Source organism: Heteronotia binoei, chromosome 1 (assembly GCF_032191835.1).
Source record: "Heteronotia binoei isolate CCM8104 ecotype False Entrance Well chromosome 1, APGP_CSIRO_Hbin_v1, whole genome shotgun sequence".
Classification (NCBI taxonomy): domain Eukaryota; kingdom Metazoa; phylum Chordata; class Lepidosauria; order Squamata; family Gekkonidae; genus Heteronotia; species Heteronotia binoei.
Genome location: NC_083223.1, coordinates 4369996 through 4441594, shown reverse-complemented (window position 1 = coordinate 4441594; position 71599 = coordinate 4369996). Strand labels below are relative to the sequence as shown.

The following is a 71599-nucleotide window of genomic DNA, read 5'->3' as shown; positions in this document are numbered from 1 at the left end:
TATTTTTTCTTGCTTCCATAACTGTGCATATAGTGTCCTAGCAGCTGAAAGCAAGTACCAAATCATAGTTCTATCTTCTTTTGGAAATTTTTCCATTTGTAATTCCAACAGAAAAGTCTCTGCAGCTTTCTTGAATTCATATCCTAAGATCCTAGAAATTTCTTCTTGGATCATCTGCCAATACTTTTTCGCTCTTTCACAAGTCCACCACATATGATAGAAAGAACCTTCATGTTTTTTGCATTTCCAACATCTGTCTGGCATCTTGTTATTCATCTTTGCCAATTTTTAGGAGTCATATACCATCTATACATCATTTTTAAACAGTTCTCTTTAATACTCTGACATGTTGAAAGTTTCATAGAGTTCTTTCATAAATATTCCCATGTATCCATCTGTATTTCTTTATTTACATTTATTGCCCATTTAATCATTTGAGATTTCACTACTTCATCTTCTGTAGACCATTTTAAAAGTAACTTATAAGTTTTTGAAATTAATTTTTCATTATCTCCAAGCAGAACTTTTTCCATTTCTGTTTGCTCTCGTCTTATTCCTTCAGTTTTAATATCATTTTCCACCAAACTCTTTATTTGTTGCATTTGAAACCAATCGTATTTGTTATTCAACTCCACAGCAGTTTTCAATTCTATTTTGCTACTTTGTATTTTTAATAGTTGATTGTATGACAGCCACTTTTCTTCACCCGTCTCAGCTGTTATTTTTATCACTTCTGCTGGCACTATCCATAATGGTTTTCTTTCATCACCATATTTCTTATATTTCATCCAGGTATTCAACAAATTATTTCTTATATAATGGTGAGAGAAAAAACTATCCGTCTTTTTCTTCCCATAATACATATAAGCGTGCCAGCCAAGCAAAAATTCTACTTTGTGAGCTACTGGCATTAAAGTTGTGAGCTACTGCATAAATTAGTGTGCTCTGGAGCCATTTTTCCTAAGCTAAGGCAAAAATGTGTGAGCCAGAGGCTAAAAAACTGTAAGCTAGTTCACACAAACTCAGCTTAGAGGGAGCCCTGGTTATTATCTCTCATGTCCACCCCCCCCCCCCTTGGTGGAAAATGTCATCAAGTCACAAATGACTTATGGTAACTCCATAAGGTTTTCAGGGCAAGTGATGTTCAGAGATGGTTTACTATTTCCTGCCTCTGTGTAGCAACCCTGGACTTCCTTGGTGGTCTCCCATCCAAGGACTTAGTAGGGCTGATTCTGTTAAGTTTCTGAGATCTGATGCGATTGTGCTAGTCCAGGCCATCAAAGTCTGGGGTTGTATTCCCTAAGAGTCATATTCTTTCCAAACCAATAATATGAGGGAGGGAGAGGGAGAGAGGGAGGGAGAGAAGGAGAGGGAAAGAGGAGGGTTAAAACGGATAAAAGGAAGTACTTCTTTACCCAAAGGGTAATTAACATGTGGAATTCACTGCCACAGGAGGTGGTGGCGGCCACAAGCATGGCCACCTTCAAGAGGGGTTTAGATAAAAATATGGAGCAGAGGTCCATCAGTGGCTATTAGCCACAGTGTGTGTGTGTGTGTATAAAAATTTGGCCACTGTGTGACACAGAGTGTTGGACTGGATGGGCCATTGGCTTGATCCAACATGGCTTCTCTTATGTTCTTATGAAGGAAGAGAGGGAGAGAGAGAGGGAGGGAGAGGAGGAGAGGGAGAGAGGGAGGAAGAGAGGGAGGGAGAGAGGGGGGAGAGAAGGAGAGGGAGAGAGGGAGGGAGGGAGGGAGGGGGAGAGAGAGAGAAGTTCTTCAGGCCTTTTGTGTATGGAATATGTTCTAACCCTTTGCTCCTAATTATTGCCTTGCTTTCTCCCTTTCCAAAATACCCTTTTTTTGTCATGCGGTGACCAGAACTGTCTTTCTGCTTGGGGGCGTCAACAGCGGGAGGGCTTCTAATGTCCTGGCCCCACTGATGGACCTCCTGATGGCACCTGGTTTTTTTTACCACTGCGCGACACAGAGTATTGGACTGGATGGACCATTGGCCTGATCCAACATGGCTTCCCTTATGTACTTAGATTCTTAAATACAGTCACACCATAGTTTCACATAAAGACAAACATCAGCCTTCACAGTTTTATTTTCAGTTCATTTCTTAAGAAGCACGGCGTTTGTATTTTTCGCTGCTGCCACCAGCGAAAACGGAGAATACCACTGAACACCGGCACCTGAGTTTTCGCTCACAAAACGTCAAGTAAAAAACCTACCTCTCTGCTACTTGCTATGGGTCTGGGTAACTACTCCCATCTATCTTATGACTGATTTCCTATTAATACACATGTGGGGCATTCAGCAACAATGACTGAGCATGGGGAAGGGAATCATGCATAGCGAAGATGCATCAAACCTTGATTCGCCCAAGTGCATAAAACTGAAGTGCACCCGCATCAAAGCTGAGATAGTTTCCATAAGAATATATATATAAAACTAACTTGCCATTTTCCAAAAGTAGACACGACCGTCTCAGAGGGGAAAGACTGGTGACAGAGAAAGAGAACAACCAAGATTGGTACGTTCGCGCCTGCCTCTCTTTCATACGGAATTAATGGTGGCTTAATGGAGTATGAAAGGATGTTTTATTGGAAACAATGAGGAACAATTGTCTAGCTCACGTTTCATTTCACAGGTCATTATTGCATTAAGAAGTAAATCGACCAAGTCCGGTAAATAACAGTCTGCCTATTGCTGAAAGCTTCAAACCAAAGCATCCCACCGCTCTTCCGCTAATATCTCTGTCATTTTTAACCCTTGCAGAGATCCGCTGCGGGCGAAACAATTACTGTCTTCATCCACCCCTGGCAGGTGAGCATTACTCATTTTACCTCTCCTTCCCCCCCTACCCCTTCTTCAGCAAATCCCATGAGGCTTCGAGAAGGGGGGGGGGAAGGGGTTTGCATTGCATTGTTGCTTTGTTTATTAGCCAACCGTGTGTCTGGCGGCCTTGAAAAACAACACACATTTTAGCAACCGCTGCGGGCGTCTTTAAGCAGGCTGCTTCCTCTGCAAAATTAATTGTTGCAAAACATAGCATTTCTTCTGTGTAAAAGCACCACGCACTGACACTCAGCAGTCAGCCTGAGCTGTGGATGTGCCCGGTTAATTCAGAGGGACTAATATGATTATTCTTCAAAGTTGCGGAGAGCTATCAATGAGGATGTGGAGCCCTTCTTTCTGTAACAACCGGGTTTGATTCCCCACTCCTCCACTTACAGCTGCTGGAATGACCTTGGGTCAGCCATAGTTCTTGTAGGAGTTGTCCTTGAAAGGGCAGCTGCTGTGAGAGCCCTCTCAGCCCCACTCACCTCACAGGGTGTCTGTTCTGGGGGGAGAGGATACAGAAGATTGTAAGCCGCTTTGAGTCCCTGATTCAGAGAGAAGGGTGGGGTATAAATCTGCAGTCTTCTTCTTCTACTACTACTACTACTACTATGAATACTCACTCAGAATCCTCCCTGCTCCACCTATTCCTTGTCCCTCCCACCCTTTCCAATTCCTGTCTGTCCCAATGTCCAAATGAATCCACCTGGTAAATCAGGTTGCCAGCTTCCAGGTGGGGCCTGGAAATCTCTGGGAATTACAACTTATCTCAAGGCTGAAGAGATCTGGGAGAAATCTGGGAGAAAATGGCTGCTTTGGAGGGGGCGCTTGTTTGATTCTTTTCAGCAGGGTAAATAAAGCGCAGCAGAATAAAGCAGCATAGAGACTCGTGTGTTTAACTCGTAAGAAAAAGTGTAGTACAAAATTAGAGAAAGGATTATATGGAAAGGAAACAACATCAGCCTAACTCATCTTTCCAGTTCTAATCTACTCCACCTTGTTTCTTTGTTAGGGTTGCCAAGTCCAGCTCAAGAAATATCTGGGGGCTTTGAGGGTGGAGCCAGGAGAAGGGTGTGGCAAGCATAATTGGAGTTCTGGCCATCACATTTAAAGGGACCGCACTCTTTTTAAATGCCATCTTTCCATAGGAAATAATGGAGAATAGGGACACTTTCTTTGGGGGCTCATAAAATTGGACCCCCCCCAGTCCAATCTTTTTGAAACTTGGGGGGGGGGGGGTTTGAAGAGCCTCCTCAGATGCTATGCTGAAAATTTGGTGCCTCTATCTCAAAACACAGCCCCTCCAGAGCCCCCAATACCCATGGATCAATTTTCCATTATACCCTACAGCAGGGGTGGCCAACGGTAGCTCTCCAGATGTTCTTTTGCCTACAACTCCCATCAGCTCCAGCCAGCATGGCCAATGGCTGGGGCTGATGGGAGTTGTAGGCAAAAAAACATCTGGAGAGCTACCGTTGGCCACCCCTGCCCTATGGGAATTGGTCTCCAGGGAATAACGGAGTGCCCAGCAGACATTTCCTTCCCACCCCTGCTTTCTGATAACCCTGGAGCGGGGGGAAGGCCTCCAAACCAGGGGATCCCCTGCCCCCACCTGGGGATTGGCAGCCCTATTCTTTGTTCCCTCTCACTTCTCTGAGACCCTAAGAAGAAAGGTAAGGAAGTCCCCCCCCACACACAAAAGGCTCCACCTCACGTGTACATGCATTCAGATTCATTCAGATTCAGAAAGCAGCTCGGGGTAGCGGGTTAGGGGCTGTAAAATGCACCACTGTAGAATCCTAGAGTTGGAAGGGACTCCCCAGGGTCATCTAGTCCAACCCCCTTCACTATGCAGGAAATTCACAAATACCACCCCCCCCCCGAAGAAGAATTGCATATTTATACCCCCACCCTTCTCCCTGAATCAGAGTCTCAGAGCGGCCTACAATCTCCTATGTCTTCTCCCCCCATAGCAGACACGCTGAGAGGTGGGTGGGGCTGAGAGAGCTCTCACAGCAGCTGCTCTTTCAAGGACAGCTCTGCGAGAGCTATAGCTGACCCAAGGCCATTCCAGCAGGTGCAAGTGGAGGAGTGGGGAATCAAACCCGGTTCTCCCAGATAAGAGAGCTCTGGCTGACCCAAGGCCATTCCAGCAGGGGCAAGTGGAGGAGTGGGGAATCAAACCCGGTTCTCCCAGATAAGAGAGCTCTGGCTGACCCAAGGCCATTCCAGCAGCTGCAAGTGGAGGAGTGGGGAATCAAACCCGGTTCTCCCAGATAAGAGTCCGCACACTTCACCACTATCCCAAACAGGCTCTCAAGTTCCGGGGCCTCCAAGCACCCCAAAGGCAAGCCCAATCCAGGCATCTAAACCCAGGGCTCTCCTGCTTTCGCGGCACGAACTATCTCCAAAATATTGATTAGGCAATAGTCAATCTTAAGGCCAGCTCCTTAAGAATAAAACCGCCCCTTTTTCAGTATGCAGATTGTAAGCGGTGCCTAATTTGCTCTATGCTAAACTTCTATATTAGCTTACAGAAACCTCACTCGAACCTTTCGTGACCGAAAGGATGACACTTGCAAAAACCCAGCAGCAGTCTAGAGCTTCATACCCCTCTGAGGTCTGCTTCTTCCTTGAACCCTGCTGTTCCCAGAATCCACAGGTGGGGAGATTTGGAGGCCATCCCAAGATGGCGAGGACAACACGCTGGCACCTCCTGGAAGTGATGTCATCGTAACAGGGACGCCGTGCAGGGGCACCCTGGTGTTTTAGCAAACTCTATGGTTAACTTGGGCTTAAACCATAGAGTTTGCCCCAAGACCAGAGTATTCTCCTATGTGATGCCCCCGACACAATGATGGCGCTTCTGGGTGATGTCATCGCATTGGGGAAAGGTTTCCCCCTGCAGGCCAGCTGGTCTACAGTGAGGAGAAGCCCCCATAACTGGGGGGTCTCCTCTGGAACCTGGGGACTGGCAGCCTTATCTTCAGGCTAGAGATACCAGTTCCCTGGAGAAAATGGCTGCTTTGTGGGGGACGCACTATGGCATATAAGGTCCCTTTCCTCCAAGAACCCTGCCTTCCTCAGGCTTGCTGCACCCCCAAATCTCTACAAATGTCTAGATTTCCCAACCCATAGATGGCCAATGACATTCTTAGATGCATGCTCCTTTTCTAGCAGGAGCTCCTCTGCATATTAGGTCACGCCCCCCTGATGTAGCCAATCCCCCTGGAGCTTCCAGTAGGCCCTGTACTAAGAGCCCTCTAAGCTCTTGGAGGATTGGCTACATCAGGGGTGTGTGGCCCAGGGATGGAATTCTAGCAGAAGCTCCGTGGCATATTAGGCCACGCCCCCCTGATGCAGCCAATCCTCCTGGAGCTTACAGTAGGCCCTGTACTAAGAGCCCTCTAAGCTCTTGGAGGATTGGCTACATCAGGGGTGTGTGGCCCAGGGATGGAATTCTAGCAGAAGCTCCTTTGCATATTAGGCCACGCCCCCCTGATGCAGCCAATCCTCCTGGAGCTTACAGTAGGCCCTGTACTAAGAGCCCTCTAAGCTCTTGGAGGATTGGCTACATCAGGGGTGTGTGGCCCAGGAATGGAATTCTAGCAGAAGCTCCTTTGCATATTAGGCCACGCCCCCCTGATGCAGCCAATCCTCCTGGAGCTTACAGTAGGCCCTGTACTAAGAGCCCTCTAAGCTCTTGGAAGATTGGCTACATCAGGGGTGTGTGGCCCAGGGATGGAATTCTAGCAGAAGCTCCTTTGCATATTAGGCCACGCCCCCTGATGCAGCCAATCCTCCTGGAGCTTACAGTAGGCCCTGTACTAAGAGCCCTCTAAGCTCTTGGAGGATTGGCTACATCAGGGGTGTGTGGCCCAGGGATGGAATTCTAGCAGAAGCTCCTTTGCATATTAGGCCACGCCTCCCCTGATGCAGCCAATCCTCCTGGAGCTTACAGTAGGCCCTGTACTAAGAGCCCTCTAAGCTCTTGGAAGATTGGCTGCATCAGGGGTGTGTGGCCCAGGGATGGAATTCTAGCAGAAGCTCCTTTGCATATTAGGCCACGCCCCCCTGATGCAGCCAATCCTCCTGGAGCTTACAGTTGGCCCTGTACTAAGAGCCCTCTAAGCTCTTGGAGGATTGGCTACATCAGGGGGGTGTGGCCCAGGGATGGAATTCTAGCAGAAGCTCCTTTGCATATTAGGCCACGCCTCCCCTGATGCAGCCAATCCTCCTGGAGCTTACAGTAGGCCCTGTACTAAGAGCCCTCTAAGCTCTTGGAAGATTGGCTGCATCAGGGGTGTGTGGCCCAGGGATGGAATTCTAGCAGAAGCTCCTTTGCATATTAGGCCACGCCCCCCTGATGCAGCCAATCCTCCTGGAGCTTACAGTAGGCCCTGTACTAAGAGCCCTCTAAGCTCTTGGAGGATTAGCTACATCAGGGGTGTGTGGCCCAGGGATGGAATTCTAGCAGAAGCTCCTTTGCATATTAGGCCACGCCTCCCCTGATGCAGCCAATCCTCCTGGAGCTTACAGTAGGCCCTGTACTAAGAGCCCTCTAAGCTCTTGGAAGATTGGCTGCATCAGGGTTGTGTGGCCCAGGGATGGAATTCTAGCAGAAGCTCCTTTGCATATTAGGCCACGCCCCCCTGATGCAGCCAATCCTCCTGGAGCTTACAGTAGGCCCTGTACTAAGAGCCCTCTAAGCTCTTGGAGGATTGGCTACATCAGTGGGGCATTGGCCTAATATGCAGAGGAGCTCCTGCTAGAAAAAGAGCCCTGCTTAGATGATTTTCAGCCTTGGCCCAGCTTTCAGTGCCTGGCCATGCCCATGCCACAGCCTGGCCCAGTTTCTCCGGTGACCCGGTTGGACCTGGACTTGAGTCAGCCTCCTCCATGGTCAGAGTCTCAGTGTCCACGGATATGCTCTTGGTAGCATTCCCCTGATCTCCCAAGCAGAGTTCCCTCTAAGCTGAGTTAGCGTGAGCTAGCTCACCGTTTTTTAGGCTCCTTCTCATACGTTTTTGTCTTAGCTCAGGAAAAATGGCTCCAGAGCAAACTAACTTATGCAGCAGCTCCCAACTTTAATGGCAGCAGCTCACGAAGTCGAATTTTTGCTCACAAGACTCCACGCTTTAGAGGGAACGTTGCTCCCAAGCCATAGTGTGCAATTCCAAATATATGTTTGTTGGTTGGCACTTTACAGATTTAGATATATACGGCTTTTGAAAGCGTCCGGAACACACCTTAAGAAATGCAAAAGAAGAAGATATCGGATTTATATCCTGCCCTCCACTCAGAGTCTCAGAGCGGCTCACAATTTCCTTTACCTTCCTCCCTCACAACAGACACCCTGTGAAGTGGGTGGGGCTGAGAGGGCTCTCACAGCAGCTGCCCTTTCAAGGACAACCTCTGCCAGAGCTATGGCTGACCTAAGGCCATTCCAGCAGGTGCAAGTGGAGGAGTGGGGAATCAAACCCGGTTCTCCCAGATAAGAGTCCGCACACTTAACCACTACACCAAATTGCCACCAAAAGGACAAAAGGCCTCCAGATGGCTTCACCCAACCACCTTCTTAAACAAAAAAAACTTGATGGGACGCAAGAAATGTGTCAGCGGGCAGCATGGCACCCACTAGGGTTGCCAAGTCCCCAGCGTTCTCCAGCAATAGGTACCATAGAGTTTCCCCCTCTCAAATGGCTAGAGCGTCTGGGGAAACCATAGTTTCCCCAGAAATGCCTAGAGCGGCCATATGGACATACGAAGCTGCCTTATACTGAATCAGACCCTCGGTCCATCAAACTCAGTATTGTCTTCTCAGACTGGCAGCGGCTCTCCAGGGTCTCCAGCTGAGGTTTTTCACGCCTACTTGCCTGGACCCTTTTTTGGAGATGCCGGGGATTGAACCTGGGACCTTCTGCTTCCCAAGCAGATGCTCTACCACTGAGCCACCGTCCCTCCCACCTCCCACTTCCGGGTGATATCATCGCGCTAACAACGTTGGAGGAGGTTCCCCCCACTGGCCCAATGTGGGCAGGTGGGTTGGGAACCTCCAGGGTGGAGGAAATCCCACCCAGACCGGGGGGTTGGCAGCCCTAGCACCCACGGGTACCACGTTGGGAACCTGTGATTAAGAAGTTAAGACCTGCAGAAAATCTTAGCTGCTTTCTTGGCATTCATTAACCACCGCCTATCAGATGATCTTTCAAAGCACCGTGAAATCTCAAAGCCCAGTTATGAGCAATGTGCGTAAAACACACAGTAGAATTAACCTGGTTCTGAAAGGGCAGGCTGGCACAAAAGCGGCCGCTGGGGCACTGGCACTGCCTTCGGATTCATAATCAGGTCAGGGAAGCAGTCGGGAGGGGAAGAAAAGAAACCCTGTTTATGCCAAGACAGTGAATTAATCAGCCCTCTAAGCAGCCAGAGAGAGGGGATCCTTAGAGAAATGCCTTCTACCGGGCGAGACATTAGACATTTTGTTTAAAGATTAGACATTTTGTTTAAAGATTAAAGTTCTCTTTGTGCTTAATCGGTTTCTAGGGCAGGATGGAAAACGGGATTAATTACAGTCCCTCGCATCGCGCTCCCGTACTGCCGGAGTCATAAACGATGCTACTTCCCGGCAAAATGGCCGCCATTCAGGAGCAGCAGGCTCAGGAGATGCTAATTGTAATTAAAGCGGGTGGTTTGGAATCACAGAAGAGAGTCTTAATCGGGGAAGAGAACAAGAAGCCCTCCCTGCGTGCGCTTTCACGACACATGGCGGTGCAACAAAATGGCTCTTTGGAAACAGGCAGTTTGTTTTGAATGGCTCGAGCTGCCTTTGATGCCAAGCTGCGGAGGGAGGGGCTCACCTTCTCTTCTCGGCAGGATCTGAGAGAAGTTGTCATTCCGTTAACTGTATAGAAAGCCTCGCTCATTAAAGGATCTCCGGGTACTCGCAAAAAGCGAATAAAATTATCCCGGGGTACGGACAGAATAAACGTGGACAATCTTGCCTGCGGTGAGATTAGGGGGGGTGGCAGCTCGGGAGAGGGTCACGGGGTCAAAGCCATGGGGAGATCAGTGTGCCCCCTTCTGTTGCCATCCTCTGCCAGAAGGTGAAGACCAGGGATGGCCAAACTGTGGCTCTTTCGTATATATTATGTGGCTCTTGAAGCCCCACTGCCCAATCAGCTGACTTGGAGAAGACATTTCTCTCTTTAAATCGCTTCTTGCTTTCTTTCCACATCCCTTCCTCAGCTATTTTCCTTCCTTCCTTCCTTCCTTCCTTCCTTCCTTCCTTCCTTCCTTCCTTCCTTCCTTCCTTCCTTCCTTCCTTCCTTCCTTCCTTCCTTCCTTCCTTCCTTCCTTCCTCCCTCCCTCCCTCCCTCTTTCCTTCCTTTCTTCCTCCCTTCCTCCTCCCTCCCTCTTTCCTTCTTTCCATCCTCCTTCCTTCCTTCCTTCCTTCCTTCCTTCCTTCCTTCCTTCCTTCCTACCTACCTACCTACCTACCTACCTACTTACCTACCTACCTACCTACCTACCTACCTACATCTGACATTCATGTTTTGTGACTCTCAAACATCTGATGTTTATTCTATGTGGCTCTTACACTAAGCAAGTGTAAGAGCCACATGCTCCTGGCTCTACCCCCAATGTCTCCTGGCTCCACCCCCAAAGTCTCCTGGCTCCACCCCAAAGTCCCCAGATATTTCTTGAATTGTTCTTGGCAACCCTAGTTCACCTGGAGAGCTGAAGGAAGCAAACTTTGTAGGAATCTGTAACTACCTATGCTAAAAGAGCCTGTCTGATATTTTAACATCTGATAAGGCATGTATAAAAAGAGGGACAGAAGACTGGATCTTTTCCCATTTATTTTGTATTCCTGGCTCAATTTGGTGTCATGCGAAAGCACACTTGTAGGCATTTTCTTTTGTAATAATTACTTTATAAATGTTCAAGGCTGGCAATAATTCTCTGTGCCACATAGACCTTCACCATCTTGGACAGGTTATTTCAAAAGGTGTGCCAGGGGGAAGGCAGGCAGTTGTCAAGTGGCTATTTCTCCAGACACGGCTTTTTTTTTTTTTTTTGTAGCAGGAACTCCTTTGCATATTAGGCCACACGCACCCTTTATGTAGTCAATCCTCCAAGAGCTTGCAGGGCTCTTAGTACAGGGTTTACAGTAAGCTCCGGGAGGATTGGCTACAGCGAAGGTGCGTGGCCTAATATGCAAAGGAGTTCCTGCAACAAAAAAAGCCCTGCCTCCAGATTAAGGAATTAATCTGTTCCCATGGTGACCAGGCACTGGGCAGTGGGAGACACAAAGGCAAGGCCTCCAACCTTGGAAGGGAAGCTGGGGGTCCTCCTGGCCCTCCCAGGGGGGGATTCCTCCCAAAAGGTCAGGTGGTGGTGGCAGGCTTCTTTGAGAGTGGAAGCCCAAGAGGGCAGAGCGGAGAATGGGGCCCGCAGGCCACAGCAGGCACATTCTAGTTTTGGGTTCAGGAGCACCTTTAAGACCAGCAAAGTTGCTTGCTGGGAAATCTAAGGAAGAAGCAAGAAAATATTGGGTGAAGCCATATGCGTGGTTAGATACTTAAGATCTTTTGGTGTGAACTTTTACCTCTGTCTCCTGTAATATATCCTGCAATATAGGGTTGCCAATCCCCAGGTAGGGGCAGGGGATCCCCCGGTTTGGAGACCCTCCCCCCGCTTCAGGGTCGTCAGAAAGCGGGGGGAGGGGAGGGAAATGACTGCTGAGCATTATTCCCTATTTGGAGATTGATTCTCATAGGGTATAATGAGGAATTGATCTGGAGGTTTCGGGGGCTCTGGGGGAGCTGTTTTTTGAGGTAGAGGCACCACACTTTCAGTATAGTATCTAGTGCCTCTCCCCAAAGTACCCCCCAAGTTTCAAAATTATTGGACCAGGGGGTCCAATTCTATGAGCCCCAAAAGAAGGTGCCCCTATCCTTCATGATTTCCTATGGAAGGAAGGAATTGAAAAGGTGTGCCGTCCCTTTAAATGTGATGGCCAGAACTCCCTTTGGAGTTCATTTATGAATGTCACAGCCTTGATCTTGGCTCCACCCCTAATGTCTCCTGGCTCCACCCCCAAAGACTTGGCAACTCTACTGCAATATCATAGATATTAGGAATGTAAGTTTAAATAGACAATTCAAATGAAGACTTACAATCTTTATAACATTTTGCTTAGCTTACGATGACAGAGTGTTAAGCGAAGAATAATATCTTAATAATATTTGATTTTATGGAAGTACTTTCATGCAGATCAGATTATATCGGTCATGCTATTTGTATTTCTAATTTCCCCCTTTCCCTGTTCCCTTTAACTCTCTGGAAAACTAATAAAATTTTTCAACCAAAGACTAGCAAAGTTTAATTCTGGGTATGCGCTTTCATGTGCATGCTCATGTCCCAGAATTAAACTGGAACCAAACTCTGTTCTGTTGCTTCAGACCAACACAGTGACCTATGTGATGTTTTTTAACCAGGGCTTTTTTTTTTGTAGCAGACCTCCTTTGCATATTAGGCCACACCCCTCTGATGTAGCCAATCCTCCAAGAGCTTCCAGTAGGCCCTGTAAGAAGAGCCCTCTAAGCTCTTGGAGGATTGGCTACATCAGGGAGTGTGGCCTATTATGCAGGGGTGGAATTCTAGCAGGAGTTCCTTTGCATATTAGGCCGCACCCTGCTGATGTAGCCAATCCTCCAAGAGCTTGCAGTAAGCCCTGTACTAAGAGCCCTGTAAGCTCTTGGAGGATTGGCTATCTCAGGGGTGTGTGGCCTAATATGCAAAGGTGTTCCTGCTACAAAAAAAAGCCCTGAATAACTATTTTGTATGTATTTTAACTCTGTCTTTAAACTCTTTAAGGGTGCGGCCACACGGACCACTTAAAGAGAGACCGAAGAGCCTTTTTCTGGACCGGGGCAGAAAAATCCAACATGGCGGCGTTCACATGAACGGTCGTATAAAGAGTTGGTCCCGTTAGTGAAAAGCAGTTGATCGATCACACGGTGATGGTGATTTCTGGGGGGGAGGGGGGTCCACTGAACATGCACCCAACTGCTTGGAGCTGGGAAATCAAACATTGCTTCAGCGGCAGGGGGAAAGTTTCCGGAATTAACGTTGCCGATCCAAACCAAGGCACTGGCAGGAATTATTTTCCTAGAAATTGGCAGTGACAATGATATCTTGAAATCCTCACAATGAAAAGAAAGATTTTTTTCCTGTTCTGAAAAGTGGGATAACGTTTCCCCCCCCCGCCTCCGATCCTGTGTTGATTGGAGAAGCAGAAGCGTCATCTCAGATTCCCGGATGATCTGGCAATGCGCATGTCTGCTGGGGCTATTATTCAAAAACAAGGTGGGAGGCAGTATCGCACAGAGCTGTCCAAACAACAAAAAGCCGATCTTGTGTTGCTGTTTTGAAAAAGGGCCGGACTTTCTGTGGTGTCAAATTAATGCGGCACTGATCTGCAGCAAGTCGGAATGACGCTGGATCACGCTCGATTGCCAGATGTGGATGTCTGAACGAACACATTTAATCCATCAGCGAGACGGAGCTGTGTCGCCACTAATGGTACATCTGGCCGCACCCTAAAATGGTCTTCATGATGTATGTTAAGGAGGGGGGTGATTTCAGTGGTTTTATGATCTAATTTTCATCGTGTGTTTGAAATTGTTAGCTGCCTTGGTGGCCCTTGTGGGGAAAAGAAAGGCCAGATATTATTTTTTTTTGGGGGGGGGGGGAAGTAATATTTTTTTTAAATGTTCATCAGGATTATGTTGAGCTAGTCATTTGCCACGAAATAACACCTACAGGAGGAGAGAGCACCTCAGACTGAATCTCTTCTCTTTTCCTGCCATTCATCCAGAGCACAGCAAATACACATCCAGAAATAGCTAAGTTCAGAGACTTTTTTTTTTTTTAGCAGAAACGCACAGAAACCCAGTTCCAGCTGGCTTGGCATCAAGGGGCATGGCCTAATATGCAAATGAGTTCCTGCTGGGCTTTTTCTACCAAAAAACTTCTGTGTGAAACAATGGAGTTGTCCTTGAAAGGGAGCTGCTCTAAGAGCTCTCTCAGCCCCACCTACCTCACAGAGTGTCTGTTGAGGGGGGAGAAGGTAAAGGAGATTGTGAGTTGCTCTGAGACTCTTCGGAGTGAAGGGCGGGATATAAATCCAATATCTTCTTCTACCTCACAGGGTGTCTGTTGTGGGGGAGGAAGGTAAAGGAGATTGTGAGCCGCTCTGAGGCTCTTCGGAATGGAGGGCGGGATATAAATCCAATATCTTCATCTACCTCACAGGGGGGGTTGTGGGGGAGGAAGGGAAAGGAAATTGTGAGCCGCTCTGAGACTCTTCGGAATGGAGGGCGGGATATAAATCCAATATCTTCTTCTACCTCACAGGGTGTCTGTTGTGGGGGAGGAAGGTAAAGGAGATTGTGACTGCTCTGAGGCTCTTCGGAGTGGATGGCGGGATATAAATCCAATATCTTCATCTACCTCACAGGGTGTCTGTTGTGGGGGAGGAAGGTAAAGGAGATTGTGAGCCGTTCTGAGGCTCTTCGGAGTGGATGGCGGGATATAAATCCAATATCTTCATCTACCTCACAGGGTGTCTGTTGTGGGGGAAGGAAGGGAAAGGAGATTGTGAGCTGCTCTGAGACTCTTTGGAGCGGAGGATGGGATATAAATCCAATATCTTCATCTACCTCACAGGGTGTCTGTTGGGGGGGAGGAAGGTAAAGGATGTGAGCCGCTCTGAGGCGCTGATATTCAGAGTATATAAATCCAATATAATTTTCTTCCAGTCTCAGTAGACAATACTGGCTTTGACGGACCGAGGGTCTGATTCAGTATAAAGCAACTTCATATGTTTATATATTTAAGTCTCTCATTTCCTCAGCAATTTTTTTTTCTTTACAGAATCATTGGAAGATTGTTTCATGCAACTTACCGACATCCAAACATGGCTCTTTCCTCTCAGACTCTGATTTCGGGAAGACCGACACAGGTGGGTCCAATCCGAGGGCGTTGCCATCCAAATCTTTGAAAAGAGCTTTTCTCGAACCCGCACACATCCCAGCTACGCACGACTCGATGCTTGACTCCTTTTCTCTGTCAGAGAATGGAGGAAACATCAGAGTAAGGAGAAGTCAACAACCGGAACTCAATCCTGGAAGCTTTCATATTATGGACAGGCATCAATCAAACAACAGGTGTTACCGTCTCTCCCCACACGTTCCCCAGAGGGTACTTAGATCTGGGACACAAAATCTATTAGATCCCAGTAGGCAGCCGTGTTGGTCTGAAGCAATAGAACAAAGCAGTACACAAGTGGCACCTTTAAGACCAACTAAGTTTTATTCAGAATGTAAGCTTTCGTATGCTCTTAAGCAGACTTCATCAGACAAAATCGGAATGGAAGCTGCAATTCTTAATATAAGTGGGCAGTGTGGAATCATGGGAATGTTTTAGCAGATCACAAATAGGGATCTGTGTTTGTTGTTGGAGGGTGTTACCTAGATTTATGGCACTTCGCACCTACAACAGCAGTCTGCTTTTTATCACCCTCCACTGTTTTTTCAGCCCTGCTTTGTCCTAACGCTAACAAACACAGATCCCTATTTGTGATTCTTTTAATCTGCTAAAAACATTCCCATGATTCTACACTGCCCACTTATATTAAGAATTGCTGCTTCCATTCCCATTTGTCTGATGAAGTCTGCTTCATACAAAAGCTGACATTCTGAATAAAACTCAGTTGGTCTTAAAGGTGCCACTTAGTTGGTCTTAAAGGTATGAAAGCTTTACAAAATCTATTAGTGATCCCCGGGTCAAGAGACAGAGCCTTCTCGATTGCTGCCCCCTATTGGTGGAATCAGTTGCCGGAAGAAGTTAGGGCCTTGCGGGACCTCGCCCAGTTCCGCAAGGTCTGTAAGATGACACTATTCCGGCTGGCCTTTAATCTGGAATGACTGATACGGGAGCAGGGAATGACATCTTATATACTGAACTCCATCTGAAATGTAATATTGTCAACTGATATTAGCACCAGACTGTTTTTACCTGTTTTAATTGTATGTTTGTATGTATGTGAACTGTATGTGAACTGTTCTGATTTTACTGGTTGTGAGCCACCCTGAGCCTACTCCGGTGGGGAGGGTGGGATATAAATCTAATAAACTTAAACTTATGGCAGTGCTGGAGAAAGCTAGGTGTTTGGTTCAGATGTCATATTAAACCATGGTCTAATTAAACTAACTATGGCTAGTCTGATCATCCAAACATAGGCTACTCCATTAACTATATTTACTTATGGTACATTAAGGCCAATTTCACACATGTTGGATAATGCACTTTCCATGTGCTTTAGGAATCCTTTGCAGCTGGATTTTCCTGTGTGAAACAAGAAAATCTGCTTGAAGAAGATGATGATATCAGATTTATACCCCGAACTTCACTCTGAATCTCAGAGTCTTAGAGCAGCTCACAATCTCCATTACCTTCCTCCCCCACAACAGACACCCTGTGAGAAATACTCCCTCTAAGATGTGGAGTGTTGTGAGCAAAAAATTCTACTCCATCAGCTACTGGCATTAAAATTATGAGCTCCTGCATCAATTAGTTTGCTCTGGGGCCATTTTTCCTGAGCTAAGACAAAAAATGTGTGAGCCAGAGACTAGAAAACTGTGAGCTAGCTCACACTAACTCAGCTTAGAAGGAATACCGCCTGTGAGGTAGATGGGGCAGAGAGAGCTCTCACAAAAGCTGCCCTTTCAAGGACAGCTCTGCGAGAACTATGGCTGACCCAAGGCCACTCTCAGATAGACTTCAGAAGTGAAGACATAGGTGAAGCTTTACGGATATGTTACAAGTGCAAGCCTTTCCTTTTCAGAGGTTTTTCCAGAAGTGAAAGTAAGAACTGCAGATAGCATTAAAGAACTCAGCAGTGTGGGCACACACACCCCGACCTTCTAATGCGGGAGTGGCCAAACTGTGACTCGGGAGTCACATTTGGCTCTTTCACACACATGATGTGGCTCTTGATGCCCCCAAAGCCCCATCAGCCAGCTTGGAGAAGGCATTTCTCTCTTTAAATCACTTTTCCAAGCCAAGCTATCTGGCAACTTGGAGAACGCATTCCAAGTTAAAGTTCCTTTCTTTCCAGTTCTCCCTCCCTCTTCCCTAATCTATTTGCCTTCCTTCCTTCCTTTTCTCAAACATCTGATGTTCATGTCATGTGGCTCTCAAACAGTTGATGTTTATTCTATGTGGTTCTTACATTAAGCAAGTTTGGCCACCCCTGTTCTAATACATAGCTTTTCACAAAAAGGGAGCCCCCATCTTCTTATCACGTGAGAAGCGAAGGCTGTTCCCAGTCTTCATCTCCCAGGCAACCACCAACATCTCCGCAGCGAAAGACAAAATAACCTTCCAAAGACCAATGCACCACTATCCCATAACATACTACATAGCAAGACAGTGACAATTACATGTGAAACCATCCAGAAAGGAAAACACGACAAGAGACATTGCATGGATCCTAACACAGTCTCCCTTTTGGAAAATGCGGTACTTAAAAACAACAAAACCTTTTGCTGAGAGCCAGTTTGGTGTAGTGGTTAAGTGTGTGGACTCTTATCTGGGAAAACCAGGTTAGATTCCCCACGCCTCCACTTGCAGCTGCTCTGACAGAGATTGTCCTTGAAAGGGCAGCTGCTGTGAGAGCCCTCTCAGCCCCACCCACCTCACAGGGTGTCTGTTGTCGGGTGGGGGGGAAGGTAAAGGAGATTGTGACCGCTCTGAGACTCTGAGATTCAGGGTATAGGGCGGGATATAAATCCAATATCTTCTTTTTTTTACCCAGTTTGTGATGGAGAAAAATGAAACATGTTCTCTTCGTTGACATGGAACATTCTTGTCCTCTCCGATGTGACCATATGCAGCACGCCTCTGTGGCCAGGACTGGTCATAATGCAGACGTCTCCATCATCGCTATAACAAGTCTTCCGAAAGCCAGTGAAGGTGACATCTGGAGATGACAAAGAACAAAGAAGGATGAAGGGGATGGTCCAGAATTCAGGGCTCTTTGTCTAGCGGGAGCTCCTCTGCATATTAGGCCACGCCCCCTAATGTAGCCAATCCTCCAAGAGCTTAGAGGGCTCTTAATACAGGGCCTACTGTAAGCTCCAGGAGGATTGGCTGCATCAGGGGGGCGTGGCCTAATATGCAAAGGAGCTTCTGCTAGAATTCCATCCCTGGGCCACACACCCCTGATGCAGCCAATCCTCCAAGAGCTTAGAGGGCTCTTAATACAGGGTCTACTGTAAGCTCCAGGAGGATTGGCTGCATCAGGGGGGTGTGGCCTAATATGCAAAGGAGCTTCTGCTAGAATTCCATCCCTGGGCCACACACCCCTGATGCAGCCAATCCTCCAAGAGCTTAGAGGGCTCTTAATACAGGGTCTACTGTAAGCTCCAGGAGGATTGGCTGCATCAGGGGGGCGTGGCCTAATATGCAAAGGAGCTTCTGCTAGAATTCCATCCCTGGGCCACACACCCCTGATGCAGCCAATCCTCCAAGAGCTTAGAGGGCTCTTAATACAGGGTCTACTGTAAGCTCCAGGAGGATTGGCTGCATCAGGAGGGCATGGCCTAATATGCAAAGGAGCTCCTGCTAGAAAAAAAAGCCATAGTCCAGATACACCATGGGTAAAAGGGTTAGCTGCTCCATCCTCTAAGCCAGGGGTGTTGAGCTCATTTTTTTATGAGGGCCAGATCAGGGGACCAAGAAGGAGAGGAGTCTTAGCCAACAGAAGGAAGAGAGGCTTGGCTCAGTAGTTCTGCTGTGTGATTAAGAGAGCCTGGCAAAGCAAACTATTCTTCCCCAAGGGAAGAACTTCAGTCAATGGAGAAAACAGAGGCTTCGCTCTGTAGCTCCTGTGCGAATGAGCAAGCCTGGCAGATCAAGCTGTTATGCAGAAGGAAGCAAGAGAAAGGAAGCAGATGACAGCCAGTTGATTGGGGGGCCTGATAGGAGCCTTCTGGGGGACCTAATTTGGCCCTTGTGCCGCATGTTTGACACACCTATTCAAAGAGAGGATATACCCAACACGTGTTGGGTCAGAGGTGCACAGCCAGACTTGCTGTACATCAAATGTACATCAAAGACCTGCCCACTTTCTAAAAGCACTTGGAAGAAAACCAAGAAAAGGTGTCAACAGGTCTCATTGCGTCTGTGGGCACCACGATAGGGACTGCTGAACTAGGCTCTAGCCCACAAAAAACTTTTTTGCAACCCCATGGACCAAGTCAGCAAGGTCACGTTAAAGATCCTACAAGCTAGCTTTCAGCAGTATGTAGATTGGGAACTGCCAGAAGTTAAAGCTGGGTTTCGGAGAGGTAGAGGAACGAGAGATCAAATTGCCAACATTCGATGGATTATGGGGAAAGCACGGGAGTACCAGAAAAAACTTGTATTTCTGCTTCACTGACTACACTAAAGCCTTTGATTGTGTGGATCACAACAAACTGTGGCAAGTTCTTAAAGAGATGGGAGCACCAGACCACCTCACGTGTCTCTTGAGAAATCTGTATAAGGGTCAAGAAACAATTGTCAGAACGGGATATGGAACAACTGATTGGTTTAGAATAGGAAAAGGAGTTCGACAAGGATGTATATTTTCACCCTGCTTATTTAATTTATATGCAGAGTACATAATGTGGAATGCCGGCCTGGATGAATCACAAACCGGAATTAAGATTGCCGGGAAAAACATCAACAACCTATGATATGAGATGCCTAGACAGCATTATTGATATAACTAACATGAATTTCGGAGAATAGCAGGAGGTGATGTGACTTCGTCCATGGGGTCACAAAGAGTCGGACTCGACTGTGCTACTGAACAACAACAAAAGAATAGGAAAAGGAGTTCGACAAGGATGTATATTGTCACCCTGTTTATTTAATTTATATGCAGAGTACATCATGCGGAATGCCAGCCTGGATGTAGCACAACCAGGAATTAAGATTGCCAGAAAAAAACATCAACAACCTCAGATATGCCGATGACACCACTCTAATGGCAGAAAGTGAGGAGGACCTAAAGAACCTCTTGTTGAGGGTGAAAGAGGAGAGCGCAAAAGTAGGCTTGAAACTCAACATCAAAATAAAAACAAAGATCATAAATCTGCGAGTCCTTAAGGTATCACAAGACTCTGTTTGTTTTAACTGTAACAGACCTAACATGGCTATCTCTTTGGAAAGTGCAACTAATTTTGTCCATTTCTGGGAGAGCCTGAGCTTATTTCAAGAGTTAAAACAAGAAATTAAACAACAGTATCAGTTCTGTTTTACAAAGCTGGTTTCAGATAGATCAGATCTTAAACGGAGCTCCCACCTTGCAATTTCATGATTCCCAGCACTGCCGAATCATTTTGTATTCTATGCCATGGATGATCAGGCCAGCGACCGGGCTCGGAGGTAAAAGAAGGCCACAGAATCCCGACACGCCCCCTCCAAGGACTACGTGGTGCTCGATCCCGCGTTGTTGGGTGAGCTGAAAGGGGATGGATCCGGTCCTTGATGCAATCGAAAGAAGAGCTGGTGGCCAAAAGTACCGAGTTTCTAAGTTCGACATGCTGTTTTTCAAGGTGGCACCGTGGCTCAATGGATGTGCAGAATAAAATTGGGAGAAGACCTACATTGTTGTCAACCAATATCACGTTTTCTACCACTACGTTTCCTTCAAGGTGAAATAAGATCCCGTAGTCGTAGTTCTTGTAGGACAGGAAGCCTGCGATTTTGGTGCAGTTAGGAAAGCCATCTCTTCCGTACAAATGAACCCCGTGAAGGCTTGAATGAGCCACGTTACCACCGCAAAACTCTCCCGCTAAGAAGCATTCCTGCCCTCGGATGTGAAAGGCTATCCGTTCGGATCCTGCCACAATGTTATTGCACAAGTGGGCGTTATCAGCTGTGTTGGTTTTGATGCCGGCCACCCAATAGGATGCTCCCTCTGGCTGTTTGCTCAGAACGACTAGATTCCTGACGAGAGAATGGTCTTGGCCTCCCAGGTGTATGCCGTGACCAGCCGTATCAAACACCACATTGTCCCGTACCGAGAGGCCACTGCTCGCCACTGCTTGAATGCCAGCCCCGCAGATTTGGTGAATGCTGGAGGAGATGATGAAGGATTCAGAGGATGCGTTCATGATGTCAACCGCAGGGAACTGTGAAGATCCGAAGCCTAGAATCTCAACATTGGAAAGCTGCAGCACACCTGAAATGAAAAAAAGGTAAAGGTAGTCCCCTATGCAAGCACCAGTTGTTTCCAACTTCGGGGTGACATCGCATCAGAGCCAGTTTGGTGTAGTGGTTAAGTGTGCGGACTCTTATCTGGGAGAACCGGGTTTAATACCCACTCCTCCACTTGCAGCTGCTGGAAGGGCCTTGGGTCAGCCAGAGCGCTCTTATCTGGGAGAACCGGGTTGGATTCCCCACTCCTCCACTTGCAGCTGCTGGAAGGGCCTTGGGTCAGCCGTAGCTCTCGCAGGAGTTGTCCCTGAAAGGGCAACTGCTGTGAGAGCCCTCTCAGCCCCACCCACCTCACAGGTTGTCTGTTGTGGGGGAGGAAGGGAAAGGAGATTGTAATCCACTCTGAGACTCTGTCCTTGAAAGGGCAGCTGCTGTGAGAGCCCTCTCAGCCTCACCCATGTCACAGGATGTCTGTTGTGGGGGAGGAAGGTAAAGGAGATTGTGAGCCGCTCTGAGACTCTTTGGAGTGGAGGGCGGGATATAAATCCAATATCTTCATCTACTTCACAGGGTGTCTGTTGTGGGGGAGGAAGGGAAAGGAGATTGTGAGCCGCTCTGAGACTCTTTGGAGTGGAGGGTGGGATATAAATCCAATACCTTCATCTACCTCACAGGGTGTCGGTTGTGGGGGAGGAAGGGAAAGGAGATTGTGAGCCGCTCTGAGGCTCTTCGGAGTGGAGGGCGGGATATAAATCCAGTATCTTCATCTACCTCACAGGGTGTCTGTTGTGGGGGAGGAAGGGAAAGGAGATTGTGAGCCGCTCTGAGACTCTTCGGAGTGGAGGGCAGGATATAAATCCAATATCTTCATCTACCTCACAGGGTGTCTGTTGTGGGGGAGGAAGGGAAAGGAGATTGTGAGCCGCTCTGAGACTCTTTGGAGTGGAGGGTGGGATATAAATCCAATACCTTCATCTACCTCACAGGGTGTCTGTTGTGGGGGAGGAAGGAAAAGGAGATTGTGAGCCGTTCTGAGGCTCTTCAGACTGGAGGGCAGGATATAAATCCAATATCTTCATCTACCTCACAGGGTGTCTGTTGTGGGGGAGGAAGGTAAAGGAGATTGTGAGCCGCTCTGAGACTCTTTGGAGTGGAGGGCGGGATATAAATCCAATATCTTCTTCTTCTTCATGGTAGACTTTTTGTTACGGGGTGGTTTGCCATTGCCTTCCCCAAGCATCTACACTTTCCCCCCAGCAAGCTGGGGACTCATTTTCCCGACCTCGGAAGGATGGAAGGCTTCCGCTGGGATCGAACTCAGGTCGTGAGCGGAGCGTAGAACTGCAGTACTTCAGCTTTACCACCTTGAGCCACGGGGCTGAAGAAGAGGGGAAATCCCCTCGGGATGTAGTTTCTCTTTTGGAATCCAAAACTCCTTGAACAAGCACAGTGGGCCTTGTCGCCTGCCAGCTGGCCGGCTAGTGGACCTACTGACAGCAGAGGGAGGTCTAGGCCAGTGATGCAGTGACATTACTTCTGGCAGACGCACCAGAAGTGATGTCATCACATCTCCGGCAATGCCGGATGCCCTGGTATTTGGGCAAACATGGGGGAGGAAGGGTGCTGGCAGCATGGTGGTGGGTGGCGGGGCAGGACCTTGCCTCAGGTGCCAGATGCCCTGAAGGAGTCCTTTCGCTAGGTGGCAGAGATCAGTTCACCTGGATGAAACGATCACTTTGGAAAGTGGACTCAACGTCATTATATCTCATTGAAGTCCCTCCCCTCCCCAAACTCAGGTTCTACCACCCACATCTCCAGGTAATTCCTTTTCTCCCTTTCTCACAATACAAGAACTCGTGGGCATTCGATGAAATTGCTGAGCAGACAGGTTAAAACGGATAAAAGGAAGTACTTCTTCACCCAAAGGCTGATTAACATGTGGAATTCACTGCCACAGGAGGTGGTGGCGGCTACAGGCATAGCCAGCTTCAAGAGGGGGTTAGATAAAATATATATATTTGGCCGCTGTGTGACACAGAATGTTGGACTGGATGGGCCATTGGCCTGATCTAACATGGCTTCTCTTATGTTCTTATGTGACACAGAATGTTGGACTGGATGGGCCATTGGCCTGATCTAACATGGCTTCTCTTATGTTCTTATGTGACACAGAGTGTTGGACTGGATGGGCCACTGACCTGATCCAACCTGGCTTCTCTTATGTTCTTATGTGACACAGAGTGTTGGACTAGAGGGGCCATTGGCCTGATCCAACCTGGCTTCTCTTATGTTCTTATGTGATACAGAGTGTTGGACTGGAGGGGCCATTGGCCTGATCCAACCTGGCTTCTCTTATGTTCTTATGTGACACAGAGAGTTGGACTGGAGGGGCCATTGGCCTGATCCAACAGGGCTTCTCTTATGTTCTTATGTGACACAGAATGTTGGACTGGATGGGCCATTGGCCTGATCTAACATGGCTTCTCTTATGTTCTTATGTTCTAACCTGTAGCTGGCAACTCCAGCATCCCATCTCATGAAATGGCCAGCCAGTTCCTATGGACAGTCCAGAACAGGCCATAAGAGGCCCATGGCTCACAAAATAAAACCAATACCATAACGCCACAAAAACAACAACATAAAATTATCTATATTGAAAAGCCATTATTGGCATGAAGAACAGCACAAACTCCTAGGACGCCTGAAATAGCTATAAAACAGATTAGAAGCAGAGCATTAAAAGCTGAAAAACATAAATCCCCTTCATTAAAAGTTAAAAGCCAGTTTAGAAACAAAAATTTTTGTCCTGGTATCTGGCTAGGCAAATCTTAAGGGGAAGGTCATTCTCAGAACGTTTTTTGTAGCAGGAACTGCTTTTGATATTAGGCCACACCCCTCTTATGTAGCCAATCCTCCAAGAGTTTACAGGGCTCTTCTTACAGGGCCTACTGTAAGCCCTTGGAGGATTGGCTACATCAGGGGGGTGCGGCCTAATATGCAAAGGACTTCCTGCTACAAAAAATCATGATCATTCTAAAGATGGGGGTCCCCCCAACGAAAATGCCCTCCCTCCATTCATCATCCCCCTTGCTTCTTCTGCAGGTGGAAACACAAAGAGCATGATTTGGGAGACTTTTAACCGGCAAGCTAGACAGAGTTGGAGGAGGTGGACATTTTTTTTAAAAAAATTAACAATTGAGAATTACTTTTGTGGCTCTTCCTCTCAGAATCCAAGAGACAGTATAATCTAAGGACCAATTCATATCAGGGGAACTGAGAGCCAGTGTGCTGTAGTGGTTAGTGTCGTACTAGTATAGGGAAGACCCAGGTTCAAATCCCGGCTTGTGCCATGGAAGCTCGCAGGGTGACCTTGGATATGTTACACGCTTTCAAACTAACCTATCACAAAGGATTGTTGTGAGGATAAAATGGAGGGGAGGAGAAGGAAGTACACCATGTTGGGTCCCCACGGGGGATAGAGATGCATTGGAAATGAACTGAATGATTAAATAAATAAACTTTGGAGAATCGTCCCTCATATTTGAATACCTGTATATTCTGTGCCACTGGCATTTCTGAAGCTGGCCACTAGAAGCCTCCCGGTACAATTGCTGTCGGTCTTGATTTGTATATTCCTTGTTAGGAGCCCAATTTCTGCAGCCAGAGGAATCGGCCGCCCATCTTCTAATATGTGGGAATGCCCTGCGCATGTCAAAAATGGAACACAATAAACCTCACAGCAAAATGTTCAACATTTTAGAACAGGGGTCCCTGACCTTTCTAAGCCTGCAGGCAACTTTGGAATTCAGACACAGGGTGGTGGGTTGTTGGGAGCTCTGGCCGGAAGCTCCAAGGTTTGCAGAAATCCCAAGGAAACAATATGCAAGACCCAGGCTTGTTTGCAAGGAGATCTTCATCAAATGCCAAACTTACGCATGATGGCAGGCGTCAATTCGCTGGGCCTCAAACGTACACAGCGAGGTCAGTCAAAAGCTGAGATGAGATACATAGCTCAAACTGAACATTTTATACCCTAATTGCTGGCTCTGAGTCAATAATAGAATCCTCAAAGCCAGGGTGTTTTTTTCTGCCGGAGCCCACAGGAACAGAGCTCCACCTAGGCTGGCCAGGGCTCCGGCTGGCCCGAACCCGCCATGCCAACTATAACCAACACACTGTAATAGCAGACAAATAAAGAACAATTTTAATTAATGTCAATGATGACAGAATGTTATCGTATTTTTACGCAATATTATTGCCTCTTAACGTGGAGCACTAAAGCAACAGGCAGAGTACATAAAGTCCAAAAAACAAAGAAATTAATTCACAGAGTTCATTTATAAGTTCACACTCATTAGTTCTCAAATGGAAACCATCAAGTCCATGAGAAGTCCAGTATGAAGTCCTAATCCATACGAGGATTCTAGATAATCCCTCGTTCTGATGACTTCTTCCTCAATGAACCCCAGATAGTGAAGGAATGTACCAAACTATGCCATCATAGTGGTTTTATGTCCACCCTGTATATTTTGTGGGTCCAATTAATTAATTGTGTGATTAAGTCCAAGTTTTCAAATAATTATTTTAGACAAGGCACTTTATTTGATTCCAAAGCACTTAAGGCAAATATTTCTAATAGTAGCCTTGCAGAGACGCCATGCGGCAGCCATGTGCTCCCAGGCCAGGTGGTGTGGCCTAATATGCAAATGAGCTCCTGCTGGGCTTTTTCTCCAAAAAAAAGCACTGATCAAAACTACATCCTAGATCCTACATCCTGGCAAATGATTCAGCAAGAAATTTCTAGAATATTGGGATATGAAGTAATGAAAGTTGCAGAGACTTTCTTATTGGGATTACAAATGGAAAAATTTCCAAAAGAAGATAGAACTTTAATCTGGTACTTGCTTTCAGCTGCTAGGACATTGTATGCGCAGTTGTGGAAGCAAGAAAAAATACCAGAGAAATGGAATTGGATTATAAAAGTTATGACATGGAATGAAATGGACAAATTAACAAGAATATTAAGAGACTATGATTTAGAGGTTTTTAAGACGGAGTGGAAAAAGTTTAGAAGATATATAGGAAAAGAGTGGAAAATAAAGTAAAGTAAGTAAAGTAAATTTATTTTTCTATCCCACCATCCCCCACCAAAGGCGGGCTCAGGGCGGCTCACAGACATGGAATACCATGATTTGGATAAAATACAATAAAAGGACATTGGACAATTTTTGATAATAATTAAGTTTTAAAAAGAAGAATATAATTTTTTGTTTTAATAGTTAAAGGTACCTTTAATATTTGGGGGGGGGGGTTAGTAAATAACACTGGCGGGGGTCAAGTAACGGGGGGAGGGGTGGGTGGAAAGTAATATAAAACTACATCCTAGACAAAACTACACCTGGTACTCCGTGGCAGAGGGAAACAAATTCGTTTTCTAGATAAGAACTCAGGAGAGTGTGAATGAAAACATTCTCTTGAGAGCAGTCCTTCCAGGCACTTAGAGATAGAGAGCTAGCAGAACCTCAAGATGAGGCAACAGAGGCTATACATGAGCACAATGGCAAAATGGCCGCCATTGGAGGCAGAGCCCAACACAAAATGTCAGTAAGTGAAGTTATGCAGTACTCTCACTGTAAATATTTGACTTTTTAAAAAAAAAAAAATAGGATGCCTTTAAATCTGCACAGCCAATGAAAAGCCTTGCTGGGCAAAAGCCTCACCTGATCCTGCATATTTTCTAAAAACCCTTGGTGGACACCAGGAAAAGTTTTGGCAGGTGCCACGGCATCCAAATGTGGAGCTACATTTACTTTAATTATTTACCAATTTTTTTATCCCAGCTTTCTGCCCTTAAATGGGGCCGTCACTGTGGAGACCCTTGCTTTAGAGCATCCCAGCTGAGGATCCTCACAAGTCTTCTTTTATGAAATCAAATCAAATTGGCTAATTTCTCTTTGGGTTCTTTTCTTTGACCACCAACAAGTTAAAATCTTACCTGTTTGCAAATTAACTAGATATCTGGTGAACAGGCAAGCTTTTAACCTCTGTGATGTTATATGAAGATAACCAAAATCTTGGCTTGTCTCTTAGAGATTCCTGAAGAATATATGCATATATCTCTTAGAAATGTACCTAGATTTCTTTTGTCTTCGTATAACATCACAGAAGAAATTCTTGTACACTTCCCAGACAGAGATTTTCCAAAACAAATTAGGATCAAATGTTCTTGGGTAGGAAACATTAGTTCTGTCGGTTCGGTGCCAGATTTTTGTTTATATCACTCTGAGTGTGGCAAACTCAATGAACACTCCCTGTAGCTAGTGCCAAGGGCAAATCTAGGTCAGGGGTCCCCAACCACTGGGCCGGGGACCAGTACCAGGCCAGGCCTGTTAGAGACCGGGCCGTGAGTTGTATAATTATTTCATTATATATCACAATGTAATAAGAAGACGACGACGACATTGGATTTATATCCAGCCCTCCGCTCCAAATCTCAGAGCAGCTCACAATCTCCTTTATCTTCCTCCCCCACAACAGACACACTGTGAGGTGGGTGAGGTTGAAATAGCTCTCCCCAGAAGCTGCCCTTTCAAGGACAACTGTGTGAGAGCTATGGCTGACTGAAGGCCATTCCAGCAGCTGCAAGTGGAGGAGTGGGGAATCAAACCCAGCTCCCCCAGATAAGAGTCCACACACAACCACCACAAAGTGCACAACTGTATCTTCCCAAAACTACTGCCCCCCACACCCACCAGTCTGTGGAAAAACGGTCTTCCACAAAACCGGTCCCTGGTGCCAAAAAGGTTGGGGACCACTGCTCTAGGTGATAAATTAATGGGAACAACTCCACCTTCATTTCTTCTGGCTTGTGCATGTCCTCTTTGCACCCAAAAAAAAAAAAACATTTTCCAGGTCTTTCAAAACAGTTTTGAAGGATTTTTTTGGGGGGGAGGAGGGGGGACTTGGACTTCTTCTGAGAATTCTTCAAAGCTCAGAGTGACACAACCCAAACAAACGCCTCTACAATCACTTATCTGGCCAAGTTTTCCACACAAACACAGACATTCCCAACTGAGAAAAAGGAAGACAGAAGCTAGGAAGGCTTGCAGAAGCTAAGACCTCTTTCTAAGTCTCCAGTGTTCCCAGATTGTAATGGTTAAGTGAGCGAACTCTTATCTGGGAGAACCAGGTTTTATTCCCCACTCCTCCCCTTGCAGCTGCTGGAATGGCCTTGGGCCAGCTCTAGCAGAGCTGTCCTTGAAAGGGCAGTTTCTGTGATAGCGCTCTCAGCCCCACCTACCTCACAGGGTGTCTGTTGTGGGGGAGGAAGTAAAGGAGATTCTGAGATTCAGAGTGAAGGGCTGGGTATAAATCCAATATCATCTTCTTCTTCTTCCCTGTGGGTCATTGGACTAAGATTCTACTTTCTCACCCAGTGCTTGGAAAAGGAACAAATTGTCAGCATATACCATGAAAGAATGACAGTTAAACATATCAGGGCTTCCGAGGAACCAACAACCAATATTAGGCATCTCCTAGGAGGCCGGCACAGATATGCAGGCAGAAAATGACTAACTACATACCTAGATGTCTGTAGAGAAGACGTTCACGGATTCTAATGCTATGACCACGGACTTCTTCCAAAGTGGCTATTTCAGCTTGGTGGGCTTCGTAAGAAGAGGAGCTGATGACAATCCTGTCACCATTATGCCAGTCCAAAGGATCTTGTACCCCGAACCTGTAAACCACGCAAAAAATCAGGTGAACCTTTCCAGACGTGTGTCTGCAAAGCACCAGTGAGTTTCAGCTGACCCTGTAGGGTTTTCACAGCATAGGTGGTTTTCCATTGCTTGCCTCTGTGGAGTGACCCTGGACTTCCTTGGTGGTCTCCCAACCAAGCTCTAACAAGGACCAACCCTTCTTCGCTTCCAAATTCTGATGAGACTGAGCTATCCTGGTCAGAACAGAGGTGTTTTCCATTGCCTGGGCTAGATCCGAAACTTTCCTCCAAGCTGCAGAGTCTTGTGAGCAAAAATTCTACTTTGTGAGCCAGTGGCATTAAAGTTGTGAGCGACTGCATAAATTATTATGCTCTGGAGTTATCCTTCCTGAGCTAAGACAAGAAGGTGTGAGCTGGAGGCTAAAAATCTGTGAGCTAGCTCACGCTAACTCAGCTTACAGGGAACACAGGTCATAGGGTGCATTCACACTACACTAAATAATACATTTAGCAACTGGATTTTTACTGTGTAAGAATATCAAAAATCCCGTCGCAAAGCACATTATTTAGTGTAATCTGAATGCACCCGTAGAATCAGCATTGCAGATCTGTATTGATCTGATTTGTTCTGCATTGTATGCACTTCTAGTGAGCGGGTTTGATATAGTGGTTAAGTGCACAGACTCTTATCTGGGAGAACCAGGTTTGATTCCCCCCGCCTCAACTTGCAGCTGCTGGAATGGCCTTGGGTTAACCATAGCTCTTGCAGAAGTTGTCCTTGAAAGGGCAGCTTCTGGGAGAGGTCTCTCAGCCCCACCCACCTCACAGGGTGTCTGTGGTGGGGGAGGAAGGTAAAGGAGATTGTGGGCCACTCTGAGACTCTGAGATTCAGAGTGGAGAGTGGGATATAAACCAAGTTTTTTCTTCTTCTTCTTCTTCTTCTTCTTCTTCTTCTTCTTCTTCTTCTTCTTCTTCTTCTTCTTCTTCTTCTTCTTCTTCTTCTTCTTCTTCTTCTTCTTCTTCTTCTTCTTCTTCTTCTTCTTCTCCTCCTCCTCCTCCTCCTCCTCCTCCTCCTCCTCCTCCTCCTCCTCCTCCTCCTCCTCCTCCTCCTCCTCCTCCTTGTCCAGTGTCTGATAACTGGGGATACGACTACCAGAATGTCTCTGTTTCATTCCCCAGTCTCAATTTTAGATAATAAAGTCTTTGGAACTCTCCACACGAGCAATAAGTACAATGATGTCTGATAACGGACACTCTCAAAAAGTGGGTTGGATTCCATGATCTGAAAATAGAATTACTTTGGATCTTTCACAGTAAGAACCAGTAAGGGCAATTCCATGCCCTTCCCTTCCCCACTGTAGCCTCCCACCCAATGTGACTATTTAATTCATGTGGTTCTCATGACCAGTGTTCCCTCTTAGCTGACTTAGCGTGAGCCAGCTCACAGCTTTTTAGCCTCCAGCTCACACATTCCTGTCTTCGCTCAGGAAGGATGATCCCAGAGCACACTAATGTATGCACTAGCTCACATCTTTAATACCAGTAGCTCACAACTTTAATGCCAGTAGCTCACAAAGTAGAATTTTGCTCACAAGACTCTGCAGCTTAAAGGGAACATTGCTCATAACCCCAGGAAGAAGTTTTTCCAGGGTCAGAAAGGACAGTTGGGTGGAGGGGAAACGCAGGAAAAATCAGTGCTGGCAGAGTTCAGGATCCAACCCAGTGCGTGGAAAGATTTCAAACAACAATATTTGAGAAATGCATCTTACCTTTCATTTCCAGGGGCAACGTCATTTCCAAGGCGTGTCCAGGAGATCCCGGTATACGCACTATGCATCTGCAGTTTCCCGTAAACTCCTTGAAGGGAGAACCACAAGAGACCACGGGTGTAATCCAAAGAAACTTTTTATGCCGCGCAGCAGTCGTGCTTTCTTGGGCACACATACACGCAGCCTGAACATGTTCTCCCAAAAGATAATCTTTGCAAAATGACCCAGGATTTCGGAACTGCTTGGCAGAGCTTGCTGTTGTGAAGAACGCATGAACTCCAGCAAATGCTGGACTGGGCATGCAATTCTCAGCATTCTACTTACACTTTGCCTTGATAAACTGCCTAAGTAAGTGCATATGAACAGGAATCGTTTTGTAGAAAAATAGGTGGTGGAGCTCATTAACATAACTCATTAGCATATGCCGCCTCCCCCAACCCAATGCAAGGAAGGAGAGCCCCAGGGGAGTGAGGGCTGCTTGTGCTGGCTAGAGATCCAGCCAGCCTAGATAAGCCTCGCTCACCTGGGGCTGCCCCCCTCCAGTCAAAAGGCCAGCAAGCCGCCCACCACTCAAAACCGCATAAGAAGTGGGGAAAGGGTGGTGGGGCTGCTTCAGGGGTTAACGAGGGCTGTTGGGGGCATGGCAAAGTTCCAGGTGGCTGGTTGGTTGGCTGCCTGCTCTCCTAATCCAGGGATTGTTATTCAGCTGCACCTACTATTCAATGGACAAGGTAGGAGGGGCCGTCAGAAAGGTTCAGGAGCTCTGCTCCTGTGAGCTCCTGCTGAATTCAAGGCCTGCATATGAGGCATTCTGCCCCACAGGAAATTCCTCACTAGATCCATGGTAACCATGCAGAACGTGTCTAGGAATAGCCTATCATTCTGTCAAACCCACGTAGAGGAGGGGGAAAAGTTGTGTTGTGCAAGAACCATTGATAGATTGCTCATTATGGGTGTTGCATTTTTCTAAAGCTTTCCCCCCCACACACTCTGTGTAAAATAGAGCGCCCTTACCAATAGTTCCAGGAGGCGCGCCCATCCCATCCAATCGGTCACAGTAAACCTTCTCAGATGCCCGAAGGACAATTCGTAGCTTTGCTCTTCTTTCTAATGGATTCTGTGATGTGCCTTGGGAGAAAATATGGGAGACAGAAAGTTTGGCAATGTGCTCACAAAAAAACCCTTAAAACTAAGTCATAGATGTGCTTAACTGCATTAATGCGCAGCGAAAATTGGAATTTTTGATCTGGTTCGCTGTTCAAAGATTGGCACTAGCAGGGAGGCATTAATTCCCAGCGAATACTGGAAATTTCAGTCTGGTTCGCTGTTCAAAGATTGGCACTAGCAGGGAGGCATTAATGCCCAGCGAATACTGGAAATTTCAGTCTAGTTCGCTATTCAAAGATGCGCTAGCAGGGAGGCATTAATTCCCAGCAAATATTGGAATTTTCAGTCTAGTTTGTTTTTCAAAGAGTGGCACTAGCAGGGAAGCATTAATGCGAAGCGAATATTGGAATTTTTGATCTAGTTTGCTGTTCAAAGATTGGCACTAGCAAGGAGGCACTATTTCCCAGCAAATACTGGAATTTTCAGTCTAGTTCGTTGTTCAAAGATTGGCACTGGCAGGGAGGCATTAATGCGCAGCGCATTTTGGAATTTTTGATCTAATTCGCTGTTCAAAGATTGGCACTAGCAGGGAGGCATTAATTCCCAGCAAATATTGGAATTTTCAGTTCGTTGTTCAAAGATTGGCACTAGCAGGGAGGCATTAATTCCCAGCAAATATTGGAATTTTCAGTCTAGTTCTTTGTTCAAAGAGTGGCACTAGCAGGGAGGCATTAATTCCCAGCAAATATTGGAATTTTCAGTCTAGTTCTTTGTTCAAAGAGTGGCACTAGCAGGGAGGCATTAATTCCCAGCAAATATTGGAATTTTTGATCTAATTCGCTGTTCAAAGATTGGCACTAGCAGGGAGGCATTAATTCCCAGCAATTATTGGAATTTTCAGTCTAGTTCATTGTTCAAAGATTGGCACTAGCAGGGAGGCATTAATGCGCAGCGCATTTTGGAATTTTTGATCTAATTCGCTGTTCAAAGATTGGCACTAGCAGGGAGGCATTAATTCCCAGCAAATATTGGAATTTTCAGTCTAGTTCATTGTTCAAAGAGTGGCACTAGCAGGGAGGCATTAATTCCCAGCGAATATTGGAATTTTCAGTCTAGTTCATTGTTCAAAGATTGGCACTAGCAGGGAGGCATTAATTCCCAGCGAATATTGGAATTTTCAGTCTAGTTCATTGTTCAAAGATTGGCACTGGCAGGGAGGCATTAATGCGCAGCGCATTTTGGAATTTTTGATCTAATTCGCTGTTCAAAGATTGGCACTAGCAGGGAGGCATTAATTCCCAGCAAATATTGGAATTTTCAGTCTAGTTCTTTGTTCAAAGAGTGGCACTAGCAGGGAGGCATTAATTCCCAGCAAATATTGGAATTTTCAGTCTAGTTCTTTGTTCAAAGAGTGGCACTAGCAGGGAGGCATTAATTCCCAGCAAATATTGGAATTTTCAGTCTAGTTCTTTGTTCAAAGAGTGGCACTAGCAGGGAGGCATTAATTCCCAGCAAATATTGGAATTTTTGATCTAATTCGCTGTTCAAAGATTGGCACTAGCAGGGAGGCATTAATTCCCAGCAATTATTGGAATTTTCAGTCTAGTTCATTGTTCAAAGATTGGCACTAGCAGGGAGGCATTAATGCGCAGCGCATTTTGGAATTTTTGATCTAATTCGCTGTTCAAAGATTGGCACTAGCAGGGAGGCATTAATTCCCAGCAAATATTGGAATTTTCAGTCTAGTTCATTGTTCAAAGAGTGGCACTAGCAGGGAGGCATTAATTCCCAGCGAATATTGGAATTTTCAGTCTAGTTCATTGTTCAAAGATTGGCACTAGCAGGGAGGCATTAATTCCCAGCGAATATTGGAATTTTCAGTCTAGTTCATTGTTCAAAGATTGGCACTGGCAGGGAGGCATTAATGCGCAGCGCATTTTGGAATTTTTGATCTAATTCGCTGTTCAAAGATTGCACTAGCAGGGAGGCATTAATTCCCAGCAAATATTGGAATTTTCAGTCTAGTTCGTTGTTCAAAGATTGGCACTAGCAGGGAGGTGTTGACAGCGGCTCATTCAACTGACTTTAAAAGGGGAATGGGCAAGTTGTGCAAGAACTTGTGCATCTGTAGCAACGAACTACAACAATCAAATACAACCTTCACTTGCAGAGATAGCATCCTTCTGAATTTCGTAGTCCAGCTGGATGCTTTTCAAGGAAATCTGGTTGGAACAGGGGTCTTGAATAGAGGGATTGGATAAACATATGGATCAGAGGTCCATCTGTGGCTATTAGCCACAGTGTATAGATGGAACTATCCTGGAGCAGTGATGCTCTGTATTCTTGGTGCTTGAGGGGGGGGGCAGTGGGAGGATTTCTAGTGTTCTGGCCCTACTGGTGGACCTCCTGATGGCACCTGTTTTTTTTGGCCACCGTGTGACAGAGTGCTGGACTGGATGGGCCACTGGCCTGATCCAGCATGGCTTCTTTTATGTTCTTATGTCCTTATCGTCTCTTAGGTTCTTATGACTGCTGGCCTGTTTCAGTAAGACACCTATGTTCTTCAATATAACCAAAGAGGAAGAGTCTAGTAACACCTTAAAGTCTAACAAAATAGAGTGGTAGAATATGAGCTTTCATGAATCACTGTCCGCTTCATCAGATACAGCTAGAACGTGAGTCCATCTGTCCTATATATTGGAAAGCGGAGTGATTTCAGATGCCAAATTACATCAGCAGGCAAATGACAACAGCAGGCGTGATGGGATTAGCTGTGATGTGTGATAACAAAGCGCAAGACAAGGCATCCACCTGGACTGAATCAGGACTAACTCAGTTTAGAGGGAACTAGATGTCAGCAGGGAGGAGCCATAACTGCCGGGAATTTGCCTGACATTGGTGGGTACACCTGGCAAGCCTAGGTGAATGGTGATCGAGTTTCTCTCTCCCTCTCCACCAGGGCTGGCTTGCCCACTAGGCAAATTAGGCATTTCCTTAGGGTGTCAGGAGGGGGGGCACTGAATTGAGCTCCCCCCTTTCGGTACCCCAGATAAATGCCTAATTCCCCCTTGCTTGTCCACCAGCTCTCCTCAGCGGTGGCAGCAGGCAGGACACCTTTTGCACCCCCTAGCCCCGGCGGGAGCGAAGTCTCCTTGTGCGCTCTCTTAAGAGAGAATGCTGAACTGCAATGCCAATGTCGAAGCGGGTAAGGACAACACTAGCATCACTCCTCTGAGCGTGCTGGGGGGGGAGGGCAGAAGAAGGGAGGAGAGGGGAAGGGAGGGGGCGTGTGGGCACAGAAGAGAGAAGGGGCAGTGCCATGGGGGGGTTGCAGCATGTTTGCCTGGGGCACCGTGCACCCTAGGGCCGGGCTGGCTCCCCACTCTAGAAAGTGATCCTGCCAGCTAAATTTTCAAATGGAAAAGACAAAAAAAGGGGGGAGGGAAACTAAGGTACAGAAGAGCCCATTGTCTTTATTCAGTAAATACCTACAGGGCTTTTTTTGAGCCGGAACACAGTTGGGGAGGGACGGTGGCTCAGTGGGAGAGCATCTGCTTGGGAAGCAGAAGGTCCCAGGTTCAATCCCTGGCATCTCCAACTCAAAAGGGTCCAGGCAAATAGGTGTGAAAAACCTCAGCTGGAGACCCTGGAGAGCCGCTGCCAGTCTGAGAAGACAATACTGACTTTGATGGACCAAGGGTCTGATTCAGTATAAGGCAGCTTCATATGTTCGTATGTTCAGTTCCAGTTGGATTGGCATCAGGGAGTGTGGCCTAATATGCAAATGAGTTCCTGCTGGGTTTGTCTACAAAAAAAGACCCAGTGTGAACCAATGGTGACATCAGGGGGTGTGGCCTAATATGCAAATGAGTTCCTGCTGGGCTTTTTCGACGAAAAAAGCCCTGTTTGCCTTATTTAGGGTTAAGAGGATGCAAGTGAGTGAAATGCAATGAGGCAGCATGCCAGCTTTAGTCAACAAAATGCTCCAGACCTGTCCCCTTATGTGGCGGAGGGCCTGTTACAAGCTTATGCTGGGCACAGTGGAAAAGATTTTTGGGACCCAGTTGATATAACCGAAGCTGGTATAAAGATGAAGCATTCAAATTGCAAGGGAATGTTCCAGATGAATGAAAAGACACTGGAAATGTGAGAAGGGAAAATGAAGCAAAACCGGGTGGGGGGGAGAGGGAGTTATAGCTCTTATCTTGCGATGGTTGTCTGTACAGCGAGCTGTATTCCAACTGTGAATCCATTTATTTCACCAAGGGTAGTTTACAGTCTCGGAAGAAAATGGCCTAGCACTAAACAGATACTCGGAGGGAAAAGTAGGACAATTTCTGCCCTAGAGAAATGTAAGTGGAGTCCAGTAAAAGGGTTCAGCATTCCTCTAAAATTAGAGATTAAATCAATTATACACCACAAAGCTGCAGCAGATGTAGAATTGGAGAAATAAATCTGTGGAGAATTAGCCAGACTGTCATGATCTCTTAATATTTAAAAATTATGCATTTGATTGGGGGTGGGGGGGTGGGGGCTATGGGGGAAACAACCTCATTATGTATCTTAATAAAACATCACACACACGCATAACGCACCCACCCACTGAAATGACTATTTTGTGAAGTTGTTATTCTGATCTCACTCAAGTAGCCTAGGCAACATTAGCTCTGATCTAAAAACGGGGACTTGAATTTAAACTATTTATATTATCAGGGCTTTTTTTGTAGCATGAACTCCTTTGCATATTAGGCCATGCCCCCTGATGTAGCCAATCCTCCTTGAATTTACAGCAGGCCCCGTACTAAGAGCCCTGCAAGCTCTTGCTGAGTTGGCTTCATCAGTTTGGTGCAGTGGTTAAGGGAGCGGACTCTTATCTGGGAGAACCGGGTTTGATTCCCCACTCCTCCACTTGCAGCTGCTAGCATGGCCTTGGGTCAGCCATAGCTCTCTTATCTGGGAGAACCGGGTCTGATTCCCCACTCCTCCACTTGCACCTGCTGGAATAGCTTTGGGTCAGCCATAGCTCTGGCAGAGCTGTCTGTGAAAGAGCAGCTGCTGTGAGAGCCCTCTCAGCTCCACACACCTCACAGGGTGTCTGTTGTGGTGGGAGAAAATATTGGAGATTGTAAGTCACTCTGGGTGATATCAGACAGCCAGTTTGGGGCAGCTTGAAGCCACCCCAAATAGAGCCGGCCGGAAATAGAGTGCCCCAGAGCTTCCGGATAGCACGCAGGAAAAGGGGCGGGCCGTGGGCACACCGGGAGCATCAGGAAAGCTTGCACATCCTGTCCGCGGCTCTCCAGGTGCTTCCCAGATGGCTGGGAGGCACCTCAGAGGTGCCCCAGCAAAAAGGCACCACTTCTGAAGTGGGTGGATCATCCTAGAGGACGGGGTGAGAACGGGGCAGGAGCAGTCAGCAGACGTTGCCATCTGGAGGGGATTTTTGGGTTGATCTCAGAGGCATCTCTGAGTCAACCCAAAGTGCCGGTCTCTTAGCAGCCTCTGAGTCTCTGATTCAGAGAGAAGGGCGGGGTATAAATCTGCAGGCGTCGTCTTCTTCATCAGGGGTGTGTGGCCTAAAATGCAAAGGAATTCCTTCTACAAAAAAAGCCCTATATATTATCACTCCCCCCCCCCCAAAAAAAAGGCGTAGGCCAGCTCACAGAAAGCCATTAAAACAAGATGAATGAACATAAACCAGGCTTGTCAGATCTTGGAAGGGTCAGCCCTTCTTAGTCCTTGGATGAGAGGCTGTCAAAGAAATCCAGGGTTATTACACAGAGGCAGTCAAACATCTCTGCTTGTCTCATGCCTTGAAAACCCTATGGCATTGATCCTCAGTGTTGGGCTCCTGGACCCCGTGGTGCCCGCCAACACCTTTTTCTGGTACCCACCAAATGCCTTTATAAAACAGGCAAAGCCAGGTGGGGCTTCTGATTGGGTGTTTGTATTTTTTTAAAAAAAATGTTTGGGCAGCCACAGTCACCACAGCACAACGATCTTTGGGAGAGCCAGTTTGGTGTAGTAGTTAAGTGTGCAGACTCTTATCTGGGAGAACCGGGTTTCATTCCCCACTCCTCCACTTGCACCTGCAGGAATGGCCTTGGGTCAGCCAGAGCTCTCTTATCTGGGAGAAACGGGTTGGATTCCCCACTCCTCCACTTGCATCTGCTGGAATGACCTTGGGTCAGTCATAGCTCTGGCAGAGGTCGTCCTTGAAAGGACAGCTGTTGTGAGAGCCCTCTCAGCCCCACCTACCTCACAGGGTGTCTGTTGTGGGGGGAGAAGACATAGGAGATTGTAAGCTGCTCTGAGACTTTGATTCAGAGAGAAGGGGCAGGGTATAAATCTGCAGGCTTCTTCTTCTCAATTGTGTAACTGAAGGTAAGCTCGCAGTAGCCATTTTCTAGCTGGCTCCACCTCCTGTGGTGGCCATTTTGTGGCTGCGCCCAAAATGCTTTATTGGAATCCCAAAGGCACCTGGAGGCTCAAAAAGGTTGGGGACCCCTGCCTTGAAGGTCAGCTGTAACTTCAGCACCTCACATACTCAGACACATGCACAAGCACAAAACAAAGTATTCAGCAGCATGTGCTTTAAAAAAGTGAGCTTTTTTGAAACTGGTCTGTAATGCCTTGTACCACTTCCACATAGTTTTGAGCTGAACATCACGTGCGATATTTTCAATTCATCTGTTAGATTCTGCACGTGCAAAATATTCTGCTGGCTTCACAGTTGGTGACTCAAGTGCAGAATAAGAGTCACACAAGTCAGCAGTGGGAAAGGTGTGAATTGTACTCCATTGAGTCCAGGTGAGTTATACTTAGGGTTGCCAACCCACTGAGTCCAAAACAAAAACCCAAAACCCAAAACAAAAACCCCAACAACCAACCAAAAACAATTCCATCAGGAGACACCACTCCCCTGAACAGGGACGTCAGTTTCCTGGAAGTGACATCATTGCATTGAGGATGTTGCACAGGGGACACTCTGGCTTTGGGCAAACTCTATGAAGAATTCTGGATCTGACGAAGTCATTTTCAACCCACATCAGCATACTTATGATTGAAAAGATTTGCGGTAGGACAGTAGAGAAGAGCAAGAATCCAGTAGCACCGTAAAGACCAAGAAGGACTAATAAAATTGGCGGCAAGGTATGAGCTTCCATGGGTCACTACAAGCAAATTTCGTTACATTTCTCTTCCGCCCGATTTTGCACAGGCTGTCATGGGGCAAAACTTGCCCCACTTCATTCCCAAATTCCCTCCAAGGCATCAGGATTCTCTGAAAACCAAGATCCTGAAACCACAGAGGAATCTTGGGAAAGAGGCAGGGTAAGTCCACGGCACCGTGTGCAAAATCGGAAGAGTGGCGGGAAAAGGGAGCACGGGGCCGGGACAAAGGCTAGTGAGGAATCAGTCTTCGTCTTTAAGGTGCTACTGGAGAGCCAGTTTGCTATTGGAGAGCCAGTTTGGTGTAGTGGTTAAGTGTGTGGACTCTTATCTGGGAGAACCGGGTTTGATTCCCCACTCTTCCACTTGCACCTGCTGGAATGGCCTTGGGTCAGCCAGAGCTCTCTTATCTGGGAGAACCGGGTTTGATTCCCCACTCCTCCACTTGCACCTGCTGGAATGGCCTTGGGTCAGCCAGAGCTCTCTTATCTGGGAGAACCGGGTTTGATTCCCCACTCCTCCACTTGCAGCTGCTGGAATGGCCCTGGGTCAGCCATAGCTCCCTTATCTGGGAGAACCGGGTTTGATTCCCCACTCCTCCACTTGCACCTGCTGGCATGGCCTTGGGTCAGCCATAGCTCTGGCAGAGGTTGTCCTTGAAAGGGCAGCTGCTGTGAGAGCCCTCTCCAGCCCCACCCACCTCACAGGGTGTCTGTTGTGGGGGAGGAAGGGAAAGAAGATTGTGAGCCGCTCTGAGACTCTTCGGAGTGGAGGGCGGGATATAAATCCAATATCTTCTACTAGACTCTTGCATTTTTCTACTGCTATGGACATGTTGTGTACGTGGACTAGTGATGCTCTTTCCTGTGTTCCTGCTTGGCTCATTGGAGCCTTTAGGTTGGAGCTTGGGGGCTCGGGAAAAATGGGCAGTAGGATCCAAATCCCTGCTGCCCTGCTCCAATCACGGGGCCCCTGATGGTTTAAATGATCCAATGGCATCCTAGTATGGGAATCTTGAATTGTATATAGTTGGCCCCATTGGCCCAGTAAAGCACTCCTCTAGTTCAGCCGTTACCATGCTGTAACTAATAAAGAGAGCTATGATCACTGCAACCGTGGCTCCTCCTTGCATTGAACCCACTAGATTATAGGACAAATGACAACAGCGACCCGTGTTTTGTATAACAGTTCGGGGAGGAGCAGGGAGACCGCGGTTGTATGAACGAAATTTCCTAGGGGCACATACAAACCTTTGGCACTGGCTCGTCACCCACTGTTTGGAACAGTGAACGATGGACTGACTACCCTCGACATCCCTTCAGAATTAAACCCTTTTATTTCCTTTCCAGGGCAGAATGAACACAGAAGCTTTCCCTTTTCTGCCAAAGGTATATTAAGAAACTGGGTCCCCGGAGAGCAACGGCCGCAAAATCTCCGGGTGAATTTCACGGGAACCAACGGGCTAAAATTCTCCTTACAGAGTCCATCAAAAAAACAATCTCGAGAAAGGTCGCACAGAGCGACTGATGTGGCAGTTTTAAAGCGGGAAGGGATCCCCTACACCACCAAGACAGCGAGGCGGGAGGTTGGGTTTTGAAACTCAATCTTTAATCCAGTTACTTCATCCTAGTTTTACTGTCAATATTAATAAGCTGCAGGATCAGTAATGATTGGAATGCATTTGGAGAGACCACATTATATTGCAATATCCTCTTGAAGGAAGCAATGCGCTCCATATATTTAAGGTAAAGGTAGTCCCCTGTGCAAGCACCAGTCATTCCCTGCTCTGGGGTGATGTTGCATCGCGATGTTTTCACGGCAGACTTTTGACGGGGTGGTTTGCCATTACTTTCCCCAGTCAGCTACACTCCCCCCCCCCCCAGCAAGCTGTGGACTCATTTTACCGACCTCGGAAGGATGGAAGGCTGAGTCAACCTCGAGCCGGCTACCTGAACCCAGCTTCCGCCGGGATCGAACTCAGGTTGTGAGCAAAGCTTAGGACTGCAGTACTGCAGCTTTAACACTCTGAGCCACGGGGCTCTTTTCTATATTTAAAATGCAAAAAAACCCCAAAAACCCAAACATAGCGTGCAGGGCTTTTTTTTGTAGCAGGAACTCCTTTGCTTATTAGGCCGCACCCCCCTGATGTAGAGAGTCCTCCTGGAGCTTACTGTAGGCCCCATACGAAGAGCCCTGTAAGCTCTTGGAGGATAGGCTACACCAGGGGGTGTGGCCTAATAGGCAAAGGAGCTCCTGCTGCAAAACAAGCCCTAGTAGCCTAGCTTCATTATTAATATGGTGCATAGTCTTCCAAACTTCTTTCAGTTCATCCAGTGCTACTAGGATTCTTTTTCCTGTGGCAGCAAAGGTAAAGGTAGTCACAACACAACATTGTCTTTGCAGGCTTTTGGTTTCGTCTATAAGGAGAGCCAGTTTGGTGTGGAGAGCCAGTTTGGTGTAGTGGTTAAGTGCGCGGACTCTTATCTGGGAGAACCGGGTTTGATTCCCCACTCCTCCACTTGCACCTGCTGGAATGGCCTTGGGTCAGCCAGAGCTCTGGCAGAGTTGTCCTTGAAAGGGCAGCTGCTGTGAGAGCCCTCTCCAGCCCCACTCACCTCACAGGGTGTCTGTTGTGGGGGAGGAAGGGAAAGGAGATTGTGAGCTGCTCTGAGACTCTTCAGAGTGGAGGGCGGGATATAAATCCAATATCTTCATCAACCTCACATGGAGTCTGTTGTGGGGGGGAAGGGAAAGGAGATTGTGAGCCGCTCTGAGACTCTTCGGAGTGGAGGGAGGGATATAAATCCAATATCTTCATCTACCTCACAGGGTGTCTGTTGTGGGGGAGGAAGGGAAAGGAGATTGTGAGCCGCTCTGAGACTCTTCGGAGTGGAGGGCGGGATATAAATCCAATATCTTCATCTACCTCACAGGGTGTCTGTTGTGGGGGAGGAAGGGAAAGGAGATTGTGAGCCGCTCTGAGACTCTTCGGAGTGGAGGGCGGGATATAAATCCAATATCTTCTTCTTCTTCTATAAGTCCAAGTTGTTGTCTTCCATTTTATCTGAGGAAGCATTTGCAAATGAAAGCCTGAATGGAACTTTGTTGGTTGTAAAGGTGCCTAGGGGTGCCAGATTGGGCCAGTGGGGGAAGCCTCCCCTAACATCGCCGGAGCGATGACGTCACCCTCAAGTGACATCATCACACTGGCACACGCCAGCCACTCTAGGCATTTCCGGGAAAACTCTTATGGTTTTGTACCATAGAGGTTTTCCTCCCAAAATGCTAGAGCGTCCAGAAAAAAACCAGAGTTTTCCCAGAAATTCTGAGAGTGGCCGGCGTGATAACATCACTCACAGGTGATGTCATTGTGCCACATGCACAATGGTGCCGCTGGACTCTGACTTTGTTCTGCTGCTTCAGACCAACGCGGCCACTCACCTGGAACTACCTTTTTGCAATGAGGCAACCGTAAAGATTTCAGCCACTAGAATGGAGCTCAACAGAGGCATCGGGTCCGCCATGGCAAAAGCTTATCGAGCTCGGCTTTTTCAATCCATATTTTTTAACACGTAGAAGCAGGGGTGGAATTCTAGCAGGAGCTCCTTTGATTGTTAGGCCACACACCCCTGAATATTAGGCCACACACAAGGCTCTTTTTGGTAAGCTTTTGGAGGATTGGCTACATCAGGGGTGTGTGGCCTAATATGCAAACAAGCTCCTGCTAGAATTCCACCCTTGTGTAGAAGGATGACTTCCAGCAATCAGATCAATTGTTAGAATAGTGCATCAGAAGAATGCTTTTTTGTACTCAAATAAGGGATATTGGCTGTTTATGTCATTACATATACTAAACCCATATTTCACTATATTTTAATGTTTCCCCCCCCCCCTTTTTTTCTAATTGCAAACTGGAATTATGTTTATAATGTATGTTCAATCCTCAGATTGAGCAGGAGCTCACAGGAGCACAGCTCCTGAATCTTTCTGAGGGTTCTCCCTCTTTAGGGTTGCCAATCCCCAGGTGGGGGCAGGGGGTCCCCCGATCTGGAGGGCCCCCCCCCCGCTTCAGGGTCGTCAGAAAGCGGGGGGAGGGGAGGGAAATGTCTGCTGGGAACTCTGTTATTCCCTATGGAGATTTATTTCCATAGAACATCATGGAGAATTGATCCGTAGGTATCTGGGGCTCTGGGGGGCTGTTTTTTGGGGTAGAGGCACAAAATTTTCAGTATAGCAGTTAGTGTCTCTCCCCAAAATACCTCCCAAGTTTCAAAAAGATTGGACCAGGGGGTCCAATTCTATGAGCCCCAAAGAAGGTGCCCCTATCCTTCATGGAAAGAAGGCATTGAAAAGGTGTGCCGTCCCTTTAAATGTGATGGCCAGAACTCCCTTTGGAGTTCAATTCTGCTTGTCACAGCCTTGATCTTGGCTCCACCCCTAATGTCTCCTGGTTCCACCCACAAAGTCTCCTGGCTCAACCCCCAAAGTCCCCAGATATTTCTTGAATTGAACTTGGCAACCCTACCCCTCTTCCTCCCCATCTACCTTGTCAATTGAATAGTAGGTGCAGCTGCATAACAATAGCTGGATTAGGAAAGCGGGCAGCCAGCCAGCCACCAGGCAGCTCTCATTAACCACTGGAGAAGCCCACACCACCCTTTCTCCACTTCTTATGTAATTTTGGGTGATGGATAGGTAGCTTGCCTTTTGATGGAGAGGGGGGGGGGGCAGGATAGCCCCAGGCAAGTGAGGCCTGCTTGGGTTGGCTGGATCTCTAGCCAGCCCAAGCAGGCCTCGCTGGCCAGGGGCTTTCCTTTCTTGAATTAGGTTACTTTTTGTTGGGGGGGGGCATATGCTAATGAGTTCTGCTAATGGGTTGCACCACCTGTTTTTCTACAAAACACCCCGTGTACGTTACATGTTAAAAAGTAAATTAGGTGGACAGGAACACCTCTAAGAAAGACATGTTATTGGCCTCTCCCCTTTCATTCCATCCCTGTGCTGTAGGACCTGCTGGACTTGGACAACAGGCCACGTTTTGAGGCAGGATTTGTCATTTTAGTCTCCACAGTTTACTCTGCAATTTTAGATTTTATTTATCTTAATTGGTTTTTAATTGTCGATTGTCTTTTTTATGATGCAACCTGCCCTGAGACTCCTATGGGAAGGGCGGGCTAAAAAGGTAGACAGACAGACAGACAGACAGACAGACAGACAGACAGACAGACAGACAGACAGACAGACAGACAGACAGACAGACAGACAGACAGACAGACAGACAGACAGACAGATAGATAGATAGATAGATAGATAGATAGATAGATAGATAGATAGATAGATAGATAGATACAGAGAGATGGACAGACGACAGAGACAGACATACGATAGACAGATAAATAGATAGACAGACAGACAGACAGATAGATAGATAGATGGATACAGAGAGATGGACAGACGAAAGAGACAGACATACGACAGACAGACAGACAGATAAATAGATAGATAAACAGACAGACAGACAGACAGACAGACAGACAGACAGACAGACAGACAGACAGACAGACAGATAGATAGATAGATAGATAGATAGATAGATAGATAGATAGATAGATAGATAGATAGATAGATAGATGGATACAGAGAGATGGACAGACGAAAGAGACAGACATACGACAGACAGACAGACAGACAGATAGATAGATAGATGGATACAGAGAGATGGACAGACGAAAGAGACAGACATACGACAGACAGACAGACAGACAGACAGACAGACAGACAGACAGACAGACAGACAGATAGATAGATAGATAGATAGATAGATAGATAGATAGATAGATGGATGAGAGATGGACACAGACAGACAGAGACAGACAGACAGATGGATACAGAGAGATGGACAGACAACAGAGACAGACATACGACAGACAGACAGAGAGAGAGAGAGAGAGAGATGATAGATAGATAGATAGATAGATAGATAGATAGATAGATAGATAGATAGATAGATAGATAGATGATAGATAGATAGATAGATAGATAGATAGATAGATAGATAGATAGATAGATAGATAGATAGATAGATAGATAGATAGATAGATAGATAGATAGATAGATGGACAGATGACAGAGGCAGACATATGATAGACAGACAGACAGATAGTTTTAAAAAATGTTCTCAGTTTAACTCCGACTTGCAAGCAATAGAGCAACTAACAGACTGCATTTATTTCCTTGCGATACCCTCACCATCCTTCTCCCATTCTGACATGTTACTGTTTTACTGGTTTCCCACGCAAATGCTATCCAGACCAAATGCTCTTTCAATTTGTTAATTTCACTATTTTGCCACTGGATTCTAACTTTGCGCCACTTTGCATTCTTAACCACTGCCCACCAGCTCTATGTAGCTCTGCTCACTGTACCCCAATTCTATTGTCTGATGAAGTGTGCATGCGTACGAAAGCTTACATTGGGAATAAAACTTTGTTGGTCTTAAAGGGGCTACTGGACTCCTACTTTGTTCCATTGCTTCAGACCAACACGGCTGCCCACCTGGATCTATTTTGCCTTGCTGTCGCTCTCCACTTACCAACATTCAGCGTACCACCAGCTATGAGAATGCAGGAGGCACTGAGAACGTTGCTGGAGTTGGAAGGGAATTCCAGAACTCCCAGGATGTACAGACTTCGGAGACGAGGAAGAGTCATATCCACGAGGATGGTTTTGCCTGAAAATGAGAATAAAATCGAGAGTCATAACTGGCAACCGGCCATTGTAGCATCAGTTTGATTCTTGTGGTTTCTACACTTTAGAATATAAGAAAATAACAAAAGCCATGTTGGATCAGGCCAATGGCCCCTCCAGTCCAACACTTTGTGTCAAATAAGAACTTAAGAGAAGCCCTGTTGGATCAGGCCAATGGCCCCTCCAGTCCAACACTCTGTGTCACATAAGAACATAAGAGAAGCCCTGTTGGATCAGGCCAATGGCCCCTCCAGTCCAACACTCTGTGTCACATAAGAACATAAGAGAAGCCCTGTTGGATCGCGCCCATGGCCCATCCAGTCCAACACTCTGTGTCACATAAGAACATAAGAGAAGCCATGTTGGATCAGGCCTATGGCCCATCCAGTCTAACACTCTGTGTCACATAAGAACATAAGAGAAGCCATGTTGGATCAGGCCAATGACCCATCCAGTCCAACACTCTGTGTCACATAAGAACATAAGAGAAGCCCTGTTGGATCAGGCCAATGGCTCCTCCACTCTGTGTCACATAAGAACAGAAGAGAAGCCATGTTGGATCAGGCCGATGGCTCATCCAGTCCAACACTGTGTGTCACATAAGAACAGAAGAGAAGCCATGTTGGATCAGGCCAATGGCCCATCCAGGCCAACACTCTGTGTCACATAAGAACAGAAGAGAAGCCATGTTGGATCAGGCCGATGGCCCATCCATTCCAACACTCTGTGTCACACACTGGCCAAAAAAACCAGGTGCCATCAGGAGGTCCACCATTGGGTCCTCTGTTTGGTGTAGTGGTTAAGCGTGTGGACTCTTATCTGGGAGAACCGTGTTTGATTCCCCACTCCTCCACATACAGCTGCTGGAATGGCCTTGGGTCAGCCATAGCTTTCACAGGAGTGGTCCTTGAAAGGGCAGCTGCAGTGAGAACCCTCTCAGCCCCACCCACCTCACAGGGTGTCTGTTGTGGGGGGAGAAGATATAGGAGATGGTAAGCCGCTCTGAGTTTCTGATTCAGAGGGAAGGGTGGGGTATAAATCTGCAGTCTTCTTCTTCTTCATGTGCCAAAACAGATGTCCTTGCCCTGACCTGGATAGCCCAGGCTAGTTCAACCCTGTCAGATCTTAGAAGTTAAGCAGGGTCAGCCTTGGCTACTATTTGGAAGGGCAACCTCCAAGGAATATCAGGGGGTGACGAGAGGCAGACAATATCAAAGCACCTCTGAAACGTCTCTTGCCTTAAAAACGAGTCTAGCTCGCCACCTAGTGGTGCATAACGCTAAAAGAGCTAGACGTTCTAGCTGCCAGACAATCTTAGGATCTCCCGGTTATCCTACATAAAAATGTCATATGTTCAGGGGTTATTTTGTAGAAGAAGAGGTCCCGGAGCTCATTAGCACTATGCATTTGCATATGCCGCACACCCCTGACATCACTGGATGCTAAATTATATCAGTTCAGCATATCAGTTTAGGGGAGAGGGATGGTGGCTCAGTGGGAGAGCATCTGCTTGATAAGCAGAAGGTCTCAGGTTCAATCCCGGGCATCTCCAACTAAAGAGTCCAGGCAAGTAGGTATGGAAAACCTCAGCTTGAGAACCTGGAGAGCCGCTGCCAGTCTGAGTAGACAAGACTGACTTTGATGGACCCAGGGTCTGATTCAGTAGAAGGCAGCTTCATATTTGGGGAGGGACGGTGGCTCGGTGGTAAAGCATCTGCTTGGTAAGTGGAAGGTACCAGGTTCAATCCCCGGCATCTCCAACTAAAAAGGGTCCAAGCAAGTAGACGTGAAAAAACCTCAGCGTGAGACCCTGGATTGCCACTGCCCGTCTGAGTAGACAATACTGACTTTGATGGACCGAGGGTCTGATTCAGTAAAAGGCAGCTTCATATGTTCATCTACCTTAAAACGCTTCTGGAATCATAACTGTCTTCATAAAACCTGACTCCCATCATACTTCTAAAATTATTTTCTCCTATGTGGCCACAAGTAGTATGATGAAGATTTCCATCTGTCCGCTTTATATGTTTTGGTTATTTTCCCGGGGGGGGGGGGGATATTAGAAAGTTTGTCAAATCTTAGCATTCAGCAAAATTCTCATGGCGGGGTTGAACAATGGAGCCCAGAAGCAAGATTTTTTTTTGAGGGGGTGGGGGTTAAGAAAGAAAGAGCACAGTAAAATGTAGAGGTTCTGGAGCTCTGCTCCAGTGTGCTCCTGCCCAAAATGAGGTCTGCATATGATAATAAATAAAATAAACATCGGTATATAATGTACAACTGAAAACTGCTCTTAAGACCCACGCAGTTTTATTCAAGGTACTAGTTTTCGTTGTGCATGCATACTTCTTCAGATGCACACAAAAGCTTATACCTTGAATAAACCTCTGTGGGTCTTAAAGACGCCACAGTTCTCAGACTTTGTTCTGCTGCTTAAGACCAACACAACTACCCACCTGAACCTATCTTCTTGTGACGGTGTAAGGGACAGGTAGTTGTTAGTCCCATACTCTTGCAATTCAACCTTTCTGGTCTAAACGTGATGCACGCGTCTAGTTAAAATTCAGAGGGGAAGACATTTCCACTGCCAATCAGGAATGCGGTCAATGTTTGTATTTCTACAGCAAAACGACACCCATTCTGGGTTTTTCCATAGAAAGAGTTCACTAGTTTTTGGGACAAGTCTCTAGAAAAAGCTGACAAGCCTCACTGACGTGACCCTCGCCCAGGCAAGGGGGGCAGAGATCACGACAGTCCAATTATAGCATCTTGCCGGAAGAGCCTCCACACTTCTGGGGGGCGGGGAGGGGGCAGACTGGAAAGAACTTCCAAACTGCCAGTGGCAGCAGCTGAGCCGGGCTTTTGTTTGCCCTTCCTGTCCCAGCTATGTGTCCTGGGCGTGGCCAAAAGAGGAGTCAAAGGGCAAAAACCAAAGGTCTCTTGGCCCTTGGCTCTTCGCCTGCGGCTTGTATCCTTTGGCTTTGGGCAGCTGGCCTGCTGGATTCTGGTTGCTGTTAGCTTTTGGTGTCTTATTTTTAACCCTTAAACTGTTAATTTGTTTTCCTTTATCTCCTTCACTAACGATCATTGATAATACTCCCTACCTTTGTGTGTGTGTTTTATGTGTTCATGATCTTATACTTCTATATATTTATATTGTTTTATTTAAGCATATGTGTGTGCATATATTTGTTGTTGTTCAGTCGCACAGTCGAGTCCGACCAAGTCACACCAGGCCCTCCTGTCTTCCACCATCCTCCGAAGTCTGCTCAAATTCATGTTTGTTACATCAGTAACGCTGTCCAGCCATCTCCTCTTTTGCCGTCCCCTTCTTCTTTTGCCTTCTGTCTTTCCCAGCATCAGGGTCTTCTCCAGGGAGAGCTCCCTTCTCATTGGGTGGCCAAAGTATTGGAGCTTCAGCTTCAGCATCTGACCTTCCAGGGAACAGTCTGGCTTGATTTCCCTTAGGACTGACTGATTTGATCTTCTTGCAGTCCAAGGGACTCTCAAGAGTCTTCTCCAGCACCACAGCTCGAAAGCATCTATTCTTCTGCACTCATCGTCTGCCATCCCCTTCTTCTTTTGCCTTCTGTCTTTCCCAGCATCAGGGTCTTCTCCAGGGAGTGCTCCCTTCTCATTTGGTGGCCAAAGTATTTCAGCTTCAGCATCTGGCCTTCTAGGGAACAGTCTGGGTTGATTTCCCTTAGGACTGACTGTTTGGGTCTTCTTGCAGTCCAAGGGTCTCTCAAGAGTCTTCTCCAGGGAGTGCTCCCTTCTCATTGGGTGGCTAAAGTATTTGAACTGCAAGTATTTGCAGTTCAAGGGACTCTCAAGAGTCTTCTCCAGTGAGCGCTCCCTTCTCATTGGGTGGCCAAAGTATTTGAGCTTCAGCTTCAGCATCTGACCTTCCAGGGAACAGTCTGGGTTGATTTCCCGTAGGACTGACTGATTTGATCTTCTTGCAATCCAAGGGACTCTCAAGAGTCTTCTCCAGCACCACAGCTCGAAAGCATCTATTATTCTGCGCTCAGCCTTCCTTATGGTCTAACTCTCACAGTCATACACTACTACTGGGAATACCATAATATATATGGGGTGTGTGTATATATATGTGTGTGTGTGTGTGTATTTTTTTAAATTTGCAATATACGTTATTGGATTTAATTACTTAAATACATACTATTTAATATAAATATTATAAAAAATTGTTAGCTGCCCTGTGGACCTCCAGGAGGGTTATGATATAAATAAAATACATTAAATAAAGAACATCAAAATATAAAACCATTTTTTTAAAAAATCACTATTTATTTGTTTTAGTCAAGATTTAGGTCCAATTTCGACAACCCCACTCCTCCACTTGCACCTGCTGCAATGGCCTTGGGTTAGCTATAGCTCTGGCAGAGGTTGTCCTTGAAAGGGCAGCTGCTGTGAGAGCCCTCTCAGCCCCACCCACCTCACAGGGTGTCTGTTATGGGGGAGGGAGGTAAAGGAGATTGTGAGTCACTCTGAGACTCTTTGGAGTGGAGGGTGGGATATACATCCAATATCTTCATCTACCCCATAGGGTGTCTGTTGTGGGGGAGGAAGGTAAAGGAGGTTGTGAGCCGCTCTGAGACTCTTCGGAGTGAAGGGCAGGATATAAATCCAATATTTTCTTCTTCTTAAATACCGCTGTCTTCGGCTGTCTCCTGAAGATCGAAAGTGAAGGAGGCTCTTCCATCATGGTGGGGCTGCCACTGAAAAGGCCTTCTCTAGTTTATCCTCCAAACAAGCTTCTCTGATTTTAACTCTCATGCAAAAACATATTTATATGTTAAATGGTTTTCAATGTGCTAATGTTTTCACCTTTGGGACCTTGAACTAAGTGGAAGTGCAGACTAAATACTGTTGTAACAGCTGAATCCTCAAGATTAAGGGTGGAATTCTAGCAGGAGCTCTTTGCATATTAGGTCACCGCCCCCCCTCCCCGATGTAGCCAATCCTCTAAGATCTTACAAGGCTCTTTTTCTGTAAGCTCCAGGAGGATTGGCTAAATCAGGGGTGTGTGGCCTAATATGCTTTGGAAGGTGGACTCCATTGCATTCTGCTCTGCTGAGGTACCTCCCCTTTGATAACCTCACCCATCTCATGCTCCACACCCCCCCCCCCCAAATCTTTAAGTATTCCCAAACCCAGAAATGGCAACTCTGACTCTGTAACTCATAGACATATTTAAATCTACCCCACTGAAACCAGTCGAGCTTTCCTCTGACTGAGTTCACGTCGAGTTGTTAATCTGGGGGACAAGGCACACATTCACAGATTGAAAAGCTCTGTGAAAATTACACATAATATCATCCAATATTCAGAACCCCAAAGCAGCGGCGTTCCCTCTAAGCTGATTTAAGGTGAGCTAGCTCATCGTTTTTTAGCCTCTGGCTCACACATTTTTCTCTTAGCTCAGAAACAGTGGCCCCAGAACAAACTAATTGATGCAGTAGCTCTCAACTTTAATGCCCGTAGCCCGCAAAGTAGAATTTTTGATCACAAGACTCCACAATTTAGAGGGGCCCGTTCGGTGTAGTGGTTAAGTCTGCGGACTCTTATCTGGGAGAATCGGGTTTGATTCCCCACTCCTCCACTTGCACCTGCTGGAATGGCCTTGGGTCAGCCAGAGCTCTCTTATCTGGGAGAACCGAGTTTGATTCCCCACTCCTCCACTTGCAGCTGCTGGAATGGCCTTGGGTCAGCCATAGCTCTCGTAGGAGTTGTCTTTGAAAGGGCAGCTGCTGTAAGAGCTCTCTCAACCTCAGCTATCTCAAAGGGTGTCTGTTGTTGGGGGTGGGGGGAGTAAAGAAGATTGTGACTGCACTGAGACTCTGAGTGTAGGGTGGGATATAAATCCAATATCATCATCACAATCTTCTCCTCCTTCAGTAGTATGGAATTACTAGCCCTTACTTTGACATTAAAAAGGCACAAATCTAATTCAATCTGGGTTTTTTTTAAATAAACAGACCCCAATTGCCCCTTGATCCCATCTCCCAATCAGTGAGGAAATCCAAAGAAACACTTGTTAGCGAACCGTCACTTAACGAAACAGACTTAATTTAAGAAAGCTCGAGCCTACAAAACATTACCCCTCTCGCTTTCCAGGGCCTGCCCGTTTTCCCTTTGTGCCAGCCTGTTAACTGAGCTCCGGGGATACAAAGTGTTACACAATGGATTGCTCTGTTTTGTCATTCAGAAACCACATTAACGCCAGGTCAAGTTACTAGTCAAACAAACAGAGGAAAACAGATGGCTCGGAGGACAAGAGAAGGATGCTTTTCACTCCTTGCTCTATAAATAAACAGAAAAGAAGCAGAGGTCAAGTAGATTTGTGAATAGAGGCAGAACCTCCCTGTATCCATACATGCCGTTTGAGCGACAATAAGGTCACTGTGCATGGACGGTAACTGTGTCGCCCTATTGTTACTTCATTAACACGTTTTTCATTCTCGGAATCGGTTTATTTTTCAGACGAGTCTGTTCATTTTTGCACTCGGGAAAAGAAACATATGGAATACATTTAAAAAAAAAAAAAGTTAAAGGAGGCTACAAAGACATCATTTCACATATTTAGGTTAGCAGTTTTCAGACTCGTCACTGATAAGTTCTGGGTTTCCTTGAGACGTTTACCAGGGTGGTCCACAGAAACACCTCAGGAAATGTGTCCACATCGAAATGGTTTCCCGGGGTGGGAAATGATTGAAAATCCTGATCTATGACACGTAAAGACGTAGTTGGCTTGAGAATAGGCACTTCTAGACTATTCTCTACAGCTTAGCTTGTGAGGAAGGAGCAACTGCTGATAACACTGTTTTCCACCCTCGTTAGAGGAACACCATCCGATTGTATTGGCAACTCGGTGCACATTAGCGCCACCATCCTGTGGAAAAGTGTAAATCCTTATCTTCAACCCATCAAGAAATGCTCATCTGCTAAATGGAGAAGGCAGAACTGAGCATACGATTCGATTCCCCTTTTGAATAAGGTTGCCAACTACAAGTTGAGGAAATTCCTGGCGATTTTTGGGGTGGGGTCTAGGGAAGGCAGGGTTTAGAGAGGAGAGGGATCTCAGGAGGGTACAATGTTGCACAGACTGCCTTCCAAAGTAGCCATTTTCTCCAGAGGAACTGATCTCTTGTCATCTGGAGATCAGTTCTAATTCGGGAGATCTCCAGCCTCCACGGGGAGGCTGGTCACCAGTTTTGAAACTTCACTGGCAAATAATTTATTGCTGAAGAAGATGATATTGGATTTATATCCCACCCTCCACTCCAAATCTCAGTCTAGAGTGGCTCACAATCTCCTTTATCTCCCCCCCCCCCCACAGCAGATGCTATGTGAGGTGGGTGGGGCTGAGAGGGCTCTCACAGCAGCTGCCCTTTCAAGGACAACCTCTGCCAGAGCTATGGCTGACCCAAGGCCATTCCAGCAGGGGCAAGTGGAGGAGTGGGGAATCAAACCCGGTTCTCCCAGATAAGAGAGCTCTGGCTGACCCAAGGCCATTCCAGCAGCTGCAAGTGGAGGAGTGGGGAATCAAACCCAGTTCTTCCAGATTAGAGAGCTATGGCTGACCCAAGGTCATTCCAGCAGCTGCAAGTGGAGGAGGGGGGAATTAAACCCAGTTCTCCCAGATAAGAGAGCTATGGCTGACCCAAGGCCATTCCAGCAGCTGTAAGTGGAGGAGTGGGGAATCAAACCCGGTTCTCCCAGATATGAGTCCGCACACTTAACCACTACACCAAATTGGCTCACCAAACTGAATTGAAGTCACAAAGGCTGCGGTCACACACAATAAATACTTCACCCTCGATACACTATCCAACTGGATTTTACTGTGTGAATAGGGCAAAATCCAGTTGGAAAGTGCATTGGAAGTGGATTGAAAGTGAATTATGTTGTGTGAGAGACAGCAGCCAAAGCCTTTCAGAGCCTGTATATCTGAGAGACCACCTCCACTGGAAAAGACCTGTACCTACAATTCCCTCTCTTCAACAGACTTGGTTAGCTATTTTGTCTCACACTGCTGAGTAATTTTGGCATTGAGAATCTTTGCAAATGTTCCCCAGTTATGTAATGCCACTTCCAAGGAGATCCATCAGATCCCAGCACTTCCGGCCTTCAAAAAGGTGTGAAACTTGGTTTTCCCCCCCAAAAAAAGTCCTTTTAAATAGAAGACAGTAGATTTATACCCCACCCTTCTCTCTTAATCAGAGTCTCAGAGCAGTTTACAATCTCCTTTATCTTCTTCCCCCAGAACAGACACCCTGTGAGGTAGGTGGAGCTGAGAGAGCTCTGACAGAAACTGCTCTTGAGAGGAACAGCTCGGTGAGAACTTGTGATTGACTCAAGGTCACATCAACAGGTGCACGTGGAGGAGTGGGGGATCAAACCTGGTTCTCTCAGACAAGAGTCCATGCACTTAAGCACTACACCACACTGGCTCTCATAGGGTTGCTGACTCCAGGTTAAAATTCTTCCACAATCTGTATGCCCTATACTTAAGGAATAGTGAGAGATTAACCAAGTAGTGGTGGGGAGAGCCCACATGGATGATGTAATGACATTGCAGCAATGCGCTGACATAACTTACTGTGCTTCTAGAAGTGACAACAGCGCAGTACCAGGGACACGCTAGCTTTCAGGAAAAAAAAACCCTATGGTTTTACCATAGAGCTTTTGTTGAAAGCTAGAGCGTCCCATGTCACTTCCTGTTTAACCCGGAAGCACTTTGGGCACACTGGAGTGCAGCCAGGCTGCTAGCTTTTCCTCTCCCCGCCCTCAATCGTAGCAGGAAGATTGCCCGGGTAATTCCTGAGAGGCCAGGTAACCGTGCCTATACTGATTTGATCTACAAATACGATTCGTACCGGTTCGTTCTTTGTCCAGACAAAAGTTCAGAAAGAACACTGCACCGTCATCGTGCTCTGACACAAAACAGAGCGCTTGCTAATGATGCCGGCAATGACACAGAACGCCTTTGATCAATCCTTTTTTGCCCTGTGAAATGCCATAAACATACCACCAAATGGAAATCAGGAACAACGGAAGCCTTCTTTTATGAGATACAGGGCTTCGGCAGTCATCTCTTCAAACAGAAAAAAAGTTCAAAGCAAATCAAAATCCGGGGCGAGGGGGGGGGGTGCGAAGGGTGAACAACAGAGCAGATTCCAACACTGAAAAAACCGCCAGAGGCTACATGATATCGTATCTATACCCTTCAAAACAACATGCCATTGCCTGGAATTATAACATCCTTCTCCTCCCCACCCCACACACTCTGTATCAGGAGGGGGTTATATTTAAACTCAAAAATGCGAAGGCCTGAGGATTGGGTGCGGGCCTCCCCTCTATACGCAGGACTGCTCAAGCAAACTCATCCTGCTATATATTTACAGCTTAGGGCCAAACTAGACAAAACCCAGTCCTCAAATCCGCCACGGGGAAAGGAAAGGTCCCCTGTGCAAGCGCCAGTCGTTTCCGACTCTGGGGTGACATTGCTTTCACGACGTTTTCACGGCAGACTTTTTACGGAGTGGTTTGCCATTGCCTTCCCCAGTCCTCTACACTTTCCCCCCCAGCAAGCTGGGTACCCATTTTACTGACCTCGGAAGGATGGAAGGCTGAGTCAACCTCGAGCCGGGCTACCTGAAAACCCAGCTTCCGCCGGGGATCGAACTCAGGTCATGAGCAGAGTTTAGGATTGCAGTACTGCAGCTTTAAGACTCTGCACCACAGGGCTGTAGATGATACCCAGTCCTCAAATCCGCCATCGGGACACAGAGCCATTTTAGAGTCCTTTTTTTAAAAAAAATTAAAACCTCTGTAACGCCCTGATCCCAGTGGAGCCTGTGGAGGAAGGGTGAGAGGCTTCCATCTGTCCCACCTGGGCCATTTTCAACAGCCAAAATGGCCTCTATTTTGGTTCTTGAAAATGATGGAAGTCCTTCGCGCCCATGTCACAAGGCCTAGCAGGACTGAGCTACCATGGAGATCTTAAAAGTTCTGTTGTTGTTAAGACTTTAAAATTCACTGCCACAGGAGGTTCAAGAGAAAATTATTTATTATTATTATTGTTGCTGTCGTTATTATTCATTCATTCATTTATATCCCGCCCTCCCCACCGAGGCAGGCTCAGGGCGGCTCACAAATTTAAGGTCACGCAGTTACATGGTGCGACCAAATAAAATAAAACGATGAAAACATAAAACATAAAAACAATTTCTAAAAAAACATCTACTTATACTGGTATCAAGGTTTCAGGCAGCGATCTGAATGGTTAGCCATTCAAAGAGGTCCTAGGATCACAATAGCATGAAGAGGTAGACCGTCAGAGATGTTTTTATGGGCCATTCCTGCTGCTGCAGATTGGATAAGCATATGGAGCAGAAGTCCATCAGTGACTATTAGCCACAGAGTATAGATGGAACTCTCTGTCTGGGGCAAGTAATGTTCTGTATTCTTGGTGCTTGGGGGGGACAACAGTGAGAAGGCTACTATTGTCCTCGTCCCACTGGTGGACCTCCTGATGGCATTTGGGTTTTATGGCCACTGTGTGACACAGAGTCCAACATGGCTTCTCTTACGTTCTTAAAATGGCACCACATCACCATGGCAGATTTGAGCATGCAGTATTGTCTAGTTCAGCCCTTAGACAAAATAATCTCACAGAGCCAAAAAAAAGAATAAGGAAGCAGGATCTATATAAATCATAGCCACCTCAATTATGGCTAAACTCATTTTTGGCATGTTTCTGAGGGAAACATTCAGTCCTACCAGAAATGGATGGACATATCTAATTGTACCAGGTGAAAACACTTCTGAATACCTACGCTTCTCCAGAAACAGAGATCAAATATTTTTGGGAGGTATTTTTTAAAATAATATGCAGGGAAAACTCCAGGGGTGGCCAAACTATAGCTTGGGAGCCACACGTGCCTCTTTCACACATGTTGTGTGGCTCTCAAAGCCCCCACCACCCTGTCAGCCAGCTTGGAAAAGGCATTTCTGTCTTTAAGTCACTTCTATGAGCCCGCCAGCAGCTTGAAGAATGCATTTAAAGTTGCTTTCTTTCGACTTTTCCCTCCCCTCTCCTCATCTATTTGCCCTCCCTCCACCCTCTCCCATCAGTTTTCCTTCTTTCCTCCCTCCCTCCCTCCTCCCTTCCTGTCTTGAGGCTCTCAAACATCTGACATTTGTTCTTTGTGGCTCTTACGTTAAGCTAGTTTGATCAACCCCTGCAAAACTCCGCTACCTGGCATCCTTCCTTCCTCCCTCCTTCCTTCTTTCCTGTCTTCCTTTCTTCCTCCCTCCCTCCCTGTCTTGAGGCTCTCAAACATCTGACATTTATTCTTTGTGGTTCTCACGTTAAGCAAGTTTGGTCAACCCCTGTAAAACTCCACTACCTGGCTTCCTTCCTTCCTTCCTTCCTTCCTTCCTTCCTTCCTTCCTTCCTTCCTTCCTTCCTTCCTTCCTTCCTTCCTTCCTTCCTTCCTTCCTTCCTTCCTTCCTTCCTTCCTCCCCCCCTCCCTCCCCTGGCCACCCCTGCAAAAGTCCTTTTGATTTGGTATAGCAGGTTCTGTGCGATGCAATTTCACAAAATATCTAAGGCCGTTTTCGCACTCACGTTTTACTGGCGCCACGACCCTCCTGACGCCGGCGAATCTGCATGGATTTCGCACCAGAAGCGCCGGCGCTCCCAGAAGCGCCAGCTACTTCCGTCGCTAAGCCAGCGCAAACGGAAATCGCAAAGATGCAGGAAAACGTTTGCGCTGGCTTAGCGACGGAAGTAGCCGGCGCTTCTGGGAGCGCCGGCGCTTCTGGTGCGAAATCCATGCAGATTCGCCGGCGTCAGGATGGTCGTGGCGCCAGTAAAACGTGAGTGTGAAAACACCCTAATTGTTTACACTTCAGTGTTGCAGGCAAGAACACAAATTACTGGGATCAGAGTCGGAAAGGAATTAGATTAAGATTATTCGGATTCACTCAGGAAGAAATTAAATTTAGCATGTTGTGAGAGAAATCATCCTAAACTTCAGCAGCCTTGGGTAAGTATTACGATTGCAATACTTAGCCCAGTAACCCCTGATAATGATTAAAAATTGCTTTTCAAATATTGCGTGCTTCATCCTCTTGAATCATGAAAAGGAGGGAAAAAATATTTTATTTCTGAAAGGACGAAATGAGAGTACTTCATAGTAGCTTGTGTCAGCCTGCAAAAGACCCTTAGTGCTTCAGGAACTGAAAAATGTATGCCCGCGTAAGGGCTGCAGAGTTCCAGGGGGCAGGATGGGTAGGCTTCCCAATCCCCAGGTCCCAGCGGGGGATCCCCCGGTTTTACAGACTTCCCCCCTCCCCCAGCCAGCTGGCCAGCGGGGGAAGCCCCACCCCCAGAGCCATCATGCACCTCCATGAACGATTCCCATAGGGAATTATGGGGAATTGATCCGCGGGTATCGGGGGCTCTGGGGGGGCTGTTTTTTGAGGTAGAGGTGCCAAATTTTCAGTATAGCATCTAGTGCCTCTCCCCAAAATACCTTCCAAGTTTTAAAAGGATTGGGCCAGGGGGTCCAATTCTATGAGCCCCAAAAGAAGGTGCCCCATCCATTATTTCCTATGGAAGGAAGGCATTTTAAAAGGTGTGCTGTCCCTTTAAATGTGATGGCCAGAACTCCCTTGGAGTTCAATTATGTTTGTCACAGCCTTGTTCCTGGCTCCACCCCCAAAGTCTCCTGGCTCCACCCCCAAAGCCCCCAGATATTTCTTGATTTGGAGTTGGCAACCCTAAGGATGGGGGAATCTCCCACCCCCAGATCCCATTGCCCACCTCCACCAGAAGCTGCAGTGGGAGAAAATATTAAAAAAGAAAGATAAGGCTTCATCTGCTTAAAGGAAGTGCTTGCCATAGAGTAGGGGTGTCACTCATGCGGCCTGGATAGAGTTGCCAATCCCCAGGTGGGGGCAGGGGATCCCCTCCCACTTCAGGGTCATCAGAAAGCGGGGGGAGGGGAGGGAAATGTCTGCTGGGAACTCTGTTATTCCCTATGGAGATTTATTCCCATAGAAAATCATGGAGAATTGATCCGCGGGTATCTGGGGCTCTGGGGAGGCTGTTTTTGGGGGGTAGAGGCACCAAATTTTCAGTATAGCAGCTAGTTCCTCTCCCCAAAATACCTCCCAAGTTTCAAAAAGATTGGACCAGGGGGTCCAATTCTATGAGCCCCAAAAGAAGGTGCCCCTATCCATTATTTCCTATGGAAGGAAGGCATTTAAAAAGGTGTGCTGTCCCATTAAATGTGATGGCCAGAACTCCCATGGAGTTTAATTATGCTTGTCACAGCCTTGATCTTGGCTCTACCCCAAAGTCTCCTGGCTCTACCCCCAAAGTCCCCAGATATTTCTTGAATTGGACTTGGCAACCCTAGGCCTGGAGGGTTCCTATCAGGCCCATGAGCAAGTCTGCCTTCTACTACCTCTCTCTTGGTTCCGTCACAGCTTGCTTTGCCAGGCTTGCTCAATCTCACAGGAGCTACAGAGCAAAGCCTCCATTTTCTTCATTGGTTGAAACTCCTCCCTTGAAGAGGACGGGAGGAGAAATTGCTTGCTTTTGCCAGGATGTCTCAATCGCACAGTAGAGCTACTGATCCAAGACTCTTTTCCTCTATGACTGAGACTCTGCCCCCTCTCATTCCCTGGGGAGGGAGGGAAAGAGTCAGAGCTTCCTTTGCCCAGTTTCCTTCATCATACAGGAGAGAGACAAATAACGTTTATATCTCCACTAATGGCAGGGCCTGACAAGGTCTCATTTATGTCAGATCCGTCCCTCTTAACAAATGACAAATGAGTTTGAGTTTAGGGGTGGCTCAGTGGTAGAGCATCTGCTTGGCCCCAGATTCAATCCCTGGCATCTCCAACTAAAAAGGGTCCAAGCAAGTAGGCATGAAAAACCTCAGCTTCGGACTCTGGAAAGTCACTGCCAGTCTGAGTAGACAATACTGACTTTGATGGACCGAGTGTCTGATTCAGTAGAAGGCAGCTTCATATGGGGAGGGACGGTGGCTCAGTGCTAAAGTATCTGCTTAGTAAGCAGAAGGTCCCAAGTTCAATCCCTGGCATCTCCAACTAAAACGGGTCCAGGCAAATAGGGTCCAGCCAACTTGAGACCTGGAGAGCCGCTGCCAGTCTGGGTAGACAATACTGACTTTGATGGACCGAGGGTCTGATTCAGTAGAAGGCAGCTTCATACGCTCATATGACACCCAGCCATAGAGTTCCTGATGATTCCTAGAGCAACCAAGAAGAGAAAAGTGGAGCTCTAGGAATCACTGAAAACCCTATGGTAAGAAATTGCAGTTTTATCATAGAGTTTCCAGTGATTCCTCCAGCTGGTTGCTTGGCACTGCTTGGCCATATCTCTCCCCACCACCACCACCTTGTTCAGACACGAGTAAAATCACCACATGCTAACTTCACTGTGGAAGGAAAAGAAGATGAGAATTTTGCTTTCAGTCCTCGCCAAAGCTCCAGATACCGCCGTGTTTGGACAGCTTTTTCCAATCACCCGTCACTTAACTTGTTTCACCAACGGAGCTATCAGAAAGCATTCTCTAATACAACAAAGCAGATGTAGACTGGGAAATTAGAACCTTTTCCCTGTCAACTACTGGAAACAGCGAACAGTGGCTTTCTTTACGGCTATTGCCCTTTCACATTCCCTTTTGCATAAGCTAAGCGTTATAAGCTGGGTTTTTTTGTAGCAGGAATGCCTTTGCATATTAGGCTACACCCTCCTGATGTAGCCAATCCTCTAAGAGCTTACAGGGCTATTCATACAGGGTCTACAGTAAGCTCTTGGAGGATTGGCTACATTGGGTGGGGGGGTGTACCCTAATATGCAAAGGAGTTCCTGCTACCAAAAAAGACCTGGCTATAAGCAGCGTTCCCTCTAAGCTGAGTTAGCGTGAGCTAGCTCACAGATTTTTAACCTCTAGCTCACACATTTTTGTCTTCGCTCAGGAAAGATGGCCCCAGAGCACACTAATTGATGCAGTAGCTCACAACTTTCATGCCAGTAGCTCACAAAGTAGAATTTTTGCTCACGAGACTCTGCAGCTTAGAGGGAACATTGGTTATAAGCGATCTCCCCTCACACAGACCGGTTTCCCACTGGCTTTACCTCGCTCTCGCCCTCCTCTTCTCAGCGGAGTTCCCGTCGGATTTCACACAAGCTGCCCCGAGGCTACAACTCGCTCCGCCTCTTTCGCGCGGCAAACAAGATCCTCTAAAAACCAGTTTTTGTTTGTCGCGTGAAAAAAGGCAAAGCTAGTTGCGGCCCCGGGGCAGACAGTGTGAAATCCGACGGAAGCCTGGCAGAGAAGAGGAGCGTAAGAGCGGCAGAAGGCGAGTGGGAAATCGGAAACAGTCTTTCGAACCTTTTCGTTGTCCTCTCAGTCCTCTTCATATCATGCAGCCAATGCAACCCCCAAATTTCAGTTGTGTGACCAGCAGCATGAACACAACGCAGGTGCTGAGCACAGTTTCAGTTCTGATACAATCTAAAATAATATCTAGCTGGGTTTCTTTTTGAGGGGGGGGGGGGTGAACATATATATGAACATCTGAAGCTGCCTTCTACTGAATCAGACCTTTGGTCCATCAAAGTCAGTATTGTCTTCCCAGACTGGCAGCGGCTCTCCAGGGTCTCAAGCGGAGGTTTTTCACACCTATTTGCCTGGACCCTTTTTTGGAGATGCTGGGGATTGAACCTGGGACCTTCTGCTTCCCAAGCAGAGGCTCTGCCACTGAGCCACCGTCCCTCCCTAGTGGGTGGGGTTAGTGGGTGGGATTGTTTTGATTTTGTATGCTACACCACATTCCTGTCTTAAATATTTTATTCCAATAGTCCTGTAGATACAATATATTGTAAGAGTCTTTTTAATTTTTCTTGAGATGGCACTCTATTTGTGCACCAGAATGACTCTAGAAATCTTTCTTCAGTCGGATTAATAGGGACTAACAGGGCCTTTTTTTTTTTGCAGAAAAAGCCCAGCAGGAACTCATTTGCATATTAGGCCACACCCCCTGATGCCCAAACAACCAGAACTGGGTTTTTGTGCATTCCTGTAAAAAAAAAAAAAAAGCCCTGGGGACTATTATTTTTACCAGGGCTTTTTTTGTAGCAAAAACTCCTTTGCATATTAGGCCACACCCCTTTGATGCAGCCAATCCTCTTGGAGCTTACAGTAGGCCCTGTTCTAAGATCCCTGTAAGTTCTTGAGTCAGAAGAAAACTGGCGGGATGTATGTGCACTGCCAGTGAGCAGTGGGGAGGGACGGTGGCTCAGTGGCAGAGCATCTGCTTGGTAAGCAGAAGGTCCCAGGTTCAATCCCCGGCATCTCCAACTAAAAAGGGTCCAGGCAAGTAGGCATGAAAAACCTCAGCTTGAGACCCTGGAGAGCCGCTGCCAGTCTGAGTAGACAATACTGACTTTGATGGACCGAGGGTCTGATTCAGTATAAGGCAGCTTCATAGGTTCATATGTTCATGCGTGGTAGGGGCTCTGCACATGCTCGCTGGCTGCGGGGCACAAAAATCCCGGGCTTTTTAACGTACCGATTGAGCTCGGCACAGGCACCCCATTCCCATGGGTGTGAAGCACAGAGACCATGAAGAAGATCTTAAAGGAACGTTTTGCAAGAGAGGATGCAAGCAAGGGTAGTATTTCTAAAGCGATTGAGACGATGCAATGCCTGTGGAAAGTCGACTTCCAGAAAACGCATTCACTCTTCAGTACTTGGGAAGTCAAATGCACTGCTCTCTGGGCAGTAAGATATGAAAGCTTATCCATGGTGAGTTATTCAGCTTTACAAATAGGGTTGCCGATCCCCAGGTGGGGGCAGAGGTCACTTGTGGGATAAAGACAGTCCAACCGAAGTCAAAGCGACCAAGCAACTAAGAACGTATCGAAACAAAACCATACAAATGCGTTCAATAGAAGACTAAATAGCAATAACAATTCCCCAAAAGTTTCCCAGTTCCCTCAAAGGGAACAGACTTCGAATCCTCTTCTAGCATAGGGTGGTCCAACCACATATCTCAACCAAAGGCAAAAGCTCAGGAAAGATATCAAAGCGTTTCTGATGCATCGATAAGTTGGGTAAAGCTACAAAACCCACAAGATTCTTTTCCAGTACCTCCTCCCCACTTCCAGACATTGAAATAGAGCTGGGGTGGAGAAGAGAGGGAGGAGGAGGCATGGGGGGACACCATGGGGGGAGGCACAAGAGGCCACACCACCGGGGGCGCGGGGGCACAGTGCCGCAGGGGGGTGCTGTGGATGGGGGTGACAGGCCATCAGTCCGCCTAGGGCGCCATGCGCCTTTGGGCTGGTGCTTACAGGGCTCTTCTTACAGGGCCTACTATAAGCTCTTGGAAGATTGGTTACATTAGGGGGATGTAGCCTAATATGGAAAGGAGTTCCTGCTACAAAAAAAAAACAAAAAAAAAACATTGACAATAACGTTTACTTACCTGGCAAAATGATGACATCATCACCAGGCAATGGGATGCTGTTATTGTAGCCACCCCAGTTCTCTGGCACCCCGTCCCAAGAGGCAGAGAGAGACCATCTCGAATGTGAAGGAGGTGGGGATGGAGGTGGAGGTGGAGGAATCGGATCTAGGAGAAAGATCGCACAGCACCAGCACCGGTATCTTAGAAGTCAGCATAACCAAGGCTGCTGCTAAGCATTAGACTATCTTTTCCATCGTCTTTTATAAGTCCAAAACCCACTTTGGGTCTCAACGGGAAAGATGGAGGAGAAATGAAGTAAGTAAAATTAATAAAGATGCTCATTTTTTCAATTAAAAAATCAGCAGTTGAGAATTAACTGCTATATACTATTAGATGATGGATGGATGGATGGATGGATGGATGGATGGATGGATGGATGGATGGATGGACGGATGGACAGACAGACAGACAGAGCAGGAGCTCCTTTGCATATTAGGCCACACACCCTTGTAGCCAATCCTCCAAGAGCTTAAAAAAAAAGAGCCTTGTAAGCTCTTGGAAGACTGGCTACATCAGGGGTGTGTGGCCTAATATGCAAAGGAGCTCCTGCTAGATAGAGAGAGAGAAAGAGAGAGAGAGAGAAAGAGAGAGAGAGAGAAAGAGAGAAAGAAAGAGATAGAAAGAGAGAGAGAGAGAGAGAGAGAGAGAGAGATAGATAGATAGATAGATAGATAGATAGATAGATAGATAGATAGATAGATAGATAGATAGATAGATAGATAGATGATGGATAGATAGATAGATAGATAGATAGATAGATAGATAGATAGATAGATAGATAGATAGATAGATAGATGATGGATAGATAGATGATAGATAGATAGATAGATAGATAGATAGATAGATAGATAGATAGATAGATAGATAGATAGATAGATAGATAGATAGATAGATAGATAATGGAAGGCAGGGAGGGAAAAAAGCAATTTAACTTTAAATGCAGCGATTTAAAGAGAGATATGCCTTCTCTGAGCCAACTGACGGGGCAGTGGGGGCTTCAAGAGCCACACAATATGTGTGAAAGAGCCACATGTGGCTCCCGAGCTGCAGTTTGACCACCCCTGGTTTAGTGCATTCTTAGCCAGTTTGATAATCCAGTTTTATTAATGGAGGGTTCAATGTTGTATGTCGTTCCTATTGTGTCCTTCATTACTGCGTAACCCACCTTGAGTTTCAGTGACAAATGAAATAAATAAGTCAATGGAGTTGAGTCAAAACACCATGCCCATTACAAGTAGGGCTGCCAACCTCCAGGTGATGGCTGGATATGTCCTGGAGTTATAAATGATCTTCAGCAGGGCTTTCTTTTGTAGCAGGAACTCCTTTGCATATTAGGCCACACACCCCTGCTGTAGCCAATCCTCCTGGAGCTTACAGTAGGCCCTGTACTAAGAGCCCTGTAAGTTCTTGGAGGATTGGCTACTTCAGGGGCGTGTGGCCCAGTATGCAAAGGAGTTCCTACTACAACACATGCCATGATCTTCAGGCTACAGAGATCAGTTCCCTGGAGAAAATGTCTGCTTTGTAAAGTGGACTCTTTGGCATTGTATCTTCCTGAGGCCCCTCCCCTCCCCAAACCGTGTCTTTCTCAAGCTCCACCCCCAAAATTTCCATGAATTTCCCAACCCAGCGTTGTCAGCCTTAGCTGAGTTTAATTACCTGGCGCTGACGGAGGGATTGCGTCTTCTGCTTTGAATGCCACTTGGATGACACCTTCACCTGTAACTAAATTTGGAGTGTCGATATTAATGTACAGCTAGAACTCCCAAGAGTCCCTTGGACTGCAAGAAGATCCAATCAGTCAGTCCTAAGGGAAATCAATCCTGACTTTTCCCTGGAAGGTCAGATACTGAAGCCGAATCTCAAATACTTTGGCCACCAAATGAGAAGGGAGCACTCACTGGGGAAGAAAGATCCTGATGCTGGGAAAGACAGAAGGCAAAAGAAGAAGGGGACGGCAAAAGATGAGATGGCTGGACACCGTTACCGATGTAACAAACATGGATTTGAGCAGACTTCAGAGGATGGTGGAAGACAGGAGGGCCTGGCGTGACTTTGTCTATGGGGTCGCAAAGAGTCGGACTCGACTGTGCGACTGAACAACAACAACAAAGAACTCCCAAACAAATTAAGGGAAGCTAAACATTGATTTTGCGGTAATCCCCAAAAGCAAATTTGCTTGGCTTTTGCTTGGCATTTGCTTGGCTTTTCAATCACGGAAGGAATTCCAGAACCAGCGAAAATAAACCCTGGACTTTCCCCATCTCCGTTTTATGTTCACACCGCAGACTTATACAACATATAAGCAAACACATGACTTTAATTTAATCATCTTTCTTTAAAAAAACAAACAAAAGAAAGGAACTAAAAAATGTCATCTCCTTGATCCCTGACGTTCTGCCCGTAGTGAATCTGTTGGCCTTAACGAAACGTCAACAGCGAGATATTTTTATCTCTTGTGGTTTATTTAAAGATGAGGGGTTTGGCTTTTGTCTCCTGTTCCTGCAGAACAAACGGCTTTCATAACGGGTTTGAATCTAGATCAAGAACCCTCTTTCTCATGGTAAGTTTCGAGGGGGGGGGGAGAATTTAGGGAGGAGCGGCTTACTGATCTTGAAACAAATGCAAAGCTTGTCACGGATTTTTTAAAAGTCCCTCCATCCCCAGGTAATTTCTGATGAAACCTCTCTCGTGGTACGGGAGGGGTGGAATTCTCACAAGGGGGTTGAACAATGGAACCCAGATGCAATTTTTTTTGGGGGGGGGGGTTAGAAAGACCACAATAAAACTTAGAGGTTCCAGAGCTCCGCTCCTGTGAGCTCCTGCCCATTACCTTTCAATATCTGACTCTAGGGTTGCCAAGTCTAATTCAAGAAATATCTGGGGACTTTGGAGGTGGAGCCAGGAGACTTTGGGGGTGGAGCCAAGATCAAGGCTGTGACAAGCAGAATTGAACTCCAAAGGGAGTTCTTGTCAGACACTGGAGAGCTTTGATGTTATGCTATGATATATGGCCATCAAATTTAAAGGGATGGCACACCTTTTCAAGTCCTTCCTTCCATAGGAAATAATGAAGGATAGGGGCACCTACTGAAAATTTGTGCCTCTACCCCAAAAAACAGCCCCCCCCCCCTGAGCCCCAGATACCCGCAGATTCTCCATGATTTTCTATGGGAATAAATCTCAATAAGGTTGCCAATCCCCAGGTGGGGGGGGATCCCCCGGTTTGGAGGCCCTCACCCCGCTTCAGGGTCATTAGAAAGCAGGGGGAAGGGGAGGAAAATGTCTGCTGGGAACTCTATTATTCCCAATGGAGATTTATTCCCATAGAAAATCATGGAGAATTGATCCGCGGGTATCTGGGGCTCTGGGGGGGCTGTATTTGAGATAGAGGCACCAAATTTTCAGTACAGCATCTAGTGCCTCTCCCCAAAATATCCCCCAAGTTTCAAAACGATTGGACCAGGGGGTCCAATTCTATGAAACCCAAAAGAAGGTGCCCCTATCCTTCATTATTTCCTATGGAAAGAAGGCATTGAAAAGGTGTGCCGTCCCTTTCAATGTGATGGCCAGAACGCCCTTTGGAGTTCAATGATGCTTGTCACACCCTTAATCTTGGCTCCACCCCTAATGTCTCCTGGCTCCACCCCCAAAGTCTCCTGGCTCCACCCCCCAAAGTCCCCAGCTATTTCTTAAATTGGACTTGGCAACCCTAATTGGCAACCCTATCTGGTTCATCTCTCCTTGTTGGGGTGGAAGAGCCAACAAGGGTCTGAATCGGTCTCTTGCAGTCAGAAAGGGGGGTGGGGGCAGGGGCTGTTATTTTTTATTTATTCCGCCCATTCCCTGTAGGGCTCAGGGCAGAGCACAACACATAATAAAACAATAAAATACAATAAAAACATTTTAAAACAGACAACTCAACAGCACTCAGATTACCATGACGTCACGTATTGCCCAGCCTAGCCATCTCACATCATGATACCTCATAGGGATGGCAGTTTTTATTCCAATTCCCAGCACAGATGACAGCGCTGGCCGGGGAGGCCAACCGAATCAAGAATAGACGCCCGCCGCTTCAGCTAAAAGCCTGGCAGAACAGCTCTGTTTTACAGGCCCTACGGAAGGCTAATAGGCCAGGTAGGGCCCGGATCTCAATAGGGAGCAGGTTGGGGCCAGGATTGAAAAAGCCCTGGCCCTAGTTGAGGCAAGGCGGGCGTCTCTTGGGCTGGGGACCAAAGCTAAAAAGCCTTCAGGGTGCATAAAATGGGTTGTCCTCACAGGCCTGTAGTAGGGTTGCCAAGTCCAATTCAAGAAATATCTGGGGACTTTGGGGGTGGAGCCAGGAGACATGGGGGCAGATCTAAAAGCAAGGGTGTGACAAGCTTAATTGAACTTCAAGGGCGTTCCGGTTATCACATTAAAAGGGACTACACATCTTTTTAAATGCCTTCCTTCCATAGGAAATAATGAAGGATAGGGGCACCTTCTTTTGGGGTTCCTAGAATTGGACCCCCTGGTCCAATCGTTTTGAAACTTGGGAGGTATTTTGGGGAGAGGCACTAGATGCTATACTGAAAATTTGGTGCCTCTATCTCAAAAAACAGCCCCCCCCAGAGCCCCCAATACCAGCAGATCAATTCCCCATCATTCCCTATGGGAATTGTTCATGGAGGTGCATGATGGTTGTGGGGGTGCGGCTTCCCCCGCCGGCCAGCTGGCTGGGGGAGGGGGGAAGCCTGTAAAACCGGGGGATCCCCCTCTGGGACCTGGGGATTGGGAAGCCTAGCCTGTAGTCAGATTTTTTTCATTTGGTGGGGCCCAAAGCCAGGATTTTCATTTAGTGGGGCACATTTTTGGGGGGGGGGGGGGCCTTATCATTATGCTTAAGTGTGTGACTCGGTTCCGTTGCTTCAGAACAACATTTCTTTGAAGCAGCTTCTCAGGTCTGACACAGCAAGGCAGGTTTAATTTGGCTGCCTTTTACTGAACAGTCACATGTTCCCCAGAGGGTACTTAGATCAGGATCACAAAATCTACTAGTAATCCCCGGGCCGAAGGAGGCCAAATTAAAAACCACCAGAGACAGGGCCTTCTCGATTGCAGCCCCCTGCTGGTGGAATCAATTGCCAGAGGAAGTGAGGGCCTTGCGGAACCTTGCGCAGTTCCGCAGGGCCCGCAAGACTGTTCTCTCCCGGCTGGCGTTTAACTGACACGGAGCCTGTATCTCAGGGAATTTGAAGAAATGCCATCACCACTGAAATAGCACTAAAATAATATCCTGTTTTAACTGTTGAACGTATAATTTTTAATATTCATTGATTTTAATTGTCTGTTGTGATTTTATGCTGTGAGCCGCCCTGAGCCTGCTTCGGCGGGGAGGGCGGGATATAAAACAAACAAACAAACAAACAAATACTAATATGTTAAAACTTTGCAAACCGAGAAGCAATGGGCAGGATAGAATGTTCACACAGTAAGTAGTAAGACCTACAGAATGCCTTAGACCTAAAATTACAGTTAAAACCAACACTTTCATTGGTAAATAAATAAAAATGGCCCTTCCATTCAGCTGATTGGAGGGGCCATAAAGGTAGAACAGGGGTTTGATTGGAGGGGCATTCCAAATGAGCTGACAGGTTTTAAGAGTCAGTTCTGGTCAAGAAATTACGGTATATTTACTGGGGTCAGAGGTGGAATTCTAGCAGGAGCTCCTTTGCATATTAGGCCACACACCCCTGAGGTAGCCAATCCTCCAAGAGTTTACAAAAAAGAGCCTTGTGAGCTCATGGAGGATTGGCTACAGCAAGGGTGTGTGGCCTAATATGCAAAGGAGCTGCTGATAGAATTCCACCCCTGACTTGGGCATGAGGAAATTAAAAGCACATCGTTTTTGGTGTACTTTGGTGTCGTGGTGAAGTGTGTGGATTCTTATCTGGGAGAACCGGGTTTGATTCTCCACTCCTCCACTTGCAGCTGCTGGAATGGCCTTGGGTTAGCCATAGCTATCGCAGGAGTTGTCCTTGAAAGGGCAGCTGCTGTGAGAGCCCTCTCAGCCACACCCATCTCACAGGGTGTCTGTTGTGAGGGGAGAAGATAAGGGAGATTGTAAGCCACTCTGAGTCTCTCATTCAGAGAGAAGGGCGGGATATAAATCCGCGGTCTTCTTCTGCTGTCTTTTTATTGTTTGCTTATTAAAACATGCAGGTTCCGGTGGGGGTGGGGGAGGGGATGGATCCCAGGGTGTCCCTGGGTCAAACCAAGAGATATCAAATACTAAGGGTAGTCCCCTGTGTAAGTATCAGTCGTTTCCGACTCTTGGGTGACGTTGCTTTCATAATGTTTTCATGGCAGAATTTTTACGGGATGGTTTGCCATTGCTTTCCCCAGCCATCTACAAGCTGGGAACTCATTTTACCGGCCTCGGAAGGATGGAAGGCTGTGTCAACCTCGAGCTGGCTACCTGAACCCAGCTTCAGCCGGGATCAAACTCAGTTCATGAGCAGAGATTAGGACTGCAGTACTGCAGCTTTACCACTCTGCGTCACGGGGCTCTTATATCAAATACTACCAGAACACAAAAGAAGAAGGAGACCTGGTTTTTATACAGTGCTCTTAGTACCTAAAAGGAGGCTCAAAGCAGCTTACAATCTCCGTCCCTGCAACAAACATCCTATGAGACAGGTGGGGCTGAGAGAGCTCGGAGAGAATTGTGACTGTCCCAAGGTCACCCAGGCTGGCTGCATGAGGAGGAGTGGGAAATCAAACCCAGTTCTTCAGATTAGAGTCTGCCACGCTTAACCACTACACCACACTGGCTCTCACACTGGGGTGGGGATCCTCCCCTTACTGATATTCTCCCCCCCCCCCATAACTGTTCTTAGCCAGCTGAGTAACAGAACCCAGTTGGTGGAAGGATTTCAGTGGGGAACTAGTGTACATCAGAGTCCCTTAGTCCCTGCCTGATCCTACGGCTGCCAGACAACGCCTAGAAACAGGCAGGATGGTCGTGGTAAAATTACCAGAGTTTCTGGAGATTGCTAGAGCTATCCTTGTCACTTCCAGGTAGTTCAAGGAATTATCAAGAACTCCATGGTCAAGACTTCCTGTAAGTAAAAGGTAAAGGGTTGTCCCTGTGCAAGCACCAGTCGTTTCCGACTCTGGGGTGACGTCGCAACATGACGTTTTCACGGCAGACTTTTTACGGGGTGGTTTGCCATTGCCTAAGAGCCCCGTGGAGCAGAGTGGTAAAGCTGCAGTACTGCAGTCCTAAGCTCTGCTCACGACCTGAGTTGGATCCCCGGCAGAAGCTGGGTTTTCAGGTAGCCGGCTCGAGGTTGACTCAGCCTTCCATCCTTCCGAGGTCGGTAAAATGAGTCCCCAGCTTGCTGGGGGGAAAGTGTAGATGACTGGGGAAGACAATGGCAAACCACCCCGTAAAAAGTCTGCCGTGAAAACGTTGTGAAAGCAACGTCACCCCACAGTCGGAAACGACTGGAGCTTGCACAGGGGACCTTTCCCTTCCCCATGGCGGATTTGAGGACTGGGTTTTGTCTAGTTTGGCCCTCTCTCTCGGCTTGGCTTCGCGAACAAAGATTTAAGAAGGGTGCAATAGTCCACGTCTGCTGCAGGCTCGCTGGTGGCTGACAAGACCAATGCGGGACAGGCAGGTCCGGCCACAGTGGCTGCAGGGAAAAGTCTGATTTGGGGTTGGTGCTGTAGCAGTGCGATTCTTCCTCAATCTCCTTTTGTCCTCAAGACCAGCTATGCGTGTGTTCTTAAAGGAAGAGACAGCCTGGTGGATGGTGTGCCTCCATGCTTTGCGATCTGAGGCTAGGTCAGACCACTGGTGATGGTTGATGCGACAGGTGCCAAGGGATTTCTTCAAGGAGTCCTTGTACCTCTTATTTGGTGCCCCTCTATTTTGATGGCCGGTGGAGAGTTCGCCTTTCAGGGCAATCTTGGGAAGGCGGTGGTTTTCCATCCTAGAAATATGCCCTGCCCAGCGCAGCTGCATCTTCAGCAGCAGTGCCTCGATGCTGGTAACCTCCGCCCGCTTGAGGACTTCAGTGTTGGTCACAAAGTCACTCCAGTGGATGTTGAGGATGGTGCGAAGGCAGCGCTGATGAAAGCGCTCGAGGAGTCGCAGGTGATGACGGTATAAAACCCACGATTCGGAGCCGTAGATGAGGGTTGTCATCACAACCGCTTTGTAAACATTGATCTTTGTGCCTTTTTTCAGATGCTTGTTGCTCCACACTCTTTTGTGCAGTCGGCCAAAGGCACGGTTTGCCTTTGCCAGCCTGTTGTCAATCTCCTTGTCGATCTTGGCATCTGAGGAGATTATGCACCCCAGGTAGCT

General features: G+C 47.0%; 1 protein-coding gene and 1 long non-coding RNA gene across 2 annotated transcripts; both read right to left on the bottom strand.

The window, feature by feature from the left end:
- Nucleotides 1-17726: 17726 nt before the first annotated feature.
- Nucleotides 17727-31654, bottom strand: LOC132585535 (fibrocystin-like). The gene is made up of 6 exons (XM_060257468.1): nucleotides 31630-31654; nucleotides 30616-30703; nucleotides 28710-28864; nucleotides 24676-24828; nucleotides 20270-21151; nucleotides 17727-17899 (listed from the first exon to the last, which is right to left on the bottom strand). The coding sequence occupies exons 1-6, from the start codon at nucleotides 31652-31654 to the stop codon at nucleotides 17727-17729; spliced, it is 1476 nt and encodes a 491-aa protein (XP_060113451.1).
- On the bottom strand, nucleotides 31654-63272 carry LOC132589032 (uncharacterized). The gene is made up of 3 exons (XR_009556534.1): nucleotides 63196-63272; nucleotides 45485-45622; nucleotides 31654-31743 (listed from the first exon to the last, which is right to left on the bottom strand). It is a non-coding gene; the product is annotated as an uncharacterized LOC132589032 (long non-coding RNA).
- Nucleotides 63273-71599: the final 8327 nt, after the last annotated feature.

Coding starts and splice junctions, on each gene's coding strand:
- LOC132585535 (XM_060257468.1), bottom strand. CDS start 31,654: ATGGGCGCGCCTCCTGGAACTATTG. Junction 30,704..31,629: donor CGCGCCTCCTGGAACTATTG/GTAAGGGCGCTC, acceptor TCTCCCTTCAAG/GAGTTTACGGGAAACTGCAG. Junction 24,829..28,709: donor TCTTCTCTACAGACATCTAG/GTATGTAGTTAG, acceptor TGACATGCGCAG/GGCATTCCCACATATTAGAA.